At 33.9% G+C, this 72,089-nt stretch overlaps 4 protein-coding genes and 1 pseudogene across 4 annotated transcripts; 4 read left to right on the top strand and 1 right to left on the bottom strand.

Annotated features, from left to right (window-relative positions):
- Positions 1 to 24,247: 24,247 nt before the first annotated feature.
- Positions 24,248 to 25,894, top strand: LOC120202017 (syntaxin-121-like). The gene is made up of 2 exons (XM_039202503.1): positions 24,248 to 24,838; positions 25,186 to 25,894. Exons 1-2 carry the CDS (start codon positions 24,280 to 24,282, stop codon positions 25,593 to 25,595), a joined length of 969 nt encoding a protein of 322 aa, XP_039058434.1. The 5' UTR covers positions 24,248 to 24,279; the 3' UTR covers positions 25,596 to 25,894.
- A 1,695-nt stretch (positions 25,895 to 27,589) lies between these two features.
- Positions 27,590 to 28,295, top strand: LOC120202012 (RING-H2 finger protein ATL70-like). Its single transcript, XM_039202500.1, has one exon. It carries the CDS (start codon positions 27,727 to 27,729, stop codon positions 28,213 to 28,215), a length of 489 nt encoding a protein of 162 aa, XP_039058431.1. The 5' UTR covers positions 27,590 to 27,726; the 3' UTR covers positions 28,216 to 28,295.
- A 597-nt stretch (positions 28,296 to 28,892) lies between these two features.
- On the top strand, positions 28,893 to 32,671 carry LOC120201990 (uncharacterized protein At5g39865-like). Its single transcript, XM_039202489.1, has 5 exons — positions 28,893 to 28,898; positions 30,931 to 30,998; positions 31,048 to 31,072; positions 31,333 to 31,412; positions 32,016 to 32,671. The coding sequence occupies exons 1-5, from the start codon at positions 28,893 to 28,895 to the stop codon at positions 32,632 to 32,634; spliced, it is 798 nt and encodes a 265-aa protein (XP_039058420.1). The 3' UTR covers positions 32,635 to 32,671.
- An 847-nt stretch (positions 32,672 to 33,518) lies between these two features.
- On the top strand, positions 33,519 to 35,458 carry LOC120202011 (annotated as a pseudogene).
- A 28,884-nt stretch (positions 35,459 to 64,342) lies between these two features.
- LOC120202018 (fasciclin-like arabinogalactan protein 15) lies at positions 64,343 to 67,148 on the bottom strand. Its single transcript, XM_039202504.1, has 2 exons — positions 65,655 to 67,148; positions 64,343 to 64,650 (listed from the first exon to the last, which is right to left on the bottom strand). Exons 1-2 carry the CDS (start codon positions 66,967 to 66,969, stop codon positions 64,589 to 64,591), a joined length of 1,377 nt encoding a protein of 458 aa, XP_039058435.1. The 5' UTR covers positions 66,970 to 67,148; the 3' UTR covers positions 64,343 to 64,588.
- Positions 67,149 to 72,089: the final 4,941 nt, after the last annotated feature.

The following is a 72,089-nucleotide window of genomic DNA, read 5'->3' on the forward strand; positions in this document are numbered from 1 at the left end:
TTTTATCGTTTGCTCGTCTCATACGCTTCTGGTACATCTAACCATGACAAATAGCTTTCAATATCTTTTCTTCAATCAAATTCAATTGGTCATATCTTCTTGTGCCCATTATGTTTCCTCTAGCTTTACCTCTGACAAAACACGAAGTAAGGGAATTTCCACCTCAATAGGAAGGGCATTTTCCATCCTATAGACTAAAAAAACTGAGTTACCCTAGTTGATGTCTGCACTGAAGTTCGATAAGAAAACAGAGAAAATGGAAATATCTCATGCCAATCCTTATAAGTCTCGCTTGTATTTTCTATAAGCCTCTTAATGTTCTTATTAGCAGCCTCTACTACCCCATTCATCTTCAAGCGATAAGTGGTGGAATTATGATGTTTTATTTTGAATTGCTCACAGACCGAGTCCATCATTTTATTGTTTAAATTTAATGCATTGTCAGAGATAATTCTCCTCGGTAAGCCATATCTACAAATGATTTCTTTTTTTTTAAGAATTTACATATTGTTAACTGAGTGACGTTTACATATGAAGTTGTTTCTTCCATTATGGTAAAGTAATCTATTATTACCAGAATGAAGAGATAGCGATTTAAAGCCTTCAGCGAAATTTATCCAATAACATCCATGCCCCACACAGAGAATGGCCACGGAGCTGTCATCACGTGCAACAAATGGGAAGGGGTATATATCCTATATCTATAAATCTGTCACTTGTGACATTTTCGGGCATAATTGATGCAGTCAGTTTCCATAGTTGATCAATAATACCCAAATCGTATAATTTGTCTAGCCAATACATGCCCATTGGCATGGGTACCACATACTCCTTCATGCACTTCTTCAATAATTATTTTGGCTTCTTTGGTGTCCACACACCTTAATAGGACCTTATCCAGGCTTTTCTTGTATAGGGTCTCACCATCGAGCACATACCCTGATGACATTCTTTTAATAGTTCTCTTATCATTCTCAGCCTCCTTCTTGGGATAACTCTGATATCTTATATATTGCAAGATATCATAATACTTGGGGTTTTCATCATCTTCTTCTTCAATGTTAAAGCAATGAGCTAGATACTCATAAGCATGCATTTCGATGGACATCATATTTGAGTGCTTGTTTACCTTTAATGTTGCTGCTAGAGTGGCCAAGACATCTGCCATTTGATTCTCTTCTTTGGGGAGGTAATTAAAAGTTATTTCTTCAAATTCTTTTATAAGTTTTATAACCAATTTACGGTATTCTACAAGATTGGGATCTTTTGTCTCTCATTCTCTCCTGAGTTGGTAAATTACCAGAGATAAATCCCCATATACCTTCAGTACTTTTACCTTACGTTCGATAACAGCTCTAAGACCTAGAACGCAAGCCTCATACTCAGCCATATTGTTTTTACAATTAAAGTTGAGCCGACTAGTGAAAGGATAATGCTCTCCACTTGGTGAGGCCAAAATTGCCCCAATCCCATGCCACAAGGCATTTGAAGCACCATTAAAGTTCAGCTTCCAATATTTACTGGTGGATATAACTGCTTCTTTCACTGAAATAGCCATTAAATCTTCATCTAGGAAATCAAAGTTCAACGACTCATATTCTTCAAAAAGCCCTACTTGTAATAAATTCCGCTATGGCACTCCCTTTAACCGCTTTCTGGCTTACATATTCGATATCAAAATCTGACAACATGATTTGCCAACAAACTAATCTTCCAGATAATGCAGATATACCCATTAGATACTTCAAAGGATCAAGCTTGAATATAAGCCAAGTGGTGTGATATAACATATATTGCCTAAGCCTTCTGATAGCTCATACTAAAGCACAACACAAATTTTCAATTGGTGAGTATCTGGTTTCACATTCAGTGAACTTTTTAATAATATAATAGATAGCCCCCCTCTCCTTCTTCTCAGTTTAGTCGTGTTGTCCTAATACACACCCCATTAAATTTTCACAAACTGGCAAATAAATAATTAAGGGTTTGTATGAGATAAGTGGCTAAGATTGGGGTATTTGAAAAATATCGTTTAACTTCTTTGAATGCTTCTTGGCAATCATCACCCTATTCCCCTGAATTATTCTTACGAATGAGGCAAAGTATGGGATCACATTTTTCAGTCAAGTATGAAATAAATCGAAATATATAATTCTTGTGTTCGTGGGGGTGGAAAATATTGAATGACTTTTACTTTATCTGGATCTATTTCAATTCCTTTTTGGCTTAATACAAATCCCAATAGCTTCCCAGATGTCACCCTAAAAGTACACTTATTTGGGTTAAGTTTCAACTGGCATTTTCTTAGCCTTTGTAAGAGCTTAATTAAATTCTCAATGTGTTCTTTCTCTGTCTTGGCTTTGAAAATCATATAATCGGCGTAAACTTCTATTTCTTTATGCATCATGTCATGAAATAATGTTACCATGTCCCTTTGATATGTTGCCCCTACGTTTTTCAATCCAAATGGCATTACTTTATAGCAAAATGTTCCTCACATAGTGATAAACGTCATTTTTTCCATATCTTCAGGGTGCATTTTGATTTGATTGTAGCCAGAGAAACCATCTATAAATGAGAACAAAAAATTTCCAGGAGTGTTATCCATTAAAGTATTTATGTGTAGCAAAGGAAAATTATCCTTTGGACTGGCTCTATTGAGATCTCTGTAGTCAACACACATATGAACTTTCCCATCCTTCTTTGGTACTGGGACGATATTTTCCACCCACTCATGATATTTGGCCACTTTAAGAAACCCAACATCGAATTGTTTCTTCACTTTTTTAGCAGCATCTCGGGTCTCATTCTTCTCAGCTTTTGTTGCACAGACTTATATTCAGGATTTATCGGTAATCTGTGTACAATCAATTATGTATCTAAACCTTACATGTCTTCGTATGACCAACGAAATACATCATTGTATTCTTGAAGCAATTCTATCAAATTATGTCGTCCTTCAGCAGATAGAACGGTACCAATCTTTACTTGATCCTCATATAACCCCAAATTTAAAATCTCAATAAGCTCTTTATGAGGCAAAATCTGTTTATCCTCCTTTTCCACCATTTTTAGTAGCTTAGAAGGTAGATCACATCCCTCATCATCATCACAATCCTCAATTTCCCCTTGACATATAGGCAGCTCGAAATCAATTTCTAGGTCAGTGTCATCAACATTCATATTATTGATATATGAGTTCCTGAAAGAATAACGAAAAAAAAGGATATATATACTTATAGACATATGGAGAATCTTGTCCCATATCAAAATAAATAGAAAGAAATAATAAATACATATAACGAAGAATGAAAAAATGCATGGGAGAATGTTTGCCATTTTAAATTAATAGGAATGCATCTTTCATTGAAAGTAAGAAAAAACTGATAGCTTAACCCTTTACATAAAATCACCTATTCTCCCAAGGTATAAACAATAGGAAAAGTTATAGTGTATTACTATGTAAAACACTTGTAAACTACAGGTAGTTCCTCCGCAGTCCAATTGTTCAACACAAAGCCTGGTGATGCAGTGTAAATGCCCATAAATTTCATTTCTATAGATTCATCATCCATTATAACATTAATTCCTAGCTCCCCCAAGGCATTCTCAATAATCATCTCCTTGTTTTGCTGACTCCCTTGGAACATATGTCCTCCAGACACAAAAGTGCTACACAACAGCGGGAAGGTCATGTCTTCCCAGCTAAGGTCTTCACTAGGTAACATGTTTTCCTCATTTCCTAACTCTTTCTGATGTCTCTCTGCTTCTCCCTTAAAGTTAGTTGATATCCCAAATCGAAACGATCTCTTTTAGAAATGGGGAAAACTTGATTAACCAATCCTTGTAAACGAATTCCTAACCCTTTTCAAACCTTTGCTCCTCTTCCGATGGTCAACTTGAGTTCCATTTTAGTGCAATTTGATAATCTGGGCTTAGGTATCTTTTTGTCTTTGGCCACGAATGTGGCATTAACAAATTCTAATGATCTGAAAGAGCATTACATAGATTGCTCATCCACTTCAATATACGGAGCAGTGGTAGAGATAGAAGCGATGATGTCTTCTTTAACGTTTATAAATATTAGTCTTCCCTCGATTATAAATTTTAGTTATTGGTGCAGTGTGGAGGGATCTGCCCCTTCCTGGTGAATCCAAGGCCTCCCCAACAAATAATTATAAGGGGGCATAATATCCATCACAAATAACTCCACCTTGAACGTAGCTGGACCAATAGTTAAATGAATATAGATTTTTCCTAACACCTCACTTTTAGTTCCATCAAAACCTCAGACAACGCTCTGACAGTTTCTCATGAGGGCACTATCAACTGGAAGCTTCCTCAAAGTCACCAATGGCATTACGTTTACAGCAAAGCCATTATCAACTAACACTCTAGACAGAACATGCCCTTTGCACCTAACTGTGATGTGTAGGGCCTTATGACTATCGATCATCCCAGAGGGGATCTCATCCTCAGAGAAAGAAAGAAAGTTGTTAGCTTGTATATTTACGATGAACCTATTGATTTTTTTCTATGGGCAACTCCTTCTGTAGAAAAGTCTAGTTCAAAATTTTTAGCACAGTATTTTGATGTGTCTCGGAACTCAAAAGAAGTGAAAAGATCGAGATACGAGCGAGTAGCTTGTGTAGTTGCTCAACAATTCTGCATTCACTGTGTTTCAGAAATTTTAGGAATTCTACTGCTTCATTCTCAGTTACTGGCTCGTTAATGACAGGTTCATATTCTTTTAATTGTAAATCCACCTTCTTTTCTTTTGTCGACAATAACCTTCATTAAAGACTCTTTAGGTTGGTTAAGAGAGTAATATCTTCCACTTCAAGTAAAATGTCCAACATTATCTACTTATTCATTTTCTTTTATTATCTCTTCCATCTTACAGTCATACATTCATGGTACCTGCTTGTTATCTTTGTATGGGAACGGGGATGGAGGTGTGATGACCATTTTCGAAGCTACTTTCTCTGATACATGAGTCATTGGAGTAATGATTAGGGGATAATTAGTTTTGTAAACCCCTTTAGACGATCCCTCAGAGGCACAAATTTCCACTTCCTATTCTTCTGCAACTTCTTTGAAAGCTACATCTCTTTATCATCCATCACATTTTGTACCAGAGCTCAGAAATTATAACATTGTTGTATAATGTGTCCTTCGTAGTTATGGTAATGACATATATCTTCACTGTTAAGTTGTTCAGCTAAGAGACTAGGCATTAATAGACAGACCTTAATCATTTGACACCACACCCAATACATAGGTGATTTCAGCTCGCTAACCTTCATTATAATTTTTCCCTTCTCTTCAGTAACTGCATTAATCCCTGCTCCTACGTGATTTGGCAGTAGATTCTAGACCACATATGGCTTCTCCCTATCATCAAATTGATGACATTCTTTGTTCTCAAGCTTTGGGCAACTTTCTTGAATGTAGTACAATTCTCAATAGAATGTATGGGGACTCCTGCATGGTACTCACATTGAGCATTAGCATCGTACCACTTAGGATAGGAAGGTTGCAGAGGTGACACATGATAAGGTGAAACTACATTTCGGTTATACAATATCTAGAATAGCTCCTTATAAGTCATAGGGATTGGATCGGATCGAATTGAGGCCTCTCTCTCTTTCCTCTAATCCCTTGCACATGCCTATTGGTAATTTATGTTGATGACCCTGTTCATTGAGGTCGGGACACATTGATGTTATTAAAGTCATATTTCCTCACATTATTGACATCATTTTCTTTTTTCTTTATTTGTGGTCTCTTGTTAGACTCACCTCCATTGAGACTTCCACTTTTGATTGTCATTTCAATTATTTCTCCAGCCATAACCAAATCAACAAAACTTTTAGAAGAATTTCCTATGAGGTATGTGATAAAAGGATCCTTCAAAGTGTTGATGAAAAATATGTTTGTCTATTCTTCTTCTAGCAGTGGGTGAACTTATACGGCCACGTCCCTCAATCTTTGAGCATATTGTCTAAAGCTTTCGTTAGATTTCTTTTCCATGCTCTGTAACATAATTTTGTTGGGCCTTACATCCTTCACATGTTTATACTGATCAAGAAATGATCTATCTAGATCCTTCCACGACTTGATATTAGTCCTACTCAATTGATTATACCATCAGATTGTTGAAACTGTCAAACTTTCCCGGAAGAAGTGTATCAATAACTGGTCATCCCCTATGTATCCAGTCATCTTCCTACAAAACATGTAATATGAGCAGAGGGATACCTGGTACCATCAAGCTTCTCAAAGTCAGGAATTTTGAATTTCAGGGGATACACCAAGTCAGGAACTAAACTCAATTCGTTGGCATCAAGTCCATACACACTGATATCTTCTTTCATAGCTCTGATTTCCCCTTCTAGCTATTTCCATTTTTCTTTCATTTGTTTGTTTTGCTCCAACTCAGCTTCTTCATCAAGATCTAGAATCTAGTGATTTTGATGTTCTTCATGATGCGAACTAGATCCGGGATATAAGTTCATAGAGGCACCGACTGGATTGATGTGTACTTTCCCAGTATGAATAGGCATTTCTTGAACAGTCTGGAATTGAGCCGGGGTGAACCCAGGTGGGTAAAGTGATCATTCAGTTACAGTTTCTCAGGATTCCTTTATTCAAGAAGACTAGCAAACTTCGCAAACATCTCATTCTGAGCATTCAACATATCTTCTTGCATCTTTCTCATATTCTCTTGTATCTCTAGTTGATTTCTCTCAATTTGGGCGAATTTGTCATCCATGGCTTTCTTCTTGGTATTATATGGATGCTTGACAGTTTCCAGTATTCTGTCATACAGTCTTTTTGTTAATGTTGATATTTTATTAATGAATATGAAATATATAACTATGAATGAATAACAAGGTGGTGTATAAATTAAAATGCATTGCAAAAAGTAAAAATGTGTATGCAAAATGCAGGGTGTTGATCCTGGGACGACTCCTTAGAACAACTTTTTATCTTAGAAACGAAGTTCAATTAAAAGGTTTGGACATATTACAGATAGATCTTCACTACTTTTCATAATTTTTGCATATGTGCGAGCAGTTCCATGATCCTCTTGGCTTCTTTAGTTTCGGTCACTTACAACAGCATCTTCATGAGACATGTTGACCAAATATTGAGTTATTCCTTGAGCATGCTCTAGGTAACTAGAGCTGAGATCATCTTTTTTCTTAAATCTCAACTGAGCATGCTCCCAACGATGACGCCAATGTATAACCCCCTCGTAAAGAACTATCGGAAGCTCATTTGTCCGCCTCTAAATTTTTTAAACCATAGCCTCAAGCTCATTCACTAGTGTTGGGATTTTTGGAAGCTCAAATGGATAACCGGAACGGTTTGCAAAGAGGGGTCGGAAAGGTTTTGTGTTTAGGGAGTAAGGAGATTGAAAGATAGAGAATAGCACAACGATTTATAGTGGTTCGACTTTCTCAACCAAAGTCTACATCCACTACCTTAGCTCTTCACCAAGGATTTTCCAACAAATTCACTAATTTGTTCTTCTTTTGAGGACAAAGAGATAACATTACAACTCCCTAGTTTTTCCGGGCTAAACTAGAACCTTTCCCTAGCTTTTACATGGGATAAGCTAGAACTTTTCCCCTTTACAAAAGGATAAAAGATGTAAACAAGAAAATCTCTCTAAGGTAGGTGTTTACAAGATTAAGCTCATAAGAACAAAATATTTACAAGAGAAAGATGAAATAAGAATGAAAAACTCTTCTCTTGTGTTTGATTGCTTGGATAGTTGTTCTCTCTCTTCTTCAAGTGTCTTTAGCTTGTATTTATAGCTTGGAATGTGTTTGATTTGTATATAGCCGTTGGGGATTTTTTTAGAATCGTTTGGGGATGATTTTTCTACTCAAAAAGGATGCCCATAACATGGTGCATCGGTTCACTATCATGGTGCATCGATACCCCTTCATTAAATTCAAATAAACTAGCCGTTGCAGCCTTCGTGCATGGATGCACAACAGGATGCATCGATGCACAACCTTGATGCATCGATGCATAGAAGGATGCATCGATGCACTAATTACATTCGGTGTTTGAGTGCATAGATGCACTGCATGGTGCATTGCAGTGCATCGATGCACTAGTGCAGGTGCATGGCTCCACTACAGGGATGCATGGATGCACTGCAGGTGTGCATGGATGCACTTTGACACCCTTTAGCATTTTGGCTCAAATCCGAATTTAATGGACTTTGAATTATTTTTGAAACCTTTTAAAACTTTGAATAAATTCAATTAAGTCCAAAAACATTTTGTAAATTTAATTCAAGTCCAAAAACCATTTTGCCTTAAATTGTTATATCAAAACATAGTTCAACAATCTCCCCCTTTTTGATATTACAAAACATTTGAAAAAAAAAATTTGGCAAAACTCTCCCTTAATAAATTGTTTAATGAAAAAGATATCAATTGTTAACAATTGTTGCAAAATATATGAAAATGTTAAGATCCCCCTTTTTCATTTAGAAATTGAATTTTTCAAACCAAACTTCTCCCCATTTTTGTTATATCAAAAATAATTCGATCTTTGAAGTTCAAAATAACTTTGGAGAATAAATGGTAAATTTGACATTTAAAAATCATTTGAAAAATCAAAGCTCCCCCTCAATAAATGCATTTCAATCAAAATTTAGCTTTAAGAACTTGACACTTAAAAAGAAATTGAATTTCTACAAAAAATAACAAATGTGTTAGTATCACATGAAATTCAATATATCCAAGACTAAAATACTTTATGCAATACCAATTGTTGAAATTTGATATCAATACCATTTGTTAAAATTAAGTGATATGCATAAAGTTTTCCAAAAATGTTATGCATTTTGAAATTTTTGATATCAATTGTTAGAGAGATATCATTTTCATTTAACCACATGCATAAACATTCAAATTTAGGTCAAAAATTTAAAATTTGTAAAATCAAAGTATTTGAAAATTTGATATCAATTGTTAGAGAGATATCATTTGCATTAAAACCAATTTTGACCAAAATTTTATTATGATGAACTAAGAATTATGTAAAATCATTAAATCATTAAAATGTTCATCATACCAATTGTTTTTAACATACATGAGATTAAAACAAAACATAATCATTTAAATCCAAAACTCATGCATGCTTAAAAATAAATGAGCAACCAAATAACCAAAATTAAAAGCATTAAGCTTAGAGGTTACCCATTCCTTTTTCATGTGTGGCTAGAGCATCTTGAATATCATCACTTTCATCATCATTGCTCCCACACACCTACAAGAGACATTTAAGTAGCTTTTGGTATCCAAATTGCTTTGGATCCTTGAACATTAGTTTCAATGCCCCTTGTTCCCTTAGGAACCCATACTTGTCTAATTTTAAAATGTTTTCCTTTCTTTAAAGGACAAGTATGTTCCAAATTACCATATAAATGACAATGTGAGAATTTTTCCATTTTAAAACATAATAGGTTATTTTTAGAAATTAATTCTTTTTCTTTTGTTAAGCCTTCAAGCTTAACTCCTAACTAAAAATTTTCTTTTTCTAAATCATTTATTTTGATTTTTGAAAGCTCTAAATTATTTTTCAAAATTTCATTTTGATTTTCAAAATCAACTTTTTCTTTCAAAATCAAATTATCTTTAATTTTGAGTTTTGAAATTAATTTCATATATTTGGAATTCATGGACTCAAATCCCAAATACAACCTATTATAAGCATCTTGTAAATCATCAAAAATAAATGAATTAAATTCATTTGAGTTAGAAGATACCTCGAATTCTTCTTGAGTGGTCATGAGGCATAGGTTGACTACTTCATCTTCATCATTGGAATCATCTTCATCACTCCAAGATGCAACAAATACCTTCTTCCCCTTTTTCTTTAGAAGAGGACATTCATACTTGACATGCCCCTTTCTTTGACAATTGAAACATATCGGGGACTCTTCTTCTTGGTTGATTCATGTTTCACTTCCTTGGAAATCATGAATCTCTTGAGTTCCTTCAAGAGCTTGACCATCTCTTATTCTTGTTCATCATCGTCTTCATCCACCTCATCACTTGAATCTTGATAGCTTTCATTGGTGGATTTGAAGGTAATGCCTACCTCCTTCTTCTTCTTGTTTTTCTTCTCTTTCTTTTATTCATCTTCCTTCACCATCATCTCATGAGTGAGAAGGGAACCAACTAGCTCATCGAGAGTGAGAGACTTTAAGTTTCTTGCTTCGATAATGGTCGTCTTCTTCGATTGCCACTCTTTTGGAAGAGAGTATATCATCTTCCTCACAAGCTTCTCATTAGAGATTACTTCTCCATATCCCTTGAGACCGGTCACAATCACAGAAAATATATCCGTCATATCTTTGATGTCTTCATCGGGTTTCATCTTGAAGTTCTCGTAGCTATGGTTGAGAAGACTTTTCTTTGATTCCCTCACTTCGTCGGTTCCTTCATGAGTGACTTAGAGCTTATCCCAAATCTCTTTGGCATTGAAACAAGATGAGATTCTTCCATATTCATTTGGGCCTAAAGCACATAATAGAATATGTATAGCCTTAGAGTTAAGCTGGAAATTTTTTTGCTCTTCTCTACTCCAATCGTTGTACTTGCCTGGTGGAGAGGAGTAACCGTCCATGATTGAGTTCCAAGCTCCTAGATTGTAGGATTGAATAAAGTACATCATCTTATTCTTCCAATGTGCATAATTTTCTCCATTGAAGAAGGGTGGCTTATTAACCGGTTGTGAATCCATAATAGGATATTCTTCAAGATAATAAGCATTGGAGGAAAAAGTCATTTCTATGTCGGTTGCGTAAGAAATTGGTAGAGCTTCTTCGAGGACCATCTCAAGGTGGTTAAACCTTCTTAACGAGTTAGGCTCTAATGCCAATTGATGGGATTTTTGGAAGGTCGAATGGACAACCAGAACGGTTTGTAAAGAGGGGTCGAAACAGTTTTGTGTTTAGGGAGTAAGGAGATTGAAAGATAGAGAATAGCACAGTGATTTATAGTGGTTCGACTTTCTCAACCAAAGTCTACATCCACTATCTTAGCTCCTCACCAAGGATTTTGTAATAAATTCACTAATTTGTTCTTTCTTTTGAGGACAAAGAGATAACCTTACAACTCCCTAGTTTTTCCAGGCTAAACTAGAACCTTTCCCTAGCTTTTATACGGGATAAGCTAGAACCTTTCCCCTTTACAAAAGGATAAAAGATGTAAACAAGAAAACCTCTCTAAGGTAGGTGTTTACAAGATTACGCTCACAAGAACAAAATATTTACAAGAGAAAGATGAAATAAGAATGAAAAACTCTTCTCTTGTGTTTGATTGCTTGGATAGTTGTTCTCTCTCTTCTTCAAGTGTCCTTAGCTTGTATTTATATCTTGGAATGTGTTTGATGTTGTATATAGCCGTTGGGGATTTTTTTAGAACTGTTTGGGGATGATTTTTCTACTCAAAAAGGATGCTCATAACATGGTGCATCGGTGCACTATCATGGTGCATCGATACCCCTTCATTAAATTCAAATAAACTAGTCGTTGTAGCCTTCGTGCATCGTGCATGGATGCACAGCAGGATGCATCGATGCACTAATTGCATTCGATGTTTGAGTGCATGGATGCATTGCATGGTGCATCAATTCACTAGTGCAGGTGCATGGATGCACTGCAGGGATGCATAGATGCACTGCAGGGATGCATGGATGCACTGCAGGGGTGCATGGATGCACTTTGACACCCTTTAGCATTTTGGCTTAAATCCGAATTTAATAGACTTTGAATTATTTTTGAAACCTTTTAAAACTTTGAATAAATTCAATTAAGTCCAAAAACATTTTGTAAATTCAATTCAAGTCCAAAAACCATTTTGCCTTAAATTGTTATATCAAAACATAGTTCAACAACTAGCTTCTTCAGACTTTCAACCTCTCCACGACTCGAGCTACCCTCTCGGCTTCGGTATCGTCGTAATGTAGCCTCTAAACTCGAGATCTTCCCTTTCATCTTCTCATTTTGGGCTTGATTCTCTTGTAATCATTGCTCTAAAAAACTCTTTTATTTCGATAGAACCTTAACTTGGTGCCTACTTTGCTTGAGCTCTTCTTTACTTTCTCCAGATTCTCTTTTAGGCCTGGCACTTCTTGTCTCCATTCAACAGGTGATTTACTTGAGCTAGAATCCATCTTAGCTTTCACCATTCACTGGTAGTATAGTTGAAGATCATTAAAGTCCAGTCGAAGTTGCTTTTCAACTTTTTCAATTTGATCAACTTGACCCTTTTGAATGTCAATCTCCAGCTCTTTTTGATATACTTCATCCTCTAACATTTGTAGGGTCTCTCTTCATTTCTTTCTTTCCACCTCGAAGTCACATTTATCTAGCTCTAGCAGAGATGAAACAATTCTCAGATGTTCTTTCATAGGTTGAACATTCTCGGGATTAACCATCAGGATGTTACCATTTACTTGATTACTTCTCCATTGTTTGTATTCCTGAGATAACTTCATATGAAAGGCGAAGAGATTCACACGACGAGTCTCTTTCCATTTATCAATAACCCCTTTGACTTTACTCTTTTATTATTCTCCCTTGAAGGAAAACTCTAACCCAAATAAATTCTACGTCGTAGGGATGAATTGCCTTGACCCATACTGCATAGAAACTAGCAGAGGTGCATACCCTACAAAACCCAAGATACCTGGAAAAGGAACCCAGTCTCACTCTCCACACCTTTATAGCATATCTGAAGAGACATTCCATGAAGCTCACCACAATATGTCACCATCCTTGATATCCTTAAAGATAACCATCCATTTCTCTTCAGTGAAACCCCCAGGCCATTCTTTGGAAAGGAAATCTTTCAAAGGTGAAAAACCATCTAGAAACAATCGTACAAATACTCTTTCAACATGCTTGAAGTGACTAAGGATCTATACTAGTAGTAGGGGCGCAGATCCTATAAAGCGTCATTCTCCTTCTCGTCTGTAAGAATTCAAAGAATGAAATGTCTCGGCTAGAATGGATGGAACAGAATCTACGTGCTTGTCTAAACTCTCAAACAAGTCAACAACTGATACATCTACATACCCCAACACCTTCGAAAAAATGAAAAGCCGATAAATCCCTAAAGCAAACAAGTCTAACTTCTTCCTCTTATCAGGATGACGATCAATTACTTATTTCAGAGCAGTCCAAGTGATACACTCATTGTCCCCTTTCTTCTTATTTTTTTAGCGACTCATTCCAGTCATCAAAAGTAATTTCTTCTTGAAAGAATGAGTATTTGGAGGTTTGGTGTATATTATGTCCATTTGGGACCTCGGACAACGGATCAAAGCTCGATACTCATCTACGGTAGGTGTCAAATCCACTCTTCCAAATGTAAAGTAGCTATAAGCAATATTCCAGAATTACACAAGGGCTCTAAACAGGTTTTGGTTAATCGAAACATCCAATAGATAAGAAATATCAGCACATAACTGATAAAACAATTGCTTATCAACTGTTTCCCATCTTCCTTAAATTTCTTTTAGCTCGCTCATAACGTTCTGACGTACATTGATATGGGTGTAACTAACCAAATCTGACACGTATCCTGGCATCAAACTATCTCCATTGGTCAGTTGGGACTATTCAGACCATCTCAGACCATCTGTATTTTCTTCAACCTCTTTTTGAACCTTTCGTTCCATATTACTAGCCTTCTATATGGACATCGATCACGAATCAACACCATGGAATGGATAGTGCAATGCAAAAATGAAATAAAGAAAAGACAAAAGAAAATCAGTTAGTAAACGTAAAGAAATTAATCAGGGATAATAATTTGTTAATGAATCCTACCCTCACATGTTGGCTACCCAATTATGCTTTTCCTTGTCTACTCTCCTGAAGGGATTTTTAAGGTTTGGGTTAGGCTCTAACTAGGCTCGGATTTCTAGTTTCACTATATGTTGGGTTTGGCTCTAGAGTAATATGTTCTTGAATTATCCTTGTCGGTGCCCCCTTAGCTATCAGACCATCAATCTTGGCTCATCATAGTCTTTTTGGATTGAGTTCAATTCGAGGGAACACACCCCCTTATGTTCGTGCAGAGGTGAATACCATCACGAGGACCATAAGGCGTGAGCTCTAGGAGCGATTCACTATCCCATGCGGAGATGAAAACCACACGAGGGAGTAGTTTCTCACTCTTACTTAAATTGGACAGAGCGAGGTTTTAGCTTATGTTATGATAATGCAACAGTAGAGTGTGCAAGGAAAGCGAAAAACACACAATCACACAAATTTTAAATCTCAAATTCCTTTAAAACATACAATTAATCTGAAAACATTAACAAACAAGTCAGTACAATTATTTAGTGGTAAATCAAATTTCAAATCCAAATGTAAACAAAAATTTATTTAAAACAAAACAAGGGATCAAAAACCAAATTAGAATGAACTTGTAATTTTCATTTGCAAGGACAATTAATTAATTGACTATTGGCCAGACTCTTTAAAAAAAATCCCCAGTGTAGTCGCCAAGCTGTCGAAACGATTTTTTTCCTTTTTTTTTAATATTTTAAAAACACCGCATTTTTTAATTCTCTCTTTATGGTATTTTTCTAATTAAAAGTGATGTGATTTTAAAAAATTTATTTCTCTTTGAAAAGTTTGGGAATCCATTTAAAATAGAAAAAGCGTATAGTTCGAGGAGTCACCACCAATCTTTGATTAGAGTGTGATTGGGTACCCAAAAACGTATTTTATCATTTTAATAAAAATATTAATTTTAATTAAAACAACAAATTTGACGTATGCGTTACCAAAATTCGAGTTCGGGAGTCGGTTACGTGTGGGGAAGGATTAACTCCCCCACAACGCCCTAAATCGGTACCTAATCGGTTAATTAATTGTCTTTGCAATGAAATTTACAAATTTGAATTTAATTTAGCTTATGATCCCATAAAACAACAATTTATTAATTTTAAAATGAAATCTAATAATATTTAATTATTTCCTATCGAGAAGAAAACAACTCCTCATACCTTTAGGCAATCAATTCTTACTCCAATCGAAATAAAGAAATATTACAATTCCATCATAATATTCAAATCTACCAAAACAAATTAAATTAAAAATTATCGATACTTTTTTTTTGAAAAAGAATAAGAATATTCAATTATTTAAAGGCGTCAAGATCAGACCTTAGATAAGTTCTAACGATCTTTTCACGAAAAATTTAAATTGGTGAACATTTCTTATTCTCTCATTCCCAATTTTTAGGTGTAGTAAAATTTTAGAGTTTCACTTAACGGGATACATTTTCATTTTAAAATAATCGAAAAAGACTTTCTTATAAGTTAAAGACAATCGTTTCACGACAATACTAAAATAAAATAGTAAAACCCTTAGTCCAATTATTTGAGTTGGGTTGAGTGATGCTCATGAAGATAACATACATGAATTAATTAAAAAGTATTATGTGATCATCTAAATATTAAAGAATATATGAAAAACTATCATGTGAAGTGACATTTTCGTGCAAAAATTATATACATATATTTTTGTACTGCAATATATAAAATAAACACGTACTAACATATAATGCATAAACATGACTCAAATACAAAAAATAGAAACATAGCACCTCAAAATGCAAATTTCAGAAACAAAGCATACTTATTAAAATAAAGAATAAATAACAGTGAACAGAAACTTTACCATCTTAACAACAAACACGATAATAATTGGGGTGGTAATAAAAATATTATACCATACTAGACATTGAGACAAATAAAATCGTCATTATCACAAAGAAATGGAATCAGAATAAACCCCAAACACATGCAGGATTAAAATAAAACATGTAAAAACTTAGAGGTCAAAAGTCTAAAACAACATAAATTAAAGAAAGTAATACTTGGGACTGAAACTAAATGCGAGTACACTATGGAGACAAAATTAGAAACATGAAAACCTCGATTTTAGGACTAAAATGGAAAAATGGAAAACTCGAGTAGCTCATACAATGAATAGCCCATGCGCAAAACGGATGACCTAGACCTTCTAAACGACATAATTCCAGTGATCATATATATATAAGAGAAAATATCTTCAGTGGCCGAAAATGCCTTATAATATACTATTTTAATCAATTTTTTTTGGATTTGCAAAAATAACCAACAAATTCGCAACGCGAACTCCAATTTCGCAACACATGTTCCAAAATCGCAACGCGGTTTTCAAATTCGCAACGCTAATTACCGACATAGGTAAACACTACTATCGCAACGCGATTTTCAAATTCGTAACGTTATTTTCACAAATTGAATTCGCCAATTTCGCAACTCAATTACCGATATAGGTAAAACAGTAGAAAAAATCCTGTAAAAAAATCTGAATTCGACAATTTGAAAACTGAGTTGCGAATTTGGTAAATGAATTGAACAAACACGAACGAGGGTATGTTCATGTTCGTTCGTTTGTTTGTTCGTTCGTTTAACTTTAACCAAACAAACAAACTGTAGAAATGTTTTTTTCTTTAAGAGGCGAGATTTTACATTTCGCAACACGAATTTATCAAATTCGCAACTCAGTTTTCAAATTGGTGAATTCGGATTTTTGTCCGGATTTTTTCTACTGTATTTACCTATGTCGGTAATTAAGTTGCGAAATTGGCGAATTCGATTGCGAAATTCGCGTTGCGATAGTTGTGTTTACCTATATCGGTAATTAGCGTTGCGAATTTGAAAATCGCGTTGCGATAGTACTGTTTACCTATATCGGTAATTAGCGTTGCGGATTTGAAAAATATATATTTATGAACACATAAAAAAATATGGATCGATGGTTTTGTTAGAAGGGCTTTGTGTTTTATCTTTGTGTTATTTGGCAGAAGTGATTAACAATAGTTTTAGGATGTATTTGATGGTTTTTCATTTATCATTAATAAGGACAGACTTTATCATTGTTCTACGCTGAACTTCCAAGAAGACACCCCCTCGTTGCTGCATTGTTTTCAACTCTTCATCTACCATAGTAAACGATGGCGACCTGTTTGTTGGCTCTTTCCATTTCAATACTATCAACAAAAAGGCAAAAAAAAATTTTGCATTACTATATTTATATCTGAACAAGTCCGGAACAGTTAGTCGAACCAAACCATGTCTACAATCCCGTGTTATCGTCTTCACCATCTCAATTCCCAATGTTGTTTCATCATCATCAAACTTTTTCTTCCATTTGCGCATCCACTGTCTTTTAACATGACTAGTTTCGTTGCTTCAGCGAATAGCATAGTTTACGAAGGAGACGCCTATCTTTCACATAGAAATATGGAACTCAACACCGTAGATTGTTTATGCCGTGTTGGTCAGGCGGTGTACTCGGAGCCTATTCACATATGGGATTCATACACCGGAGCACTTGCAGACTTCACCACCCAATTCTCCTTCACCCTCAACGCCAGAAATGCCACTATTTACGGTAATAGATTTGCATTTTTCCTTGCTACTGTGGGCTACCAGATGTTAGATATCAAACTCAATTATGATAGAATAATGTAGAAACAAAGCAATGTGGCAGTGCATTATACCACTAGTATATGTCGGCAAAACATAAAGTTTGGAAGCACTTGAAACATGCCATGTTTTGTTAGCAAATAAAACAATAAAAAAATTATGGAAGGCAACTTGGCATGAAAAAAAAAACGAGAGAAAAAAATAGAGAGAATTGAGAGAGCTTAGCAAAGCTTAAAATAGTGAGGTTGAGTTTGTAAACTAGCCGCAGCTAGTATTACAGTATTGTAATATTGAGGTAGTGTCATTGTAACGTATTTTGTTTCGTATAAAAAAAAAAGTTTGAGTTATAAATTACCGAGAGCCCATCTACGCTTCCAACAAGTGGCCTCAGAGCTTGGTTCGAAATCAACGTGATGTAGAAGATGGCCAACATGATTCAACCTCAAATTCTGAGATTGACAAAGATGAATTATGGCAATTGGAGCATTCAAATGAAGGCGTTACTAGGCTCCCAAGATTGTTGGGATATCATCGAGGATGGTTACACCGAACCTGAAAATGCAGCAGCAAAAGCAGCCCTGGCAAATGAAGAAAAGAAGGTTTTAAAGGAATCCCGGAAAAAAGATAAAAGAGCATTGTTCTTTATTTTTCAAGGAGTAGACGAATCTACCTTTGAAAAAATTTCTGATGCGAAGATCGCAAAACAAGCGTGGGAGATTTTGCAAAAATCTCTACAAGGTGCCGAAAAAGCAAAGAAGGTACGCTTACAAACTCTCAGAGCTGAGTTTGAGATGTTAAAAATGAAAAATACAGAAAACATCGATGATTATATTAGCCGTGTGAAAGCAGTCGTAAATGAAATGAAAAGAAATGGCGAATCACTCGACGATGTTAGAGTGATGGAAAAAATTTTGCGGTCATTGACAAGAAAATTTGATTATGTGGTGGTGGCAATCGAAGAATCAAAAGATTTATCTCTAATATCGATCGATGAGCTTGTGGGTTCACTTCAAGCCCATGAGCAGAAAATAAAACAAAATGAAGATTCAGAAAATTTGGAGCAAGCACTACAAAGCAAGATGAATGTCAACGAAGGAGAAGCTAGTAGCAGCTACACATGAGGTCGAGGAAATCGTGGTGGTTATCGTGGAAGATACAGAGGAGGACGAGGAACTCGTGGACGTGGTGGCCGATCATATAGCACCGTTCAAATAAGTGAAAGCAATCCAACATCAGGCCGTGGACGAGGATTCAGAGGCTGAGATAGGGGCAGATATCAACAAGGAAGTAAATTCCATGTACAATGTTATAATTGCAATAAGTATGGTCATTATAGTTATGAGTGTAGATCTGCTCCTAAACAAGAAGAAAGAAATAACGTAGTAGCAGCTCAAGAAGAAAAAATTGAAAAATCTCATGTATTCCTCACTTATAAAGGAAATGAGGAATTCAAGAAAAATATTTGGTATCTTGATAATTGTGCCAGCAACCATATGTGTGGTCAAAGGGAACTGTTTGTGAAATTAGATGAAACAGTTCATGGGCGAGTAACGTTCGGAGATGACTCGCACACAGAAATAAAAGGAAAAGGCAAAGTCATGATTACTCAGAGAAATGGAGAAAAGAAATACATTTCAGATGTTTATTATGTACCTGCTTTGAAAAGCAATATCATCAGTCTTGGTCAACTCCTGGAAAAAGGATATGAAGAGAAGATGAAAAATCGCTCGCTTGCCATCAAAAATAAAGAAGGAGAATTGATAGCCCAAGATGATATGACTCGAAATCGTCTCTTTTCAATTGATATCGAGTCGGGAGAAGTCAAGTGCATGAAGACCGCAATCAAAGATGATTCATGGCGGTGGCATCTAAGATATGAACATCTTGGATTTTTTGGTTTGAAGCTGTTATAAAAAACGAGCATGGTGAAAGGACTACCAGAGATCAACCCTCCAAATCAATTATGTGAGGCTTGCATCAAAGGAAAGCAACATAAACAAAGCTTTGAAGTTGGTAGATCCTGGCGTGCCCGAAGACCGCTGGAGATAGTACACACAGATATAGCCGGTCCTTTTGACATACCATCGCTTGGAGGTAACAGGTACTACCTAACTTTTATTGATGCTTTTAGTAGGAAATGTTGGATTTACATCTTGAAAGAAAAGTCATAAGCACTGGAAAAATTGAAAGAATTCAAAGCAATGGCGAAAAAACAAAGCGGTCAATATTTGAAGATACTCAGATCAGATAGAGGAGGCGAATATACATCAAAGTTATTTGAAGAATTCTACAAAGAGCATGGCATCATCCATCAGCTGACAGCCAGATACACGCCATAACAAAATGGAGTTGTAGAAAGAAAGAACCGCACAATCATGGACATGGCAAGAAGCATGATAAAAGGCAAGCAACTACCGAGAAATATCTGGGCTGAAGTAGTTCGATGTGGAGTTTACCTATTGAACAAATGTCCAACAAAAAGCGTGAAGTATATGACGCCAAACGAAGCATGGAATAGACAGAAACCAAGAGTTGGACACCTCAAGATTTTTGGATGCATTGCATATGCCCACGTTCCTGAACAGACCAGAAAGAAGCTTGATGACAGAGGAGAAAAATGTATTTTCATTGGCTATGATGAAAGGAGCAAAGCTTACAGATTATATAATCCTCTTACAAAGAAGATAATAATTTCAAGAGATGTCGAGTTTGATGAAGCAGACTATTGGAGATGGAGCAAAGAGGAAAAGAAAGTTGAAGGATTGTTTTTTAAAGATGATGATCTTATCAATCAAGATGAACAAGCTGGTGATCAAGGTCCTCAACAAAATGTACCATCGTCGTCAAACAGCAGCAGCGATGCTAGCAACATAATAGAAGATCCTGAAGTACCTCCCACAGAAGTTCAAAGATCCATAAGAGAGAGAAGAATGCCAGAAAGGTACAACGATTATGAACTAAATAATGTTTCACTTTTCTGCTTACTTGTGAACAGTGATCCAATAACATACGAAGAAGCAGTTGAAGATGACAAATGGAGGAATGCAATGGATGAAGAAATTGCATCATATAAAGAAATGATACATGGGAGCTAACAAGACAACCAGAAGGCCATAACCCAATTGGAGTAAAATAGGTTTACAAGACAAAGACCAATAAAGAAGGAAAGGTCGAGAAGTACAAAGCGAGGCTAGTTGTCAAAGGCTATATAAGCAAAGACAAGGAATAGACTATGATGAAGTATTTGCTCCAGTAGCAAGGATCGAGACCATCAGACTTCTCACAGCAGTTTCAGCACAAAAGGGATGGAAAATTTACCAGATGGATGTGAAGTCAGCATTTCTAAATGGTTACCTAGAAGAAGAAGTTTATATTGAGAAACCACCTAGATACATTAAAAAGGGACATGAAGACAAAGTTTACATATTGAAGAAAACTCTATATGGTCTGAAGCAAGCCCAGAGAGCATGGAACACGAGAAATGATGAATATTTCCAGAGAAATGGGTTCATGAAGAGTCCATATGAGCATGCTTTATACACAAAGAAAAATGAAGATGGTGATATCATGATCGTGTGCTTATATGTGGACGACATGATTTTCACAGGAAATAATCCAGGTATGTTCAATGATTTTAAGAAAGCTATGACTAAAGATTTTGAAATGACAGATATTGGAGAAATGTCATACTTTCTTGGAGTTGAAGTGAAGCAAATGCAAGAAGGAATATTTATATCACAAAAGAAGTATGCAGAAGAAATTTTAAGAAAATTCAGAATGGAAGATTGCAAGCCTGTAGCCACTCCAGCAGAACCATGAGTCAAATTAAGTGTGAATTCAACAAGAGAGCAAGTGAATCCGACGTTGTTTAAAAGCATCGTTGGAAGTCTAAGGTATCTGACTATCACACGACCAGACATAACATACACTGTGGGATTGGTAAGCAGATTCATGGAGAATCCGAAACAAGATCATTGGATTGCAGCAAAAAGAATCCTCAGATATGTCAAAGGTACAACAGATCATGGTTTATTCTACACGCGATCAGAAAATTCGAAGCTGGTTGGTTATTCTGATAGTGATTATGGGGGAGACTTAGACGATTGGAAAAGTACAACCGGATATCTTTTTCATATCCGTTCTGCAGTATTTTCATGGTCATCAAAGAAGCAACAAACGGTAGCTCTTTCAACATGTGAAGCAGAATACATAGCCGTAACAGCGTGCACTTGTCAAGCAATGTGGTTAAAGAATATTTTGCATGAGCTAAATTTGGTACAAGAAGAACCAATTACAATCTATGTCGACAACAAGTCTACAATTTCTCTTGCCAAAAATCCAGTCTCCCATAGTCGAAGCAAGCATATTGATACAAAGTATCACTTTATACGAGAGCAGGTGAAGAAAAAAAATGTGGAGCTAATTTACTGCAGAACTGAAGATCAAATAGCAGACATTTTCACAAAACCATTGAGAGCAGATATATTCAACCGACTCAAAGAAAAGCTCGGAATGGAAAATCGAGTTTGAGGGGGAGTGCTGGATATCAAACTCAATTATGATAGAATAATGTAGAAACAAAGCAATGTGGCAGTGCATTATACCACTAGTATATGTCGGCAAAACATAAAGTTTGGAAGCACTTGAAACATGCCATGTTTTGTTTGCAAATAAAACAATAAAAAAATTATGGAAGGCAACTTGGCATGGAAATATCTAGCAATTTAAGTCGGTTTATTACATGTATATATATGTGAGCAAAGCAAGCTTTTAGATAAGTGAAGAAAAAAATTAGAGTGAGTTAAAGAAATATAAGTGAGGGAAAGTGTGAGTAGAGAGAAAAAGAAAAACATACGAGAGAAAAAAATAGAGATTGATTGAGGTAGTGTCATTGTAACGTATTTTGTTTCGTATAAATAAAAAGTTCGAGTTATAAATTACCGAGAGCCCATCTACGCTTCCAACACCAAATACCACCCAATTTGGCTGGAGGCAATCTTGGGCTATTGAATAGCAGCACCACGGATGCCTCGTCCCAAACTCAGGTCAGGTAGTCTCAGTTGAGTTTGACAGCTACGTTAATGGAGATTGGGATCCACCAACACAACATGTTGGGATCAATAACAGCTCAATGAAATCAGTTGTTTCTGCCCCATGGGATGCCGCTTCAAACTGTGGCTAACGTTTGGATTACTTACAATGCCACTACACAAAACCTGAGTGTGTTTTGGACATATGATGAACACCCTGTTTTTATGGGAAACTCCTCTTTCTTGTGTGATTGATCTAAAGAAAACTCTCCCACAGTGGGTTCAAATTGGATTTTCAGCAAGTACAGGCCAGTACACAGAATATACAACACCATTAAGTCATGGAATTTCACTTCAAATCTCGAAACCAAGCCTAGTAACAGAACAACATAAGAACATATGTTATTGCTCTTGTTCCTGTTTGTTCGATCCTGTTGTTTCGTGGACTATGTACTGGTTGGTTCTTCCTCCGGTGGAACAGGATGCGAGGTAGCAATCAAGCTGTAGACGAGAATGGATACTTAGCACCGGAATACTTGCGAGAAGGAAAAGCTCGCAAAGAGACAGACATGTATAGCTTTGGGATTGTGGTGTTGGAAATTTGTTGTGGAAGAAAACCTAATCGAAAGGGCACACTGGTTAGGTTGGTGTGGCAGTTATACCTTGCTGGCTTTGTGGTTGACCAGCGGATGCAAGGTTAGAAAATTTCGACCAAAATGAAATGAGATGCTTGATGACAGTGGGATTATGGTGTTCTAATCTTAATGAAGGCAAAGGCCTAGTGCAGGTGATTTTGTCAAAGTTGTTCGGAAGGAATCTCCATAGCCGGAACTTCCACAAGATATGTTTCCACCTCCTTTACCAACACTGCAAATCAGTACCTTAGGCTCAGAGGTGATTGAGGGATCAACATGAAGTGTTGATTCAAGAATCAACCAATTTTCAGGAGGATTGCCTCCCATGTCCTTTTCAGTCCATGCGACCATAAACGTGATTTAAGAGCGAAATGGGAGAGCAAGAAGCCAACAATGCGAGTGCAAGAGCGTACCGAGTAGGGTGGCGGATCAAATCAAAATGGAAATGTTGGTTGGTTCCAACATTTTCATTGGCTCCTTTGTGATGGATTCAAATTAAAATGAAAAGTAAATAAATCATAATTTACATATTTTAAAATTGATACGTATGATATAGCTAAAATCTGTAACCTAACTTAGCTTGAATGGTGTTATTATGGAAAGTCCTCTGCTTGGATGTATCCAATTCAAAACAAGGGGCCATTCACATTCAATTCTTGTATTGGTGGTTTGACGAAAGTTGAGCGTTTCAATAATGGATCCAATTTCAGGAAGCCTACCCCAAAACAAGATCAGATAACTAGGGAATTAAATCAATCAAATTTACTCGGTTTACATTCTGACCGTCTTTGACCTTTCTTTGCTTGCTTCCACCCTCCAAGATGCTTCCTTCTCTTCTTTTCAAAGAGTAGAACTAGGAAAGGACAACATGAAATTTGATTTCTAGTTCATGATTTCATTTGTCCAATCCCGTTTTGTCTCAAATTTCCCACCTTCCTCAAGTTCTCTTGGACAAAATGGAGTCTATTCTATGGCTTGATTACATGCACCAATCACCTCCCCCCCCCATATTAAAATCATTCCTTGGGATCCAACCAACACTTTTAAAGCCTTGAAGACATTTGTAATAAAGGAAACCAACCATGAACAATCTATTCTCATCTTCTTTCTCTCGCTTCCGAAGCGAAGAATCTTCCCCCGATCACCACCACGCAGTCCAGATGTCGGAATCGGCTTCCACCCCGCGCGGCGTTAACCTCGACAAGTTCTTCGACGATGTCGAGTCCGTCAAAGACGAGCTGAAGGAGCTCGAGAGGCTCAACGAAGACCTCTCCTCGTCTCACGAGCAGAGCAAGACGATGCACAGCGCGAAAGCCGTGAGGGATTTGAGAGCCAAGATGGATGGTGACGTATCCATGGCGTTGAAAAAGGCCAAGCTCATTAAGGTTCGCCTGGAAGCTCTTGACCGGTCCAACGCCGCTAACAGGAGCTTGCCTGGGTGTGGACCGGGATCCTCCTCCGACCGGACGAGGACTTCGGTTGTGAACGGGTTGAGAAAAAAGTTGAAGGATTCCATGGAGAGTTTCAATGAATTGAGGGAGAGGATCTCGTCTGAGTACAAAGATACTGTTCAGAGAAGATATTTTACGGTTACCGGAGAAAACCCAGATGAAAAGACCCTTGATCTTTTGATTTCAACAGGTCTGTTCACCCTTTTTGATACATATGAAGCCATGCTATTCAATCTGAGCTTTATTAAAGGGAAATTTATTTTCCATTCCATCAAGTTCATATTCTTTACAAGATTCTGACAAAATTTTCAAATCCTTTTCGTTTGGTTAATTGATATGTTTGATTTGGGGATGATTACACGCTAAGCTAAGTGATTACTAGTGAAATATTTGTATGGAAAATCTGGCTGCAATCTTGAAATTCTGCAAACATATATGTAGATTGAATTTCTTTTATATGTTTAATTAACAATTGAAACTTGCAAATCGTAATTATGAAGAAAATTTGGGAACTTGTTTTGTGTTAACATATTGCAGGGGAGAGTGAGACATTCTTGCAAAAAGCTATTCAAGAACAAGGAAGAGGAAGAGTTTTGGACACGATCAATGAGATTCAAGAAAGACACGATGCTGTGAAGGATTTGGAGAGGCATCTCAAGGAGTTGCACCAAGTTTTCATGGACATGGCTGTGCTGGTTCAGGCTCAAGGTGAGCAATTGGATGACATTGAGAGCCAAGTGAACCGAGCTAATTCATTTGTGAGAGGTGGAACTGAGCGGCTGCAAACAGGTAGGAATTACCAGAAAAATACCCGGAAATGGACTTGTTATGCTATCATAATTTTGCTGCTCATCATCTTGTTTGTCGTGTTATTCACCGTGAGACCATGGGAAAACAACGGTGGCGGCGGCAAGGGTAACAACATTCCTACTCCACCTCCACCTTGAAAAGTTGCTTTGATCAGCCATCAATCAGAGTGTTACCTATGCAGTATTGTTATTTGAGAGACTATAGTTTTTTCATTTTCCTTTCTATTTTTTGGATTAATTTTAATGAATCTATCTGAGAGTTGAATTGAATTGGTTTGAGCTCCCCAGTCTGCATTACATAACATTTGGGGACACACAGGGCTGCAGATTGGAGTTGGGAAAGGGATGCCATCATTTCTTGTTCTTGGAGTCGGATACACCATTTTGATTGTTGATTCTTTCTTGTAACTAGCAATAGTTTTGGTTTAGTTTTTTCATGTTTTCTTGGTTTTGCTACTATGTTGTTTACATGTTCTTAAAGGTATATGGATATAGGTATTGACAGATGCCATGTTATTATTTCTATGCTTGTTTATAAATAAATTTTAGTTTTTTTTATGAATTTTAATATCTTTTCGTCAATCCAAAAGGCAACTTTGTTTATTTTTTCATGACAAAAATATTATCCTCTCTTGCTTTTTTGCCCTTTTATTTTGTAATCTCGAGGCTTCTCTTTCTTTATGGGTCTTGTTTCTATTTTGTAATATGAAATAGATATTGTTAAGCATGCCCGTCTAAACGTGTGTTGTTAATGTTTAAAAAAAATTAAATATATATTATTTTATAATTATTTTAAATTAGTAAAGAAAATTAATGCGTCATTGTATGATTTGTTTAAAAGAACGAAAGTGGGAACTACTAGACTAAATTCTGTATCATACAATTAGGGCTGCTTATAAGTTCAACAACTCGGGAGCAATTTGAATTCGGTTCGGTTAAAGTTTAGTAAAAACTCGATTTGGGTTGACTTGAATTCGAGCTTGACTCGAGATCATAATAAGTTGAATCGAGTAAAGTTTAACTCGACTCGATAAGTTTGCGAGTAACTCATTAATATTTTTATATAATTTTTTAATAGTTATCTTAAAAAATTTATTTCATTCAAAAAACTTACTAATTTAATGGTAATAGATAATAAAAAATGATAAATTAATAATCTATCAATTTTTTAATAAACAACAAAAAATACTAAATTATTAATTAATATTTTACTTTACCCAAAAATCAAATTCTATTTATTATTTTTAATGTATTTTTTAATTGTTGCTTTGATGTTTAGAATTTGAAATTGCTTCAAACACTCAACCAATCCATTCATATCTACCTATGTTCTTTACACCGTTTATAAACTATACATAAAAATTAAAACTCTGTTTATTTTCATTTTTTACACAAGTTTGATACGATGAACTCTAAATCTGAATTAAGGGTTTCTTTTTGTAGTTTAAAGTATTTCCAATTCCCATAATATTTTATTTGTAACAAACACCACCGCCATGCAATTGGTTGAAACCTCTAATTCTTCTGAATTGTCTGGTGACGAAGACTTGTTAGAATAAATGGTTCAGACATGACTGGATCTGGAAAGATCCTTACTTGTGATGAGAATATTGGGTTAAAGTATCATTAAATGCAAGTAGAGAAAGATGAAGATCAACCCATCCACACAACATTAACATAGCTTCTTTATTCTCATGCAAATGCAGGGAATGTGAAGAGACGAAGACGTTAACTCAAATCTGACCACACATTATACCTTACCATTACATCAGAACCGTTGACTTCTAAAAACTATCTCACAAACCAATAATTCCTCGTAATCCTAATTAGAGGTTTAAATTACGATCACAATCACACTTTCGGTTGCGTTACATTTATTGCGATTGTATATAAACAAATATTATTATGGTGATTACAGATATTACGATTATACAATAACAATTTCGGATTATAACGGGCACTATTACATTAACCGTCCGTTATTTAAATCACTAATCATAAAATATAACAAATTCACATGTATGACTATGCATATCCCTTTACTTAAATAGCAAGTGCATCTACCCTTAATTAAAACTCCACCAGTTGTCGTCTCTCTCTCTCTCTCTCTCACGGTTACCGTTGACTTTTGAAAATCCACATAAACTAAACAATTTCTTTAGCCACTTCCATGGCAGACCAACCCCAATTCTTTCATCTCTAAAATCCCTTGTTTGTCTTCTCCTCTCATTCTTCCATTATCGGATCATGAACACCACATCGGCTTCGTATGAAGACGGACCTAGGATCCAAAAGCATCGGTAGCTTCGGGTATGTCATAGGAGTGTCAGTTGGAATCCTCCTCCTCGTCACCACCATCACTTTGGCATCCTATTTCTGCACCAGGACTCAACCGTCGCAGGAGGCGCGGCCGAGAAGGACTAGACAAGAGCCTAATATCGATCCTGATAGCTTCGTCGTCCACGTAGGCCTCGACGAGGATACTATAAAGAGCTACCCGAAGCTGCTTTACTCGGAGGCCAAGCTCCAAAAGAATGATTCTACAGCCTCATGTTGTTCCATATGCTTGGCGGATTACAAAAGCAGTGACATGCTGAGGTTGTTGCCTGACTGCAACCATCTATTCCATGTCAAGTGTGTTGACCCTTGGCTGCGGTTGAACCCGACATGCCCGGTTTGCCGGACATCTCCAATCCCAACACCCTTGTCCACGCCACTTGCGGAGGTGGTTCCGTTGTCGAGCAGACAAGGCGGTTGATGTCAATAGGAGTGTTAGTTCTGCATTTCCTCAATTCCTCATCGTTATTCACTCAAACGTAAAATTGTTACAAGGCAAGAGATCTTTCCATAGTTAAAAAAGAAATCTTTTTTTTTTCTGGATTTTGGATTGTAATTCAGACAATTTTCTTATTGATACAAATGCAATATAGTTGTAGGAATCATATCAATCTTATTACTCTAGAGGAAGAACAAAGTGATACATAAATGATATTAAATTAAAAACACAGATGAATTATTAAGTTGGATAGAATGGAATATTCCTCATTGAACTTTACTCTTTCATTTAATTCACTCACTATAATTTTAATTTTTTTAATATTCATTGAACTTTTAAATTGTTCATGTTTTGATCACTCTGAGTTATATTATTATTATTTTTGTATGATGTGTATTTTTTATTAAAAATTAAAAATATTTAAAACAAATAATAAAAGATTTAAATAATCACCACCCACCGTCAACCACCGATCGACCTTCATTATCGACAATCATTCGGTCCCAAATTTCATGAGTCACTTTGCCCCAACTCCTAGTCCAAATCCGATTGTTGTTTCATTGGAAAATATCTCAAAACCCATGAATCTCGACGGAAACATTTCGGTTTATTCACTTTCGATCTACAATTCATGGACTTCGAAGCATATTCTGACAAAAATGGAGGTTAGATTCGGACTTAGAAGGTCGAGACAAAGTGACCCACGAAATTTGGGATCGAACGGCCACCATCTATGGCTGTTGACGATAGCGTCCAACGCCGACGATTAGTGGACATCCACCTTCTATTTTTATTTTGTATTTTAAATAATAAAAAAGTATCACATCATATTAAAATGATAATAAAATATTTTAGAGTGATCAAAACATGAGCAGTTCAAAAGTTCAGTGAGCAAATCGGAGGAACTGAAAGTAAAATGAGTGAAATAGGAGAAAGAATAAAGTTTAGCGAGGAATGGTGTAATTTATCTTATTAAGTTTGATGTTAAAAAAAATTAAGGTAAACTACCATTTAATATCTAAACTATCATTTTTGGTTCGTTTTAGTACCTAAATTTTTAATTTTTTTAAAATCATACGTAACGTTTAGTTTATGTTTCATTTTGGTACCCACTGTTAAAAACTTCACATGTTTAGTGCCTAAACTATTAGTTTTTGTTCGTTTTAGTTCCTAAACTTTCAATTTTTTCAAAACATAAAGTTAAATTTTGAACGGTGGTACTAAAATGAAACAAAAATTAAACTTTAAGTATGATTTTAAAATTTTGAAATTTTAGATACTAAACGGGCTAAAACTAATAGTTGAAGTATTAAACGCATGGTTTACCCAAAATTTTACAATCAGTATCTATCACGAATCAAACTGGCAAAAGACAATCAATTTAGTCTCCAACCAAAACAGAAAATGAAAATCAAAGTGCCCTAATAATGAAAAGTCCACCTGACGTTGCAAGTGAGTATTCTGACTCAAATGGATATGAATTTAGAATATATATATTCAAAGTACTTAATTTAAAGTTGTTTTATTGAAAAAAATCCTGTCATGTTTAATATCATAAAACATGAGATTAAAGATCGATGACAACACTGCATCTTAAATTTTAAAAATAAGAAAAAAGGAAAAACCCACCAAATCAGGCCTTATTATGGAAGAAACGCAAGAATTGCCCCAAAGTCAATTATGACGGTAAAATGCTAAAGCCAGAAAGAATTTAAAATTAAAAGGATGCTGAAGATGGTCCCTTTAACCATTAGTTTTTATTTTACATGTCATACTTAAAACTGCACCCCATCTTCTCTTTTCTAATAATTTCTACTCAAAGGATAAAAATAGAAATTTTACTCCTAATTAATATTGAATTAACAATTAAATGGAGATAGATTTAGGTGTTCATTTTTTCATATAATATTATTATAAGTAGGGATGATCATTTCATTTGTATTCAATGAGTTTCGACTTGACACAATTTGGATGAGTTAATTTTTTTTTTTTAATTTTGAATTTGGTGCGAGTTGGGCCATGTTTTTTAAAGGATGAGGTCGGGGGTTGAATTCGAATTTATGGTGAAAAAAATCTCACTTGATATAATATTATAATTATATCTTATATATCTAGCGATAATTATAATAATATCTTTTTATATTATTATTTTTAATTTGGTTATTATTTTATCTTATAAAAATGAATTATATATAATAATACCCTCTTTCGATATGATTTTTGAGACAAATCTTGACTGATTCTCTCCTTCATGAGATTTTCCACATTCATCGTTTCAATTGTTCATGAAAATGTATTGGTCTCGTTAGTCGTTAACAGTTCATCCTTTTGATTTGAGCAAAGAGTCACGACTAATGAGAGAACGGCTGTTGGTCGATGTTTCTTCGTGAAAGAGAGAGAGCTGGACATGAGGACCATGATGAAGATGAAAAATAAGAGTGTCTTTTAAGTTGTGGAAGGATAAGCTCTCTTATAAATTTGTTTTGGCTGAGGATATTTATAGTGGTCCTAATTGGTGGAGCTAGGTACAAGGTAATTATAACTATTTATATACTAATGAGTTAAACAGATCTAATAGTCCGATCTTAGATTCATTTTGATTGGTCATGTGAATGTCTTTCTATACATTGTCAGAAGAGTTTATCTGAAAGTCTATCTGGATAGATAGTTCTGTTTTTTTCTTCGAGTGTATAATAGATTTCAGCCTATCCAATCTCTAGAGGGAGCCCTGCGACCTTCGGTATATCTGCAGTCTGCAACAACAGGTAAACTAATCAATATCTTCCAGTGAATCTATTCGTTACTTGATGTTAGGTTTTATGATTTGATGCTGGGGACTGTATGTGTTCGTGTAGGCAACATTGGTTTGCAGGGTGTCTTGTAGTCCGGATGCCATTTATTGTTGGCTAGTTATATGATGGCTTTGTGTCTCGTCCGATGATGGATGATGGTATTTGTAGTTATGCAACCAAAATCAATGTGTTTTTAGCTTTTGGTTGAACATGGCTTGTATCTTTCTTTAATGATAAAAGGAAATGCCACCTTCATTTTGTTGTACCCTTATGAACAATACCTCTGAAAATCTTTAACCTTGTGCAGGTTTCATACTCTCTGAAGATGAAGATGTTCACTGCAAACAAGCATGAGTTGACTTGCATTGAATTTGATTTTAGCGTCTGGTAGGCATCATCTGTGGCTGATAGTTGAATATTACAATGCATTTGTATCTAACATATATGTTGTATGTTGCTACCATCTTTATTCATGATATGCATGTATAACTTGGATTATCCCAGTGAATTATTTGCAGGTAGGGTAGGGGCCTGGTTTTATGATGCATGCTCTTCCCCTTATGCCATGAAGAGGCAACCAAAAATGATGGTTATGTGGTCAGGTTGAGTGGAAGGGTACCCCACTACTTCAGTGATCATTGAAAGCTTTTAAAAGCAACCAACAAAAAGCTTTTTCAGTTTACAGTTCCCACTTTCCCTGTCATAAGAGAATCTTCATCATCCAATTTTCCTCACCACCATCTACTCTCTGTCATTTTCATTCAAAACTCCATTCTCTTCCATGCTCTCCCTTCTCAATTTCTTCAAGTGGTTCCAATGCATTTATAGGGGTTTCTTGTATCTCATCATTTCCATAGGAGATGAAAGGCCTGAAGGCAAGATTTCTAAAGAAACCCAAACTCATACTTTCACCACTTCGGAACAGGGTTCAGTCCTTCAGCTTAAGCTATCAGTTCACAAAGAGCAAGACTGAAAAAGCAACAAAATCAGTATTAAAGATCAACAGGATGAAGAAACAGAGTTGGAATTCAGTGTTGGCGGTCAAGGCTTACTTCCAATCTCTTCAAATACCATTATCAGTGATGAGCATACCACGCAAGAAGTGAAAGAGGACAATGAAGAACATCCAGTGTTATCAGATTTTGAAGAGAAATGTCCACCGGGAGGAGAAGATTCAGTGGTTTTCTACACAACAAGTCTGAGGGGAATCAGAAAAACATTCGAAGACTGCAGCAGTATAAGGTTTCTTTTAGACAGTTTCAAGATATTGGTCCAGGAGAGAGATGTTTCAATGGACATGAGGTTCAGGGAAGAACTGTGGAGGATATATGGTGGCAGAGTGGTTCCTCCAAAGCTGTTCATCAAGGGAAGAGAGATAGGAGGAGCCGACGAAGTTATTCGACTTCACGAACAAGGAAAGCTAAAGAAGCTCCTGGAAGGGATACCTTCAAACAGCATGTGTACTGATTGTGACAACATCAGGTTCCTGATCTGCTCAAACTGCAATGGAAGCCGCCAGGTTTTTACAGAAAAAGAAGGCGATGAATTGTGCATGAAATGCCCTGATTGTAATGAGAATGGATTGGTCAAATGCCCTGTGTGCTGCTGAAATGTCTACTTACTATAATTGTATCCTTTTTTTTTACCTAGATTCAAGTAGTGGTTGTTTCAAGCTTTCAAGTCCCATAAGAAGGTATGATAAATTATGTACAAATTTCCTTCAACTTGAATAATGATTATTACTTTTTACATTTGCTTTCCTGTGTTTACTTCTTTTCTTTGTTGAATGCATGTAAAGCAAAAAGGTTTCATTTTACCATAATTTTAGGGTAAAAGTTTCAACAAAGTTGGTAATGGTATCAATGAGTAGGGGACTAAAAAACCAACAATTTTTTCACTTTTCGAAAGAGAAAGAATAAAGGGCCAATTCCTTTCACTTTCTTCTAATTCCAAAAGTAAAAACAAAGTCTACCGAAGCTAAATAATTACGACAAGAAAAATAATGTTTGGTAATATCCAAAGAAGCATGCAAAAAGGATTTGTGGAATTTACGATATTATTTTACAAGTACATACCTTCTTAGACATTGATATTTTATGAAAATGAAGCATTGTGCGAGTAATAGCGGTTGCTGCTTTAGGTGAAGTTTAAGTTACAAAGAGGAATCATAAAGTGATGACAGAGAACGGTATGAGATTGTAAATAATTTTCCCTTACAGCATTTGTCATAAAAGCTCAACAAAGACAACTTGATTAATTTCTTAGTCAGCTTTAAGTAATAGTAATAATCTGTAACAATTAAGGTTTTGATTCACTGCTAAAAGTTTAAGGTCCGTTTGGTTGGAGAATGTTTTCCCCGTTTTTCTGTGTTTGGTTCCCATAAAACAAGAGGGTCAACGGGATTTATTTTACGGAAAACTCAGCGAAAAACACGGTAAAATGACTTGCCGTTTCGAAAAGGGTAAGTCATTTTCCTTCGGACGGGAGCGATCTAGTGGAGAGAAAGATTGTCGGATTATGACCCAATTCTGCCCCAGATTGGTTAAACTCAACCTCCGTCGCAGGCTCCAGCGTCGCGTTTTGATTCTCCGACGCTGCATTCGTGGCTTTTGGGACCGATTCCTCATGTGTTCCCTGCCGAAGCCTATGAAGCATCGGTATCGAGTTATAACCGTCGCCACCCCCTCCACACCTTAGATCAGTCTCCTGGGTGATGCTCAAACCGGGAAAACTAGCTTTCTGGTTAGCCCCATTAGCTTAATCAAATTAAAATCCCTTCCCTCTCTCTATTTACCCCCAATATTATATTTAAATACTATTTATCATGTTTTTTGAAGATGAAATACATTGGAGATGAAATCGAGTTCGAAAAAGGCAATCAAGAGAAACGGTTGAATTTGATGGATAAAACATTTTTTGTAAGTGGAGCAAGGATCTATTACTACATCTGGGAAGTTGATGGTAACCCCATTTTTTCTCTCCTTAATTTTCGTTTTGATTTTGCTTATATTTAACCATCAATCTGTTTATCTATTTGTTTTTCAAATCGAAAAACGCAGGTGTTGATAAATCTCGAGATCATATTCCTCTGGCTTGTAAAGACTCTGTAGCAATTCTTTTCATGTTTGATCTCACGAGCAGATGCACTTTAAACAAGTATGAAACTCTTAATTTTCCACTCCACATCTCCATTTGAATCAAAACTGAAGAACAATTGTTGCAAGTATGCCCTTGGTACATCAAAATCTGGGTTGATGTTTCTAAATCAAAAGGGGTCTGTCTTCTTTGGATGCAACATCGTAAACTGGTATCAAGAAGCGAGGAAATGGAATCAGGTATTCACTTTCTTAACTCTATGATTGAACCTTGTCGAAATGTAAATGTTTTAATAAATATTTATGTGTATGTATTGTATCGATCAGTACTGTGCCTTTTGGAAGGTTTTGTTACCCTAAGGTTGTTCTTACGGACCAATTTTCGCTAGATCTTTTGGTACCCCAGTTGCAAAAAGGACTCCTATAAGGATAGGAGATCTTGCGTTTGAATTTGGGACGACACACCTTAGAGTGACAAGATCTTAACAACGACCTGGCATACAAAGAGGACAATATCGATTTGTGCACAATGGTCATACCGACCACAACATGGAGCTTCTCATCAGCAAATGTGTATATTTGTGTGTGTGTTTAGAAAATTTCTCATTAGTATGAAAACTTTGATTGTGCATACAGCAATACCGATTTTAATAGGAACCAAATTCGATGATTTCATTGAACTTCCCCTAGATTTGCAGTGGACAATCGCCAGTCGGGTAAAGTTTACAGTTCCGGTCGAAGCTATGAATCATATCCTGCATGTCTAAGAAAGCAAAATCCGCTTGCTTTGAGAATTAAAAACACCCTTTTTGAGAATTTGCATACGATTAGCAATACCAAATCAATGTTTTAGAATTAGGAATGAAGAACAAATGGCCTATCGAGTCCTAGCTTGGTTGACATCGTTGCATATGCACGTATTATCCTTTAATTATTTTCGGAAAATGAACAAAAGTGACAAAAACACCCTTTTCATCGTACCCTGTTATCGAACATTTGGAGTATCGTACGTTATGCTATACTCGTATTTGTGTTTGTCTCTCAATTCTTGTTGTATTTGGACTCTGTTTAGTAGTACCCCGGATTGTTGTCCCTATTGCAAGGCACAACAAAATTCATTATTGTCTGTAAGAGGATCATCTCATTGCTCGTTTCAGTTGTGGTTCTAAATTATATGGCAATGGCGCGAAGGCCATAAACGCGACCCTGTTTTTTTCGAGTGCTACATACAACATCAACGTGAGCAAGATTTTCAAGTTCATCACAGCAAAACTCTTCGACCTGCCTTGGACGGTCGAACGCAACCTTAATGTCGGAGAGCCCATCATCGATTTCTAGAAAGTTTCATGTTGCCTGTAACTTTACAAATCAATTTCTTTTGTTAATTATTAATATATGATGCATTTAATTCACTCCTGTCCAATAAATTATGAAATATATTGTACTGAAATAGAAGTGATAATTGGACATTTTATTAGACATGTCTCAATTTTTTTTGATAATGGTAATTAGTGATAAACCCTTTAATTATATATTTTGACACTAATTTATTACGATGTTATGTACTATTATTGTTTTAATGTGGTGTACTATTAATTAAACCTACATAATATTTATAAACTTTTATAATAGATTTTTAATCAATTATTAATATTATATCAAATAAACCTACATAATATTAATTATACGTTGAAATTCATTTCTAAAAATATGAATGAATAAGCATAATGAATATTTTAAACCTAAAATAACGTATTTTTAACACAATCAACATAAATTATTAATATTATCTAAAAATTTAGTTTGACGTACTAATAAAAATATAGATTTTTATAAAAAAAATAAAATGAACCTTTAAAACTAAGGTAAAGAAAAAACATATCGAATATGCATGCTTCTTTATTAAAAACAGATTCTGAAAACTGTTTTCACAAAAATTAACCAAACAGTGTAAAACATTTTACAATGTACCATCCATGTAATACCCCGAATTTTGAATTAAGGACTTTATTGAAAGAATTTAAAAATTAGGAGGATTTATTCGATTAAATGATAAAGATGAGAATGATTGGGATTAATGGTTTAGACTAAATTGTGGCAATGGATTATTAAGAGGGCATTTTGGTCTTTTACATGATAATGAATTTAAAATTATTAGTTAGTAAAGTATTAAATTTAAGGGAAAAGGGGAAAGTAAACACAAAAGAGCCATTTCCTTTTCTTCTTCTTTCACGTGGGTGAAGTCTTCTCCATAGCTCCAAAGGTAAGTTTCAATTATTTGGTTTTTCCTTTTGAATGTGGGTTGTTTTTACAACCTTATGTGATATGAAAGCTTAAAGAAAGATTATTTGAGATTGAAATCATGAAATGAAGAAAATATTAGAGATTTTAGAAAATGAGTTTTGAAATGATATGTTAGTATAGCGGTGTTTATTGAGGTTTTCTAGTATATTTGACTTGCCAAAGTGGTAAATGACAGATTAGAAGTATTAGATGGGATAAAGAACATATTAGAAAAAGTGGTTTGATTCTTAGAATTGAATGTTCTTGAATGATTTTAGATGTTCTAAGAGGCTAAATGAAGGAATGTTAGTATGGATAGTTAAGGAAGAGTTTAACAGTATTGTATGGGGTAATTATAACGAGAATTGACCACATTGGGATGAAAATCGAGTTGAAAACTGGAAATTCTGTGCAAGGGTATCGGTACTGCTAAGAACAGTATCGACGCTATAGGCTAAAATTTGATAAATTAGATGAGTAGTACCGATACTGATTCAATCAATATCGATACTGATGAGGTAGTATCGATACCATGATAAGGGGTATCGATCCCAAGAAACATCGAATCTAATTTTGGTATCGATACCGGTAGAGGGTGTCGATACCCTAGTAGGATAGTATCGATACCATGGTAAGGGTATCGATACCAGGCAACATCGAACCTATTTTTGGTATCGATACCTGAAGGGGGTATCGGTACTAGGGTAGTAATATCGATACTATAGAGCCAGAAATGTTAAAATAGGCTGAGATTGGTATAGAAAGTTAATGATATGTTCTTTTGAGTATTGTTTAAGTATAATGGTTAGGAAATATTCTAACATTGGGTATGGTATATGTTTTTATGGATGCTTGAGTAGATTGGAACCAAGCTCCCGAAACAAGCAAAACTAAAAGCAAAGACAAAGTACCAGAGTAATCAGCCTTACCTTTTGGGTACATAGCAAGGATAGTCAGGTGATTGCATTTATTTCGTACAATACGTGTTATAAAGATATGTTGTTAAATATATATATTGCATCAATATATCAGTACTATGTGTACTACAGGCACTTCGTGTGCATATCCACGAAATTCATCATGAATTGATGAATCACCGTACAGGCACTTCGTGTGCATATCAACGAAATTCATCATGAGTTGATGAATCACTGTACAGGCACTTCGTGTACATATCCACGCAATTCATTATGAGTTGATGAATTACCGTATAGACACTTCGTGTGCATATCCACGGAATTCATCATGAGTTGATGAATCATCGTACAAGCACTTCATGTGTATATCCACGAAATTCATCATGAGTTGATGAATCACCGATAGGCACTTCACAGAATTCATCATGAGTTGATGAATCACCGTACAGACACTTTGTGTGCATATCCACGGAATTCATCATGAGTTAATGAATCACCGTGTAGGCACTATGGGTGCAACCCACAGAATTCATCATGAGTTGATGAATTTCCGTATAGGCACTAATTGCGTATTCTAATAAATGAACATGAATAAAGAATGGGAAAATGTAACACCTATAACCCGTATAATTATACCTATACAAATTATAAATGTCACCCGAATTTCTAAAACCATTTACAATTCAAAAGTGATTTAAAATTCATTTTCTTAAAATGGTAAATGATATTATAAAAATATCTTATCATATAAATTATGTTTCATTATAACAAATTTAAAACAAAATATTTTTTAATGAATAGTACCGTGAACAGTGAACAATGCACCGATGCACTGCTATAGTACCCGTGAACAGTGTACCGATGCACAAAAACATCAAACTTGAAATGTGTATCGATACACTGCTACAGTGTACCGATGCACTGCTACAGTAACTACTACAGTAATTTCAACAAATTATATAAAACTCATAAAAATTAACCTTTCATCACTATAAAGTTACCATTTTGTTTCCAAATTAGTTCAACAAAACAAATTGAACATTATTAATTACATGCCACTATCTAAGTCAAAATTCCATCATAGGATGTCTTACTGATATTGAAATATACTCCTCGATACTTGATGTCACTTTGAACTCTTTATACCACTACTGGCTTTTTACCTACGCGTGAAATTCATCACACGCTAAGTATATACTTAGTGAGGCAATTAAAACAATAAACAGTGCAATACCATTCATGCATGAATTTCAATGTCAAAATCAAAATGCCATAAAATCATGTTATTTGCATATCTAATATTTTACCATGATCAAAATAATATAAAATTTTGTATCAATATACTTACCATTTGTTCCATAAGCTCATAAGCTTATTTTACCAATATACTTACCATTTATTCCATAAGCTCGTAAGCTTATTTTACCAATATACTTGCCATTTATTCCATAAGCTCGTAAGCTTATTTTACCAATATACTTACCATTTATTCCATAAGCTCGTAAGCTTATTTTACCAATATACTTGCCATTTATACCTTAAGCTCGTAAACTTATTTGCCAGCTTATCATTGATTAACCAATAAACCATAACCCAAAGTATAAATGTATGAGGAACCCGGTATAGAAGTTAAATATTGCACCGAAGTGCTGAGGTCGAGCTTTGCTCACCTAATAATGCACCGTATTGCTGAGGTCGGGCTTTACCCACCTTGTACACCGTAGTGTTTTGTACCATGTCTTCACTAGACACTTTGAGGCATGCACTATGTGCCTTCTCTAGACACTCTAGTGCTACCTAATATGCATCTGCTAGACTCTATGGCATGTCATTAATACCATTAATCCTCAATAACATACTTGGGCATATAATCAATTTTATTTGATCCATCCATGGAAAAGTATATTATCATAATTTAACAATGGGACAGTTCATACCCAAAATAATATTCATGGTAAAATATCACATTATTCATGATCAATGCATTATAATTTCACACTATGTCATATCAATGTCATATCGAAGTTATAAAAATGATATAAAATCATGTTGATATAAACAAGGTCGACTTATCGCAAGTCTTCCTGATAATGTATAAAACATCCATATATAATTTCATGCATGTATTGCACTCACCTTGACATTTTATATCTTTCAAAAATATATATGCCTCACTATGTTCCATAATAAACCCTTTTTACACTTGTCTTGCTTCAATCACAAATCAATCACAATTTGTATAAATCACAAATTCATAATAATACATATGTTAGTATTTTACTAACATAAACATATCCCAAAATAATTCCATAATATATTCCTTAACTCTTGGAACCAACTTTTCCAATTTACACAAAATGGTCCTTCACCATTTTATCACTTAGATTCTTAATACCAATAATTCCATCATTGAAATTATTATCAACCAAGTACCCATACAAAGGCATAATTACAATAAACACTCCCAAACAATTCGAAATTTGCATTATAATCCCCAAACTTCCCAAAATAATCAAATTTCACATTCTAACACTCATTTTAATTTCCAAACAACAATTTCCAGCATAGTACATCAATTATATAACACTTACACCGCAACCCATCAAATTTTCCAAAATGTTTTAATTGAATTTTTCCAAATTTTTTGAATTGAATTTTTCCAAAATTTTTAAATTGATCCCTAACTTTTCAAAAATTATAAAATGGTCCCCAAATTTTCTAAGGCTTGTAAAATACTTCCTTTATCATTTCCAACCCTTATATAATTTTTCCATAATTTTTCTCATTCAAATAATCCATGGTCGAAACTTAAAGAACAAGTTTTAGAAAGATTAAACATGTTCTACTCATCATACATGCTTGAATATGAATCTACTACCTCACAAACATCAAGATCCATCATCAATTTCATGATCCCTTAAATGAAAACAACCTATAGAATTTGAAATCTTTGAACACCAACAAGATTATCATGCAATATTGGTACCAAATGATAGCGTTTTTCGCGTATAATAATATTCTATTTTACGTCATACTCGAAATCCAAATGAATTTGCTTAAAATTTGAATTGAAGCTTTCTCTCACCTTTGGAGAAACCCACGGCAGCTTGGAGAAGAAGATGAGCAAGTTGGATGAAATGTTGGGTGCATTTCATATTAGTTTACATTTAATTCCACTATAAATGAATAAAATATTCATTTAATTGAGATAAGACCAAAACACCCTTAATGAATTTTCTTATTCACCATAAAATCAAAAGACCTCTTCCTTATCATCTTTAAAAGTCAAAGATGAATTGATTTGACTTTAATTTATGAAATTTCCCATGAATTTTTCAAAACTTGCGTTTTAGTCACTAAATTCCACTATTTCGGTTAAATCTGAAAAATTGTACATTTCCAAACCAAATTTCTCTGATCTAAAATATTAAAATAATATTTCCAACTATTTTTATAATATCCTTGAAATTTTTGTAAAATTCCAATTCGATCTGAATTACTGATTCCTTATTGGCTTTAACCCTTTCAAAATTTTCTTTACTAAAATTCCAAATCCAAAAATATGATTTCTATAAAAACCCTACTCTCTAGAGTAAACTATCTATTTATGGAATAAAATTCTTTTTAGAAAATTATCACTTAATTCCCTAAATTTTTCCCAATTTTCTACCTTGACCATCAAACTTCCAAAATTTTCATTTTGGTCATTATCTAAATTTTTGGGATATTATAGAAAATGACTGTAATAGCACCAATGGTGCATAGTTATAAGGTTTACAATAAATTGTAAAGATTTTCTCGATATTAGAATTATTACCTTATATTATGTTTATAAGCTGCTTATGATTATGTATGTCTCACTAAGTAATACTTAACGTGTGTTCATTTCACGCGTAGCTTGAATACCAGCTGAGTAAGGAGATCATCGGACATCAAGTCAGAGTCGCCTAATCAGTAACAGTATGACATACCTGTCTACTTTTGATATATTTTAGTTGGCATGTAATAGGTTTAGTAAAAACGCTCTGTAAAACCTTTTGAATTGAAATATTGTAAAACGGTAAAAATGTGGAGCATCTCTTTTTATGTGTATATGTAAGTTAATGCATGTTTTAATTATAAATAAATTCTAATGATTTTATAAAATGAACAAAATTGTACGGATTTTCAAATGAGAAACTGTTTAAAAGTGATGAGAAATCTATAGCTCGTATACGTAAAGGTATACGAGAGATGGATGTTACATTTATTGGTATCAGAGCTATAGGTTTAGTCGATTCTCGACCGAATCAAGTGTAAATTTTAAGGTAAGAAGAGTTTACATGCCACTAATATGTCAAGGTTACTGATAGGGTATAGAATGAATATGATAAGATGTCTCTCCTTACTAACTTAAGTATTATTTTTATGAATGTTATGATAGATGTCAGATTCTACGAATTCGAGAAAAGTGGATGGTTGAGAGAGTAGAGACGAATCGGGTAGTGAAAGCTATGAAGAGAATAACGAACATCTAATTCCATCTGAGAATGCCAGCGCACTGACACCTCAGAGTATTCCTGTTCTGGAGTTTGAAGCTTTTATGAAAGCTCTTGACGCTATTTTGACAAGGTTTTAACCTTCTCCGCCTCCCCCTGCTCCTCCAGTACCGTGAATGCTAATTTCGAAGGAGTTGAGAAGTTTGGGAGCTCTTGAGTTCAGAGGAGAAGAATGTGAAGGTCCTATGGACGCACACTTATGGTTGAACGATGTGATGATGATATTGGAAAGCCTTCAGTGCTCCGATCATGAGAAGATGGGAGGATTTGTATCGTTATTCAGAGGATCGACTCGAGTTTGGTGGACAAACACGATAATGTATGCGTCACCCGAGCAAGTGAACTGGCAGTTCTTTCAAGAGGAATTTAAAAACAAGTATATCGGGGAGCAGTTCATGAGATCAATGATGTTGAAGTTTCTCAACCTAAAACAAGAAGACCGAGTGGTGAATGAATATGAAGCTGAATACAACAAACTTAGCCGTTACATTACTGAGGTGGTCCCTAATGACAAAACTCGATAGGATTGGTTTATTGAATGACTAAGGCCAAAGTTGAAAGAGATGATGTTGGCCTTGAGTTTGACTAGTTTACAAGAAGTTCTAAATAGAGCTAAGGCGATTGAAAGAGCTCAAGATGAGACATTGGCAACAGAGCAGAGTGTACAGTCAGGAAAAATGATTGGGATGTATTCATATACGTTTCATGCTAAGAGAGGCAAAGGCTTATGTTCCCGATATACTAATAGAGCAGCTACACCTCATTCTTCTGTTGCAAGCTCGGGTAGAGCTTTTGGAGAAAAGAGTAATCAATGTCAAATCTATGGTAGATTTCATCGGGGAACATGTAGAGTGCTTTCTGGCGGTTGTTTTGTTTGTGGTGAAGTGGGTTATTATGCTCGGAATTGTCCGCTTAAGTCCGGGGATAGATCAGTACAAACCGAAAGATCGGTAGCGACATCAAGTAGAAGCAGAGGAAGAGAAAGATCAGGGGGGTCAATATGGGTCTAGTTAGAGACAAGAGACTCGGGGAGTAGCTCGAGTTTATAATATAAAGACCAATGAAGATAGGGATGATCCAGAAATCATAACAAGTACATTTCACCTTTTTGATAAGCCTGTTTTTGTTTTAGTGGACCCTAGTTATTCACATTCATATATTAGTACCAAGCTGATTAGAAATAGATGAATTCCTTTAGAACCAACTGCTAGTGAAATGATAGTGATAAATCCTTTGGGTCAAAGTGCAAGGATGACTAGGGTGTGTAGAAAATGTCCAATTAAAATTCAAGGGGTAGTATTCTTGGCAAACTTGATGGAGTTACCCTTTGATGAGTTTGAAATCATTTTGGGCATATTTTGGTTGTCTCCACATCATGGATGGGTAGATTTTTTTCGGAAACGATTATTCCTAAAGGATACGGAAGGCTCCGAAATTGTGGTGGTAGGTAAGAAGGCAAAATCCCTGTCCAATGTGATATTAGCTTTTACCGCCAAGAGAATGATGTCAAAATGATGTGTAGCTTTTCTAGCTAATGTGATAGACACTCGAAAGGCGGAAGCGAGATTGCAGGATATCCCCACAGTTAGGGAGTTTTCAGAGGTTTTTCCTGAAGAGTTGCCGGGTTTACCTCTGGATCGTGAAGTAGAATTTAGAATTGAGGTTTACCCGGGTACCAAACATGTTTCTATGGCTCTGTATAGAATGGCACAAATGAAGTTAAGGGAACTAAAAACATAGTTGCAAGAGTTGCTTGATAAAGGATTCATCCGGCCCAGTGTTTCTCCTTGAGGAGCACCTGTGTTATTTGTGAAAAAGAAAGACGGGTCTATGCGGTTATGTATTAACTATCATCAATTAAACAAGGTAACGATAAAGAACAAGTATCTTCTTTCGAGGATTGATGACATGTTTGATCAGTTAAAAGGTGTAACAGTGTTCTCTAAGATAGATCTGAGGTCGGGGTACCATCAATTAAGGATTGAAAAGGAGTATGTTTCCAAGACAGCTTTGCAGACTCGATACAGACACTATGAATTTGTGGTAATGTCGTTTGGATTAACAAATGCTCCTGCAGCATTATGGACTTAATGAATAGAGTATTACAACCATATTTGAATCAGTTCGTGGTAGTGTTTATAGATGATAATTTGGTATATTCCAAGTCAAGGGAGGATCATGATGCTCATCTTCGGGTGGTGCTTCAGATACTTCGTGAAAAGAAGTTGTACGCGAAACTATCCAAATGCGAATTTTGGTTAGCTGAGATTGCTTTCCTTGGTCATATAGTATCTGCAGAAGGCATAAGAGTGGATCCCAAAAAGATTCAAGCTATAGTGGATTGGCAACCCCCAAATAATGTTTCTGAAGTTCGATGTTTCTTGGGGCTCGCTGGTTACTATAGGCATTTTGTGAAGAATTTTTTAATGTTAGCTCTGCCGCTAACTCAATTGTTGCAGAAAGATATGCCTTTTGTTTGGATGGAAAGATGCCAGGAAAGTTTTAAAATGCTCAAAAGAATAGTAACTGAGCTCCAGTGCTCGTGCAACCTGAGTCGGGTAAAGAATATGTTGTTTACAGTGATGCATCCCATAACGGATTGAGATGTGTACTAATGCAAGAGGGTAAAGTTGTAGCCTATGCTTCAAGACAAGTAAAAAATCATGAGAGAAATTACCCAACTCATGATTTGGAATTAGCAGTCGTAGTGTTTACTTTGAAAATCTGGCGCCATTATCTGTACGATTAGTGTTGCCATGTTTACACGGACTATAAAAGTCTAAAGTATTTGTTGACTCAGAAATAGCTGAATTTAAGACAGAGAAGATGGATAGAGCTTCTAAAAGATTGTGATTTGGTTATTGACTATCATCCGGGAAAGGCTAATGTGGTAGCAGATGCGCTCAGTCGAAAGACTTTTGCAACTTTAAGAGCTTTAGATTCATGTATATATTTAAAAGAATATGGTGTTTTGATTGCCTAATTAAATTTAAGGCATATGTTTTTGGATCGGGTTAAAAAGCTACAAGGTTGAGATAAGAAATGCTTAATAAGATTGGCGCAAGTCGAAAAAGGAGAAGTCAAAGGTTGTTGTTAAAAACATTTTGATGTTTCGATATAACAAATTAAGTATAAATGAATTTTAAGATTTTACAAATCATTTTCTAAATATATTCGATTTAATTATTCGAATATTAAAATATTACTCCAAGTCTTTCAAAGTTCAATTTAAATCCTTACTAAAGTGTAAAATTGTGTTTTAATCTTAAAATATTTTTGAAATAATTTTCACAAAGTATTTCGAACAAAAAATGAGCAAAATATTAATTTTTCAAAGTAATGTACCGATGCACTCATTGATGCATCGATGCACACCCCATTTCGAATGCATTTTATGCATCGATGCATGGCCATGCATCGATGCACTCAGGATTTTATTGAAACATCGAATGCATTTTATGCATCGATGCACAGACCATGCATCGATGCAATCTTGGCTTATTTAAAACATCGAATGTAATTAATGCATCGATGCACCCCTAGTGTACCGATGCACTAAGTCTTATAATGGTTAAAATATTTGAATTTTATACATAGTGTACCGATGCACCTTGTGTATACATCAATGCACACACGCTCCCAACTGTTTTATTAATTGATAATTACACTATAACGGATCTATTGACTTCACCAATGATCCCCAATGTTCAGAAGTGATCCAAGGTGTATTTAAACAAGCTTAGGAGTCATTGACCAATAACAAGAAACAACAATTGAGAGAGAATCAAAGAGAAAGCTTTAAAACATCAAGTTTGAGCTATTCAAGCCTATTTTTCATTCAATATTCATTTTTCTTTCAAGAAAACCATTTGTACTCAATTTTATTCATTCTTGAGTGTTCTTTCTTTGTTCTAGAATTGTGCAAACAATTTACCTTGTGAGGTTTTTTTGTAAGTTTGTGAAATTTGCATCGTTCTCTTTGGGAGAGAGTGTTCTCAAGAATTTGGGGTATAATTCTTGAGGGATTTGTAAGGTTACTCTTTGTTCTCAAAAGAAAGACAAATTAGTGAATTTGTGGAAAATCCTTAGTGTGGATAGCTAAGGTAGTGGACGTAGACTTTGGTTGAGAAAGTCGAACTACTCTAAATCGCTATGCAATTATTTTTCATTTTCTGTAAAAGTTTCCACCGAAATTTTTATTACCAATTCACCTCCTCTTGGCCGATTCGTCGATCGATTAGCTTAACAATTGGTATCAGAGCCTCACTCATTTGAAAGTTTAATCACCTCTTGAGTCAATTTGGGAAGAGTTTTATCGATAATCAAGTCATCAATGGCCTCCACTTTAAACCCTGAGTTTGGTCTTGATTCATTACCCGTCAACAAGCCTCATTTCTTCAATGGAGCTAATTATGCTTATTAGAAGAATAGAATGATGTACTTCATTCAAGAAAGTGACATGGGAGCATGGAATATCATAGAAGACGGATATATAAAACCTTTCACTCATCCAAGATTGTGGAGTGAATGAGAGACAAGAATGTTCCAGCTCAACTCCAGAGTTATCCATATTATATTTTGTGCTCTTGGACCAGATAAATACGGGATAATATCATCTTGTAAACTGCCAATGAGATATGGGATAAACTACAAGTCACTCATGAAGGCACAAACAAGGTAAAAGAATATAAAATTAGTCTTCTAACTCATAGCTATGAAAATTTCAGGATGAAACCGGATGAAGATATCAAAGCTATGACGGATAGTTTCTCCACGATTGTCAATGGTCTCAAATCATTTGGAGAGATCATTCTAAATGAGAAGCTTGTGAGAAAGTTAGTTTACTCTCTTCCAAAATCTTGGCAATCAAAGAAGACGACGATCATCAAGGCTAAGAACTTAAAATCCTTCACCCTCGATGAGTTAATTGGTTCTCTCAGCACACATGAAATGATGCTTCAAGATGAGGTAGGCCTCGAAAAGATGGATGAAATAAAGAAAGAGACGGAGAAGAAGAAGAACGTTGGAGTTACTCTCAAATCCACAATGGATGAAAGTGATTCGGATGAAGATGACGAGGAAATGACATTATTTGCCAAACGGTTCAGAAAAGCCGGGTCATGTCAAATACGATTGCCCGCAATTGAAGAAAAATGGTCAATCCAAAAAGAAGCACAAGGCTCATGTGGCTATATGGAGCGATGAAGAAGGTTCTGATGAAGAGGAATAAGAAGTAGCAAAGTTGTGCTTGATGGCATTTGGGGAGGATTCTCAGGTAACCTCTAACTTATTTGATTAAGATAATTTATCTTATGATGAGTTATTAGAGGATTATAATAGGTTGGATTCGGATTATAAGACTTTATTTTCAAAATACAAAAATGATATTTCAAAATTTAAAAATGAAAATAGTCTTATGTCCAAAATCAACAATGATCTTGAAAGTAATATCAAAGAATTGCAAATCAAATTAGATGAATTTGAAAAGAAAAACACCGATTTGCATAACTTACTTTCAAGAGTAAATGATGATCATCAAAAGAAAATTGATGATCTTAAAGCTTCTTTTAATAAAGTTGATCCAAAACGTTTTGAAAATAAAGAAAGTTCAAAAATCAACTTTGTTAGAAAAAGTTTTAAGAGCTACAATCATAGAGGTCCCCAAATAACCTCAAATGGTAAAATCATTAGAAGTATGTGGGTTCCTAAAGGACTCATTACTAATAAAGATAAGGATATTCTACACAAATGGATACCTAAGGGGACTAGGATCTTGTAAACTAATGAATATGGACCCAAAAGAATTTGGGTACTAAAAATCAAAATTTAATCTATGTTTGTAGGAAAAAGAGCATTGCTACAAGGAACGAGAAACAAATTCAAACTCATGATACCTTGATAGTGGATGCTCAAGACACATGACCGGAGACAAGAGTCGGTTCATAGAGCTTAACGCCAAATATGGAGGAGATGTGACTTTTGGTGATAATTCAAAAGATCACATTGAAGGTATAGGTACTATAGGTAATACCTCTTCCATACAAATTAAAAATGTATTATATGTGAATGGATTAAAGCATAATCTATTGAGTATTAGTCAATTATGTGATAAGGGATTCAATGTCATGTTTGAGACTAGTGGTTATAAAGTTGTTAACATTGCATCTAATCGGATTATGCTTGTTGGTCATAGAATAGGAAACATTTACATGGTGCATTTTGATTCTATAGATATGCCTAATTTATGCCTAGTTGCTAAGGATAAGCATGATAGTTGGTTATGGCATAGGAGACTAGGACATGCTAGTATGAGTGTTTTACAACGACTAATTCAAGGAGATTTAGTTCGAGGGTTGCCTAAACTAAAATTTGATAATGATAAAATATGTGATGCTTATGCTAAAGGAAAACAAAAGCGAGTTTCTTTTAAATCCATTAATGATGTATCAACTAGTAGAGTTTTATAGTTGATCCATTTAGATCTTTTTGGGCCATCTAGGACCACTAGCTTGGGTGGAAAACAATATGCATTTGTCTTGGTAGATGACTATTTTAGATATACTTGGGTTCTATTCTTAAGTACTAAAGATGAATCAATAGAAAAACTCATCACATTTTCAAAATTAATCTAAAATGAAAAAGGTTACTCCATAACTAGTGTTAGGAGTGATCATGGAACTGAATTTGAAAATCTTGGATTTACTGAGTATTGTAATTCTAATGGTATTAGCCATAATTTTTCAGCGCTTAGAACTCCTCAACAGAATGGAGTTGTTGAAAGGAAAATCGAATTTTAGAAAAAAAAAATGGCTAGAACCATGCTTTGTGAAAATAATTTGCCAAAATATTTTGGTCGAAAGCCATAAATACCGCTTGTTATATTATTAATCGAGTAATGATTAGGTATATTTTGAAGAAAAATCAATATGAACTTTTCAAAAATAAAAAGTCTAACATTAGCTATTTTCATCCTTTCAGATGTAAATGTTTTGTTTTAAACAACGATAAAGAAAATCTTGGCAAATTTGATGCTAAAAGTGATGAAGGAATTTTTTTGGGTTATTCCTTAAATTCTAAAGCTTATCGAGTATTTAATAAAAGAACTTTAGTTGTAGAAGAGTCTATACATGTTGTTTTTGATGATAATCCCCTTCCGAGGAAGGATTCTTGTGTGAATGATGATGTAGGTATTATAAACACAAAAGACATTAGACATAACGTTGTAGAAACATCATCAAAGGAAGAAACGAAAGATGAGGAAACGAAAGATCCTCTCGAGAATCCAACCCTTGAAGAAAGGGAAGTCTCTTACCCAAGGGAATATAACTATGTCAATGATGGTAAAATAATAGGTAATTCATCAAAAGGGGTAACAACTCGACCTTCTCTTAGAAATATATGTAATTATGTTGCATTTATTTCATGCATAGAGCCTAAGAATATTAAAGAATCATTAAATGATGAACATTGGGTTATGACTATGCAAGAAGAGTTAAATCAATTTGAGAGAAGTAGAGTATGAACATTAGTTTAAAGGCCTAGTAATAAATCTAATATAGGTATTAGATGGGTATTTAGGAATAAGCTTGATGAAAGTGGTAATATAGTGAGAAACAAGGTTAGACTTGTTGCTCAAGGCTATACTCAAGAAGAGGGCATAGATTTTGATGAGACATATGCTCCCGTAGCTAGGATGGAAGCAATTAGAATGTTATTAGCATTTTCATGTTTCAATGAATTTAAATTATATCAAATGGATGTTAAAAGTGCATTTTTAAATGGTTTTATAAAAGAAGAAGTGTATGTGGAACAACCTCCTGGTTTTGAAGATTTAAAATTTCCAGATCATGTTTTCAAATTGACAAAAGAACTTTATGGTTTAAAACAAGCTCCAAGAGCTTGGTATGAAAGATTGTCAAATTTTCTAATCTAAAAAAGGTTTCTCAAAAGGGAAGGTTGACACTACATTATTCTTAAAAAAAGGTAAAGATTTATTAGTAGTTCAAATTTATATTGATAATATAATATTTGGTTCTACTAATGATGTTCTTTGCCAAGAATTTTCTAAGCTAATGCAGCTAATGCAGAGTGAATTCGAAATGAGCATGATGGGGGAGCTCTCATATTTCTTGGGACTCCAAATCAAGCAAACAAAAGATGGAATCTTCATTAATCAAGCTAAGTACGTCAAGGATATGCTCAAGAAATTTGGACTGGAAAATGGGAAACCTAATGCCACTTTAATGAGTTCTTCTATAAAGCTTGACAAAGATGAAGAAGGCAAATGTGTGGATGTTAAATTGTATCGGTCAATGATTGTCTCTTTACTTTATCTAACTACAAGTAGACCAGACATTATGTTTAGTGTTTGCTTATGTGCTAGATTTCAATCATGCTCTAAGGAATCCCATTTACTAGTTGTTAAGAGAATCCTTAGATACCTTAAAGACACTCCTATTTTAGAACTTTGGTATCCTAGAGACTCTAGCTTTAGCTTGCATGCCTTCTTTGATGCTGATTATGGAGGATGAAAAATAGATAGGAAAAGCACCTCTGGTACTTGCCAATTCCTAGGAAATATTCTAATTTCATGGTTTTCAAAGAAACAAAATTGTGTTGCATTATCTACCACTAAAGCGGAATACATTTCAGCTGGTAATTGTTATGCACAAGTTTTATGTAGTTGTTATGCACAAGTTTTATGGATGAAACAATAACTTTTAGATTATGGAATTGAAGTAGGTACAATACCTATCAAGTGTGACAATACTAGTGATATTTGTCTCACTAAAAATCCCATCCAACACTCTAGAACTAAGCATATTGAAATTAGACATCATTTCATTAGAGATCATGTTGCTAAAGAAGATATAGTTCTAGAATATGTTGATACTTTGCATCAATTAGCGGATATTTTTACAAAACCTTTAGATAAAGAAAGAATTTGGACACTTAGGAGATAATTAGGTTTAACTGACATAACTTCACTTAGTGTTTAAAATAATTTTAGCACTTTTAATTAGTTAGGGGGAGTTTATTATTCTTAGAGAGAATAAATTATATGTTCAAATGAAGTTTAAGGATTTGATTTGATTAATTGAACATAGTTAATTTTCAATATATGAGTTGCCAATACCACTAGAGCTAATTAATTTAGCATTTTGAATTCTTAAAATGGATTTTTGATATTTTTGTGCTTTATGCATCGATATACTAGATAGTGCATCAATGTATCCCTTAAATGTGCATCGATACATCATAAATATGCACCAATGCATTCCTTGAATGTGCATCGATACACCCATCTGGTTTTAGGTTTAAATTTCCTGAAATTTCATATTTTGCCAAAAACCCTTAAAAACTCTCTTTGTCGCCGTTCAAGCCTCTCTCAACCCCTACTCTCTAAATCACTCATAATCAACATTTTTAAGTCAAAATTATCTTGCATTTCAACTCCAAATCCTGCTACATTCATTAAATTCGTGCAATCAACAACAATCTCACTCAAATCCGAAAATCTTCAAGGTATTTTTCTAAAACTACTATTTTATCAATTTTTGAACTTAGGACTAGTTTTGATTAGTTCTAGGATGAACATTACATCGAGCATTGATTAAATGATGATTCTAAACTAGATTCTACAATCAATTTCGTCAGAAATACACAATTTCTCAAAATTTTCTTTGAATTTCAAAATAAAAAAAAATAAAAAATTGTTATTTTGATTGAAGCTTTTGATTGTTTTACAAATTATTGTTGGAACATTGTTTTAAAAAATAATTTTTCAAACATTGTTTTCTAAATAGTTTTCAAAACTATGCCCATTAGGATTCAGTTTAGAGAACCTTGAATATTGTGGACTCTTTTGAGTTTTGGGATTGATTATATTCCATACATGTGTTCAAATTTGTAGGTTACCTATTCCGATTTCTTAAACCATGTCAAATCCTAAACGTCCTAGGTCGTCTTCGAGTCGCTCGAGTCAAAACCGACCTCTCATTATTCCTCCACCACAAAATCCAAACCCATATGAACCCGAATTCACCATTCTTAATTCTTGCTTCAACCAACCTGGTCGTCGTCGAGATGAATTATATGATAGGTTCGTTAGTTACTTCCAATCGTACAAAATCCGAGAAGAATGTATCCCTTCTATTCAAGCAATGGAGGATATTAACTTCGAATATCTTCCTATCCTTCGATCTTGGAAGTTTGATAAATTGTGCCAAATTGGACCAATTGTTTATCAACAATTAGTCCACATTTTCTACTCCAATGCGGTATGTGTCCAAAATGCCTTTCAATCCGAAACTATAGAAATTAGATCCTACCTTTTAGGTCAAACAATTTATATCGACTCGGACACAATAGCTAATGTCTTTGGTTTAGATAATGATGGGATAGATAATGAAAGAGATATTGTGGCAACTCCCTATCAATCTAAGGGTAGTGTTAGAACCTTACGAACTTACCACGAGCAATTCCTTCATTTAATGATCTCTTGGTGGTTTAGACCATCCGGAGGTAGGTACTCCTCCCTTAGGGCATAGATTTATGGCGGATACATTGTATCCAACATAATAAGAAAATTAATTTGCCACAAATTATTTTTTGTGAGCTTGTCGATACCGTAAACGTCATTCCATCTAAAAATGTTGAAACTTTAGTTTATGGTTGTCTTCTTTCTAATCTATTTATCAAACTAAGGCTTAAGGTCTCGATTGATATTCCCATCCCTCTTCAGAACCAAATAAATCTCACTTCCTTAAAGAAATTGGGATGGAAGAAGGATAAGGAAACGGGTCAATGGGTTTATCGACCTACTGATCAAACTCCGGGAGCTAGCTCTTCACGAGCTCCTCCTTCACCGGCACCGGTGCGGATAATGATCTGGAGCTTCAGCAACTAATGCAAGATATCGATTATATTGACGATGAACCACCCGAGGATGCGCCGGCACATCAAGAGGATCAAACGCCTCCATATTTTCGATCATTCTTAGAGATGTTTGATTTGAGGTTTGCATCCATAGAGTCCCATCTCACTGCTATAGAGGCTAGACAATGGGAGATGAATGATCATTTAGATTCGTTCACACTCGACATACGAGCACGATACCCTCCTCCTCTCGATCCTCCTATGGATTAGACCTTGTCTTGCTCTGCTTTAGTTTGCTTAAATTGAACTTCGGATTAATATTTTGGATTGTTAAAACTTTTGATGTTTTTGGATTGGATGTTTGAATGTTTGGATATTATGGATGTTGGATGTTTGAACTTAATATATATATTTGGTTTGTTTAAATTTTTAATCTTAATGTTTATTTCGTTTTTGCATACATATTAGTTGCAATATGACAAATTTATCATTTCACATTGTTTATGAATATTGAATTATGAAACTAATGGCTAACTTTTCTCTTGATTGTGATCTTAGCAGCTTAAACTATATTTATTTAAATTCAATTGACTAATTTATTCAAGACTTGTTTAAAACGTTTTAGAGTCTTTTTGATTTAACAAAAAGGGGGGAGAAGATGTGTGTTAGAGTAAGGGGGAGTAATTTTTTAATTTTCAATTGATTTTCAAAAATTATTTTCTTGAAAAATCTTAAAATTACTCAAATGTTTGTTATATCAAAAAAGGGGAGATTGTTGAAAACATTTTGATGTTTCGATATAACAAATTAAGTATAAATGAATTTTAAGATTTTACAAATCATTTTCTAAATATATTCGATTTAATTATTTGAATATCAAAATATTACTCCAAGTCTTTCAAAGTTCAATTTCAATCCTTACTAAAGTGTAAAATTGTGTTTTAATCTTAAAATATTTTTGAAACAATTTTCACAAAGTATTTCAAACCAAAAATGAGCCAAATATTAATTTTTCAAAGTAATGTACCGATGCACTCATTGATGCATCGATACACACCCCATTTGAAATGCATTTTATGCATCGATGCACAGCCATGCATCGATGCACTCAGGATTTTGTTGAAACATCGAATGTATTTTATGCATCGATGTACAGACCATGCATCGATGCACAGACCATGCATCGATGCACTCTTGGCTTGTTTAAAACATCGAATGTAATTAATGCATCGATGCACCCCTAGTGTACCGATGAACTAAGTCTTATAACGGTCGAAATATTTGAATTTTATACATAGTATACCGATGCACCTTGTGTATGCATCGATGCACACAAGTTCCCAATTGTTTTATTAATTGATAATTACACTATAACGGATCTATTGACTTCACCAATGATCCCCAACGTTCAGAAGTGATCCAAGGTGTATTTAAACAAGCTTAGGAGCCATTGATCAATAACAAGAAACAACAATTGAGAGAGAATCAAAGAGAAAGCTTTAAAACATCATGTTTGATCTATTCAAGCCTATTTTTCATTCAATATTCATTTTGCTTTCAAGAACACCATTTGTACTCAATTGTATTCATTCTTGAGTGTTTTTCTAGAATTGTGAAAACAATTTACCTCGTGAGGTTTTTCTGTAAGTTTGCGAAATTTGTATCGTTCTCTTTGGGATAGAGTGTTCTCAAGTATTTGGGGTATAATTCTTGAGGAATTTGTAAGGTTACTCTTTGTCCTCAAAAGAAAGGTAAATTAGTGAATTTGTGGAAAATCCTTAGTGTGGATAGCTAAGGTAGTAGACGTAGACTTTGGTTGAGAAAGTCGAACCACTCTAAATCGCTGGGCAATTATTTTTCATTTTCTGTAAAAGCTTCCACCGAAATTTTATTGCCAATTCACCCCCTCTTGGTCGATTCGTCGATCGATTAACTCAATAGTTGTGAAATTAGGGATAATGGATGTTTATACTACCGAGAAAGACTTTGCATTCATGATGATGATGAGTTGAGCAAAGATATTCTTGGTGAAGCACATTATAGCCCTTTGACGATGCACCCAGGTGGAAATAAGATGTATCAGGATTTAAAAAGTCATTATGGTGGCCTGGCATGAAAAAAGCTGTCACAGAGTTTGTTGCCAAATGTTTGACATGTCAGCAAGTGAAAGCTGAACATCAAGTGTCATTCGGGTTATTGCAACCAATATCCATTCCTGAGTGAAAATGAGAGTGAGTCACAATGGATTTTGTTTCAGGGATACCGTTGTCACCGGGTAAAAAGGACTCAATTTGGGTAATAGTAGACAGATTGGCCAAGACGACTCATTTTATTATAGATAGAGTAGACTACTCAATGGATAAGTATGCAGAGCTGTATATAAAAGAGATAGTTAGGCTGCACGGAGTACTGATATCGATAGTGTCCGATCGAGACCCAAGGTTTACTTCAAGATTTTGGAAGTCTTTGCATGAGACATTGGGTACTCGATTGAACTTTAGTATAACTTTTCATCTGCAGATAGATGGGCAGTCAGAGTGAGCTATTCAGTTACTGGAGGATATGCTTAGGGCATTGTGATTGAATTTAAGGGATCGTGGGAATGGTATTTGCCTTTAGAAGAATTTACGTATAATAATAGTTATTAATCCAGTATTAAGATGGCCTCGTATGGAGCTCTATATGGAAGAAAATGCATAACACCATTAAATTGGTTTGAATTGAAAAACCGGGAATTGATTGGTCCAGATTTGATGAAATATATGGAGGATAAAGTAAAGATTATTCAGAGCAATCTAAAGATAGCCTAAGATCGACAGAAGTCCTATGTAGATTTGAAAAGAAAATAAATAGAATATCAGGAGGGAGACAAAGTATTTTTTTGAGTATCGCCTTGGAAAAAAGTGTTACGTTTTGGGTGAAAAGGAAAGTTGAGTCTGAGGTTCATTATACCGTATGAGATATTAAAAAGGGTTGGACCCGTAACGTATCAGTTAGCTTTGCCTCTGGATATGGACAAGATCCATAACGTTTTCCATGTATCAATGCTTAGGAGGTAAATATCAGATCCCTCACATGTTATCACTCCTGAAGAAATAGAGATTCGACCAAATTTGACATATGAGGAAGAACTAGTACGGATTTTGGCTAAGGAAGTCAAGGAATTGCGTAACAAAAGGATCCCGTTGGTTAAATTACTTTGGCAGAATCATAAGGTGGAAAAGGCTACCTGGGAGAGAGAGGAGGATATGAAAAAGCAGTTTCAACATCTCTTTGATCCAGGTACTTCTTTAAATTCGAGGAAGAATTTTCTTAAGGGTGAGAATTGTAATACCCCAAAATTTGAATTAAGGACTTTATTGAAAGAATTTAAAAATTAGGAGGATTTATTCGATTAAATGATAAAGATAAGAATGATTGGGATTAATGGTTTAGACTAAATTGTGGCAATTGATTATTAAGAGGGCATTTTGGTCATTTACAAGATAATGAATTTAAAATTATTAGTTAGTAAAGTATTAAATTTAAGGGAAAAGGGGAAAGTAAACACAAAAGAGCCATTTTTGTAACACCCTTAACCTGTATATATCTCGAGATACAAGTCAAAGATGTCACATCAATTTAAATACATTTACTGAACTGAAATTTGCCTAAAAATTATTTTCATTTGAAAACACTCTTATTCTAACTTTAAAAAATATCTTTTAAAGTATATCTCAACCTTTAATTTTTTTACATGAAAATAAATTCATTTGTTAATAAGTAATTTTACTAAACCATGTCTTTTTTGTGAAATCTTTTAAAAACATAATAACATAATATATTCTTTTCATGCATAGATACTGATAAAACTAAACTAAGTAAAATAAACTAAAATAGTTCTAGTTTATGAATACAGATTATTTAAAATAAATACGATAAATAGAAACTACTGACATAATTTATATGCCACTACTAGTCAAAAGAAACTTCAATGATGTCTTACTGATACTGGTATTATAGATGATCTGCACATGATGTTTGGAAAGCTCCTCGTAAAACGTCTGTATCTAAATCAGACCCTACACATGAAAATCATCACGCGATAAGTATAACTTAGTGAGACAGTAATACTAAAGGTGAAAACAAATAAATAAAGTATCAATATATATATATATATATATATATATATATATATATATATATATATATTTAAAATAAAATAAACAAACTTTCAGAATTTCAAACCGGGTATCTCATGCTGAACTTTATCAGAAACCTGAAAAGAATCATCTGATGATTTTTCACAAAATCATAATAAATCAGATCAGACAGAATAATCAGTCCATATTCTTTTGTAATCAGACACTTTTCAAGACTTTTGTATTTCATTTTTATAGCCCAAAGTATATTTTAAGAGAATATAAGGTACGTGAGTCAGACGAGTATGCGCAATACAGATCTCAGATCATTAGAGTCGGAACAGATAAGCACACACAGTGCTATCACATCGGAAATAACAATATGCACACAAAGTGCATTCAGATCAGAATATATATAATAGTGTACACTCCGGTACACCACTGTATATCAGAATCAGAACAGATAATCACTCCACCTCATGGCATGCCAATTGTACCTTTGACTCTCCATATAACATACAATGGGCTTTCAATTCAATTCATAATCATTTGATAAAAATCATATCAGAGTCAGAAATATATTAAATTCTCATTCATAAAACATGACATGGGCAGTTCATACCCAAAATAATTCAAATAACATTTCTAAAATCATCGAGAAAATATTCCATCATTATCAATAAATATCATTATTTAAAATCATTATAAAAAGAATTCATTCGGATACATTTTTCAGAAAATATCAAATAAAAACGTATTGGGTAATTTCATACTCAAAATAATTATAAATCCTTTATATGTCATTATGGAAATATTAAATGATTTAAATAAAACCATACTTTTAAAAGATAATATGAGGTTAACTTATCGCAAGTCTTCCTCAATCAGAATAATTAAATAAATAAACTACACTCACTTTTGCCTCACTACAGAACTTTATATAATAATCCTAGTCACGAGCTTTGTCTTTTCCTTTCGAATCATTCGTAATGCTAGATTTATCGTAGTCTGACAATACCAAATTATAACACAAAAATTATTCGAACTACATATTAGTATCGTACTAATATAAACTAATTTTAATATTTGAAAATCTACAAAATAAAATCGATATCAAACTAAATCATATTTCTATTATAATTTCCAACTTTTGAAATACTCTTCCAAATCCATGGATATTTATTTTCATCTTTGCTAAATTACACAAATAAGCCATAAATTGTGAATTCTTTTTAGAATTCACCTCAACCTTTCCATTTAATTCATAATGGTCCTTCTCCATTATGATAATTGTAAATTAATTACTAAAATTCCAGCACTTGAATAAAATACCCAAATCAAATCTTCAATATTCAAAATATTATAAATTTCAACCCAAACTTTCCTAAACTTTCGATTTTCAACACTTAACTTTATAAATTTGTAATTCAACCTCAACTCAATATTTAATTCAAAATTCAGCATACTAATAAATTTTCCAACATTCAATAATTTAATCAAATACTACTTCTTCATTTAAGAACTTACAAACAAGTCCCCAAAGTTTTGGAACCTTTCGAATTCCACCATCTAACCATTAAAATGAATTCTTTTAGAATTCTTCTCAACATTTCCAATTTATTCAAAATGATATCTTTCCATTTAAATTCAATTCCAATCATCCAAAAATATACTCAAACATTTAAACATTACTCTTCAGCTTCTAATCCATTCCCACTTAAATTATAAAATTTCCATATTCAAACAACTCTCACTACCTTTAAAGAATCAATATTTTATATTGATATACACACTGGAAATTAATTCCGTTTCGTCAATTGAAAACTAGACTCGAATAAGAATCTATCCATATAAATAACTCATTCTAGTTCAATCTGTACAATTTATGGTGAATTTTCAAAGTTGACTGACAGAATCTGTTTTGTGCAGATTAATCTGCTGCCCCGTTTTTCTGACCTTTCCTCGGTTAAAAATTCATATCTTTTTGTATATACCTTAAATTGATCTCTGTTTGTTTTAAAAAAAAAACTAGATTGATGTAAGAACACAAATATATAAAAATAACATCCAAATCATTTTTATATAATTTATGGTGAATTTTCAAACTCACTGCCAGATTCAAAATCTAAATTGTTTTCATTAACTTGCATATTTAGGTTATTCATCAATTCTTACAACCAATTATTTAAAATCACTTAACTCTTTATATAAAATCTCATCACACATTTATCTTCACCATGAAATATTGGTACCAAATGATAGAAAATTTCATGTAGATTAATTCTCTATCTAATAGTTAAATCCAAAAATCAAGTATATTGCTTCAAAAATCAAGATAAAAATCCTTACCTTGGAGAAGTTGGAGTTTCTTACTTAAAGAGGTTGAATGCTGAAAATGCCTGAATTCTCGTGACTCTTCTAGTATATAATACTTAATACACTTGGCAAAAATCAATTTAATTAAATTTAATATTCATTTAATGAAATATCTCAAAAATACCCTTAATAAATATTGAAAATTACCAAATGTCATTGTATTATCTTCCAATAAAATATTTCTTGGTCAAAGATGAATCAAATTGGCTTTGACTTTCGAATTTGGCCATGCAATTTTTAAAAAATTGCATTTTAATCACTAAAATTCCACTGTTCGGTCAAATCTGAAAAATTGCACTATTCTAAGAAAATTTTCTCTGATTTGAAATATGAAAATAATATTTCAACCATTTTTTAACATCCTTCACAATTTCGTGAAATTTTGATTCGATCCGATTATTCGATTTTAATACCGAAATTTACCGCTTTATAGCTTTTAACACAAATCTCATACCAAAAATCTGATTCTCACTAAAATATCTATTTTAATCCAAACTGTTCATTTATAAGCTAAAATATATAACTTTTAAAAATTATAATTTCAGTCCCTACAAAGTTGATATTTTATCCACTAAACTTTTAAAACTTACATTTTAGTCACTGGTCAAAATTTGTGGTATTACAATTTCCTTTTCTTCTTCTTTCACGTGGTTGAAGTCTTCTCCATAGCTCCAAAGGTAAGTTTCAATTATTTGGTTTTTCCTTTTGATTGTGGGTTATTTTTACAACCTTAAGTGATATGAAAGCTTAAAGAAGGATTATTTGAGATTGAAATCATGAAATGGAGAAAATAGTAGAGATTTTAGAAAATGGGTTTTGAAATGATATGTTAGTATATTGGTGTTTATTGAGGTTTACTGGTAGATTTGACTTGCAAAAGAGGTAAATGAGAGATTAGAAGTATTAGATGGGATAAAGAACATATTAGAAAAAGTGGTTTGATTCTTAGAATTGAACGTTCTTGAATGATTTTAGATGTTCTAAGAGGCTAAATGAAGGAATGTTCGTATGGATAGTTAAGGAAGAGTTTAACAGTATTGTATGGGGTAATTATAACGATAATTAACCACATTGGGATGCAAATCGAGTTGAAAACTGGAAATTCTGGGCAAGGTATCGGTACTGCTAAGAACAGTACCGATATTATAGGCTAAAATTTGATAAATTAGATGAGTAGTACCGATACTGATTTAATTAGTAACGATACCGATAAGGTAATATTGATACCATGATAAGGGGTATCGATACTAAGAAACATCGAATCTAATTTTGATATCGATACCGGTAAGGGGTATCGATATCCTAATAGGGTAGTATCGATACCATGGTAAGGTTATCGATACTAGGAAACATCGAACCTATTTTTGGTATCGATACCCGAAGGGGGTATCAGTATCATAGTATAGAAGTATCGGTACTAGGGTAGTAGTATCGATACTATAGAGCCAGAAATGTTAAAATAAACTGAGATTGGTATAGAAAGTTAATGATATGTTCTTTTGAGTATTGTTTAAGTATAATGGTTAGGAAATATTCTAACATTGGGTAAGGTATATGATTTTATGGATGCTTGAGTAGATTGGAACCAAGCTCCCGAAACAAGCAAAACTAAGGGAAAAGGAAAAGTACCAGAGGAATCAGCCTTACCTTTTGGATACATAGCAAGGATAGCCAGGTGAGTGCATTTATTTCGTACAATACGAGTTATAAAGATATGTTGTTAAATATATATATATATATATATTGCATCAATATATCACTACTATGTGTACTACAGGCACTTCGTGTGCATATCCACGGAATTCATCATGAGTTGATGAATCACCGTACATGCACTTCGTGTGCATATCCACGGAATTCATCATGAGTTGATGAATCATCGTACATGCACTTCATGTGCATATCCACGGAATTCATCATGAGTTGATGAATCACCGTACAAACACTTCGTGTGCATATCCACAGAATTCATCATGAGTTGATGAATCACCGTACAGGCACTTCGTGTGCATATCCACAAAATTCATCATGAGTTGATGAATCACCGTACAGGCACTTTGTGTGCATATCCATAGAATTCATCATGAGTTGATGAATCACCGTACAGGCACTTTATGTGCATATCCAAGAAATTCATCACGAGTTGATGAATCATTATACATGCACTACGAGTGCAACCCACAGAATTCATCATGAGTTGATCAATTTCCGTATAGGCAGTAATTGCGTATTCTAATAAATGAACATGAATAAAGAATGGGAAAATGATTGTAATAGCACCAATGGTCCATAGTTATAAGGTTTACAATAAATTGTAAAGAGTTGCTCGATATTAGAATTGTTACCTTATACTATGTTTATAAGCTGCTTATGATTATGTATGCCTCACTAAGTAATACTTAACGTGTGTTCATTTCACGTGTAGGTTGAATACCAGCTGAGTAAGGAGATCACCAGACATCAAGTCAGAGTCGCCTAATTAGTAACAATATGACATACCTGTCTACTTTTGATATATTTTAGTTGGCATGTAATAAGTTTAGTAAAAACGCTCTGTAAAACCTTTTGAATTGAAATACTATAAAACGGTAAAAATGTGGAACATCTCTTTTTACGTGTATATGTAAGTTAATGCATGTTTTAATTATAAATAAATTCTTATGATTTTATAAAATGAACAAAATTGTACGGACTTTCAAATGAGAAATTGTTTAAAAGTGATGACATATGTAGCTCGTATACGTAAAGGTATACGGGAGATGGGTGTTATAATCCAAATACTGGAAAATGTTTTCTGGAAAATGTTTTCCAGAAATATAATTCATTTTCCATATTTCATTTTCCGAAAACTGTTTTCAGTGAAACAAACGGACCCTAAGTAGCTTTACCCTTGCTTTTATTTTCAAACTTTTTCTTAATTATTATTTATATTTTATAATCATTATGTGTCATATAATAATAATCATCCCATGTGAATTTGAGGATTTAAAGAAACAACATCAAATTGATTATTTTTCATGGTTGGAATTTAGAATCTTATGACTAAATTAGGAACTTCTAAAACCAATCAACAGTGTAAACTTAGAATACCATTTCTCTTCACATGCCAAATGACATGGAATCAGTTTGGAATTAAGAAACTATAAAAACACACACACACAAACTAAACTTTGTCTGTCATTTTGTTTTTATATATAAGAATAAAAAAATAACCAAAAAAATCCAATTCTCTTGTCAAATTAACTTGGTTATCTAAGGTTAGAGCATATTCCATTTCCATTAATTTAATTACCCTAATAAATAAAGCAAATTAAGCATGCGCCATTAATCCAATAATTAAGTGAAATATTTGTAAGTTGCAGACAATATCCTAATTTGTTGACTGTAATTTTCTTTCAATTGTGTCCCATCTTCTATCTTATTTTAGTGGATGGACTTTTATTCCTTCTTTAAATTATTAGGGTCCATATAATTAGCATGTATCACCATTTTGATTCTGCATCATTTGTTAGCAATTAAATATTGGTATTTCGCCTTTTATTTTATATTTTTAATACAAAATTTTCATTATTGATTTCTTTAATATTTTACTTTTAAATTGTAATAATATTGACACACTGTATTTTTTAAATTATAAAATTTAGGGGAAAATATTCAAACCCCTTGAATTTTGATAGAAAATCCTCTCATGAGATTTGATAAACCCAAGGTTTATTACTTTTCTGAATTTTAAAAAAAAAAGATAAATTTATTATTTATTAATTACTTATAATTATATTTATTTTTATTAATAATTTTCAATTAAAAAAAATTTAATCGTAAAATTGTTTTAATCATTATTAAACTAAACTATAATTTATATTATAGTATAATATAATATAATATAATATAAACATATCTTTTATAATATAATTAAATTTGTCTAAATAAGCTAATGAGCAACATTGTCATTTTTAGTCTTGCAACAGCAAATATTTGAGCAAGATAATGTTAAAAAATTGTAGACAGATTTGAGGTTATATATAAAATCAGATCTTCACTGCATTAATAATGGAAGAGGTTAGACTTATTGAATAAGTTGACGTTGTTATGATCCTAACTTTGTGGCCATTTATTACCCTACTATTTCTCATGATACAACTTCATTATTATAATGTATATTAACGAATTCCCCATTTCTGCAATTCCCTAAGAAGCTCAACTAAGGCTCATTTCTTTTTAACCTTCATCTATAATAAAAATTAATAATTCATCTTTTTTCCCTAGCTTTGTTTAAGGGTAAGTACCCCACTTATGATGAATTATTAGGTGCAACCCCTTTTTGCTCAAGGTACTGCCTTGAAAAGCAAATCTACAAAATGTACGAATGTGATGATTGTATAAATATGGACTGAATAAAAAGGAGTTATGACATACTTGAATACTAAGTAAACTTACTTTACTTAGTATTCAAGAAATCAAATCATTTTTTGACAAATTTGGTATTACCATATTATTGTGGTGGGTCCATCATGTGAGATTGAGATATCCTACTATGTTTTTCACATGTTTCATTTAATTAGTAGGGAAAGTCAACTCATTTTGATGTGGCAGCCAACCTGGAGGATCCAAGCTCCAGGCAGTGCCTTGATTTATACCCAAATTTTCCACATTAAATCGTCTCCACCATGCTTGGGAAAATAAGCTACAAATCTAACAACCCTATTGCACATTGCAAATTGCCAAAAAGTCTCAAAAAGTGATAAAGGTAAGAGAGATTAATACAATTTTAATGTTTTCACTATTATTAGTAACCATACAACTGATACAAGGCACAGCAAAATGATTAAAGAATGATAGATAATCAACGACCAAATGAACAAGGTGATATAAAGAGAAGAAATTCTAGATTCCCAAGAAAGGTTAGAAGTTTGAATTCTAGTGTAATTGAGAGAATCGTCTTTGGAACCTATGCGATATCCCATTCGAATTAACCAGATTAATCAATTAATAAGTTAATACTAGCAATTATAAAAAAAAATGACAAGCAGTAAATGCACAAACAGGCCAACAATGAACCAGAGAACTTTTATTACGAAAGAAAAGTGACCGTGATTCATACACAAAAACAATTAAAAAATGGTATGTAATTACAGTATTTATAACAAAATAACACCAAACTTTCTATTTTCTAGGGATTTTTTTTTTGGGTTCATCCAACAAGCATTCACCAGGCCCTTCCAAAAAACCTATCCTTACAACTGCAAATGACAACGCGTCTTTTAGCCGGAGGAAGTGTTGTTCACCTCTGTTTCGCTTGCTTTCCTTTCCTACCATCTTTTTTGTTCCAACTCAACACTACAATTTCATACATATTTATTGACACGATCGAAACCGTAGAGTGCCAAGCATCCAGCATCCGATTTCCAATAACTTCCCTGCATAATCAAATCGGAACATAAAATGTAAGTCAAACAAACAATCAAGTGTCTACATAACATGAACAATTTGTGTCTTCGTTGAATCAAACAATTAAGTGGCATAAATTAAACAATTCAGTAGTAAACTCATACCAACCACCAAACCCCCATATAAAATTAAGGTCAGCCAATAATCAAGTATAGAACAATTACACAACAAATCTTGCAAGCTAATTCGGAAAGCTTTATTTATAGAGAGAATTAATCATATGTAAAGGTTTTGTTGGGGCAGCCTTGGGTTTTTCATTACATGGTTTCGTTAAGCAATGAACGACCTACTAGTTAAACATAGTTCTTCTACAGTTCTATCTAAACACTACCATGCTTGTACCAAATGACTTGTTAACACATTTAGCCTTCCTCTCTCTCTATTGTCGGATTGAGTGCGTTTTCCAGACAAACAACGATATCGTTGTCCCATATCAACCTCGTCTCACCCTCCCCTGATTTGCACAATAATCAAATCATCTAATGATTCCTTAATATGGCAGGGTGTTATTGGTTCATTTCTGTAATGCTAAGCAAAGATAGCATAGCACAGCTTCCATCTTCCCTTTCCATACACTCACATTTGCTTAGAAGTTAAACCCCCATCACCAAATTGAAGCCACAATTTATAAACTCGAATTCCATGCTCCTATATGTCCCACCACCTAAAGCATCAACATCCAACTTCGAACTCAATAATCACTCCTCAACCTCAACCTTTAATTCTTTTTCATTCTCTTATGAACCTTATCAACTGATTCTAAGCTAAATACATAAGGGTATGCACGACGGAGCGGCTGAAGGACAGATAGGGATGCAATATTATATCTATCTAAAAACAAGCCAACTAAATTCTTAAAGTTGCATTTAGTTTATGAATTTATATTTCAACAACAATTAATTAACTGGATAACCTAACCGAATAACCAGAGAACAGTTGCAGAATTAATTAAAACAGCAAGAAAGAACAATACCTCTCCTGGGCTTGGCGGCAACCTTAACAGCTGCTGGTTTCTTAACAATTTCGGTTTCTTCTTCCGGGAACAAAACCCCATCGATCCCCTGAACCGAAATCCTCCCATCCGTATAAATATCAGGGTCGAACAAATAAGCAGATCCCTCGCCATGCCCGAATTTCACCGAACCATCAGCCTCCTGAGCCACTACCTTATGCGGCAGCCGCAGCGTGTCATATTTCACTTTCCCGAACCTCCTAACTGCATTGTACATACTCTCCTCCGTCTGATACTCGGGGATGATATGATAATATATGATTTGCTCTGGCGCCCCAGGCTCGCTTAACTGGTCCGTAGTAAGCTTTGACATGGCTTCGTCGTTGGGAGCCAATACTGTTATAACATATCCTTCTGAAACTAATCTCCCCATCTCCGTCGCTAAAGACGTCAAGTTTACTAGAATATCAGCCATTTCGTTGTACCCGCCGTAATGCAATAAAGTTTGGATGAAATCCTTGACCTGGCTCTCGCCGTCAATATGATGACGAGCTCCGCCGGGTCCAGGAGCTGGTGCCGGTGCCAGAGAAGGACCTGGAGCCATCGCGTCGTAGATTGGAAGTACTGGCGATGCTCCAACTGGCACCGGGGCTGGTTTCTTCAGCCTGTGGGTGCGAGGATCTACTTCCGGCGCACCCTCGGGTAATACAGCGGTGATTGACTGGAGATTACGTCTCTTGTTGAAATCTTCTATGACGGAACGGGGAACGAGAAGCTGGTGGATCCCGTGGATGACTCCGTCGGGTCGGATCACGTCGTCGGGTCGGATCAACTCGGCTGAGTCAACAGTTTTTCCGCCGGTGGATTTGGATGATAAGTGTACATGGTCGTTGCAAAGGGTGCTGTGTTTGACAGGTCCGGTTTTGGGATCGGGCCATTGTTGGGATCCGACCCGTTTGGGGATAATGTGAAACATGAGAAGGTTTTGCAGGGACTTGAGGTTTCCAGGTTGGAGCAAGAAGCGCTTGAACTCGGGGTCGAGTTGACGCTCCAAGGCTTCATTACGAGGAGCAAAAATGGTAATATTGTGCTTGCCAACGGCTTCTTCAAGTGTCTGGAGAAGTAAAGCTTTCTCAACGAGCTCAGCCAACTCAGTGTAATGCGAGTCGAGAAGTGCAACGAGGACTGAGTTGGAGTTAATCTGACCAGAAGCCGATAAACCAAAAGACTTCCCAGATGGGTTTTGACGCAATGCAGCTGTGGCGACTGAAACGTAGGAGAAGAGAAGGAAAAGGAAAATCTGGGAGGGAGAGACACCACAGATGGAAGAACCCATGGTGCTAAAGTAAACTCAGAAACACAAAAACCACAAGATGGGATATTTGAAGATTGTAATGGGTATTGAGATGCAAGAGGAGTTTGGTGACGGATTAATATTTTGGAGACGGATTAATATTTTGGAGACAGGCGCAGCAGAAAAGAAATGTGGAGTGTCAACGCTAACAATGGATATGAAGAAGAAGAAGACGCCAAGCCAAAGGAGAGAGCTTTTAGGTTAGTGATTGAGATTTGAGAGAGAAGGTGGAGTTAAAGAGACAGACTGGATGGGGGGGGGACCACACGGGGAAGAAGGCGACCTGTTCTGTCACTTGGTCATGACTTCGATTTGCTTGGCTCGGCTTCTTAGATCACACTTCAACACTTGACCCAACACTTAACTGTTACTTGACACTTGTTAAGACTCCACAAAGTAGCATGAGTGGGTTAGGTTCACACACAAAAATATTATTGAGGTAATTAAGAAAATATAGTTTTTTTATTATTTTTATTATTTTAAAAAAATTGAAAATATGTGCTTAGTTGTAAAACTGAAAAAATAATTTCTAAAAAAATCCAAATCATTTGCAAGTATTGGTAAATGTGGTTGAGACTCATGAATTTGAGATTGTAAGGTCAAGTTTGAATCCTATTACAATCATTCTTGATAAACAATCTATAAATTCTTATGTAAATCCCAATTGAATCTTAAGTATATTCTGACCCTAGACTAGAAAATACTCCTAACCTAAACTTTTAATAGCAAAAAAAAAATTCAAATCATTTTAACAATAACTTTTGACTTAATAATATTTGAAATCATTAAACTTTTGTAAAAAATTAATATGGTCCCTGATTTTTTTTATAATCAATGCAATCCTTAAATTATTTTATTTTAATAATTTTAAGTTTATATTTAATATATTATTTTTTAATTATTTATATTTATATTTTAATTTTAAATATTTTTTTTATTTTTTAAAAAAAAGTTAAATAAATTCTCAATTTTTATAAAAATAAATACACCATCGAATTTAGTAAAAAAATCAATTAATTTTATTTATTATATCATCATCCATCGTGTACTATCATAACAATATTATAAGGTGTCACATTAACATTATAGATTATCATGTAAGTTTGTGAACTATCATATAAACGTCGTAATAATTAACATTTGATTATGTTCTTCAAAAGATTAGGTTATTTTTTTTTCTTTGAATGTAAGGATCATATTTGGCGTGAAACAATTCACAGACTATATTAATTATTTTTCCTAGAGTTTGGGGACTCAATTATCATTAAATGTATTTTTATTTCAATGATATTTTGTGTACTCTTGCTTATAACAATATTTTTGTATATTTTTAAAATTTAATTATATGTATTAGCATTATATTTTTTATTATAAACTAAAATGGTTTTTGTATTATGTGATTTCTTATTAACTTTATTATTTTATAGTTGTATAATTCACATATTAAATTTATGTAATGAATTTTTTAATTTAATTATTTAATAATTATTGTTTATTTATATTTTAAAAAATTAAATATCAAGTATATTTTTATTATTTTATTAATTTTTTCATTTATATTAACCAAACATGTTTTCTTAAAATAAAATTGAAACAAAAAAATTTAGAACCAAACCAACCCTTACATTTTTCAGAAAAATGTTCTTGTTTGATTTGTAAGAACTTTTTGAAAAGTAATAATCATTTATTAATATTTTATTTTAAATAGTGGAAATATTGTTTTTTTATGTTGCATAGTTTTTATTTTTTAATCATATTTTCTCTATAATTAGATTTTTTGAATCTTTCGTTATAATTTTAATTGAACAATTAATTATTAAAAAAGTAAATTATTAATATTTTTATTTTATAATAATTTAATACTAATTGATGTTATGAATAATTAAATAATATTTTAATAATTAATATAGTTTTATTAATATTACATTTATGATTTTATTAAAGTTTCACCGATTAGATTTATATTTGATTTAGATGTTGATTAAGATTATTAAGACACATAATTCAAGAATATTTTTTGTTACATGAGTTTCATTTTTCGAGCAATTATCTCTATCAATAAGCATTAGAGACTGAAGTTAAAAGTTAATTTGAGCAAGTCGTTTACGTGAATAATTGAAATTATTTTATATTTTTATTTTGAATATTAATAAAACTTTATCGGTGTGTATTTTTTTATAATTTTTTACATAAAATTTTAAAACCATTGCGATTATTTTTTTGTTATCTTCGTATGATATAATGTCCTAAAGTTTTATGGTGAGGTTATGTTTGATAATAATGAGTTAGGAGTTAATGTTATTAATTTTATTTTTAATTTTATAAGATATTTCTCATCTTTAGAAAACATATGTTTTAGTAGTTTAAAAGTAATATTTATAATTTTATACTATTGTATTATTCTTAGATATTTATTATTATTATTATTATACTTTACTTGACAAACCGTTAATAAAAAAATAAAAAAGAACATATTTAACGCTTGAAAAGTCATAAAAAATATTTTAAAAACTATTAAATATATATAGATATAAAAATTATTTATATATAATTTTACAGAAGTAAATGTAAGTGCATGTGGTGGTGGGGTGGGTATTTCAGTTGGAAGCATTCGTTTATGAAAACAAATAATAGAAGGGGTGGGGAGAAAACAGGATGCATGTGAATGAGCAGGCTCCCGTCCCGACAGAAGCCGAGGTTTTGCAAAAGCTGGCTTCAACTTAAGGCTAAGCCGAAGCTGTCGGTGTCCCAAAAAATAATGCTCCCGCCTTTGTTTTAACGCTAAGCCCCTCCATGAATGATAAATGATGCTCAAGCCTTGTCCACCGTTCGATTCTTCCTACTTTCACCTTCCCCCTTTTTCACTTTCCTTTTAAACACTACAAAACATAATCATATATTTACAAATTACTCTTTCTACTTTTATTTCTGTAAACGCAGTCCACTTACTCTAAAACCTCATTTAATTGCACCTAAAAGTCCAAGTTTGAATTTTTTTACCAAATAAGTTTTAATCATCTTTTTTAAATTTGATAATTAATGTTCAAATAAACACGTTTAATTCATAGCTTTTATTTTAAAAATTATTTATTGTGATTTTTAAAATAAAGCCTTATTTTATTATTGATTTAAATTAAAAAATTTTGAATTTTAAATATAATTAGATAAATTTATTTTATATGAAAGTTAAAATTTAATTCTAATTATTAATGTAAGTACTCATTATGTCCGGTCCAACCCATTTAAACACACCAAAACTAAATTGATTAATCAGCCTATTTAATCACTCATTCTAATTATTTATATAAGTACTCATTTGTATACGAGTATGAGTATGATTTCCTCCGTTTGAGTCATGTTTAAGTATTGGTGGTGACATAAGGTCTTATAAATAGTGACATGATCCATAAATATTTTTTAAGGTGAACATATATATGTTTATAATATTTTTTTTTGAATGGGTAAGAATAAATAAAATTTTAAGATAGACAACATCAATAAAATAAGTGACTTGTTGAAGAAAATTTAGATTTTAGGGTGAACATAATAAAAATTTAGGGTTGACATCATCAATAAAATAAACGATTAATCAAAGAAAATTCGAATTTTGAAGTGGGCACCGGGCCACCCTCATCCCTCAATGGATCTCCACTGGTTACCTTTGATCGATTGAAAGTATCTCTAAAAAGTTAAAAATATTAGATAAAAAATAATAAAAATAAAAAAATGTTAAATTTTAAAAGTAATAAAATAAAACAAATAATAAAAAAATAAAATAAAACAAATAATAAAAAAACATACTAAAATTAAAAAGGAAAAAATGAATAACTAAAAATTTAAAAGATCAAATTGAAATAAATTGAAATTGATGGATTAAATTGGTACTAAAAATGAGATGCAAGAGAAAAATAAAAAGTTAGGGGACCAGTTTGCAAAATATAAGAAATGTAAACAGAGATTAAATTGAATAAATTAAAAATTCAGAGACAAAATTGAAACATATGACCAAAACGAATTACACATCAAAATGACAGGGACTGGAGAAAGAATTTAAAAATCCTCTAATTACACCATGGTCCTCGGTATATAAATACCCAAAACCCTCATTTCCATTTCATTTTACACCTTTCCCTCAAATATCTTCTCCCTCAGCCTCACCGAATTCTCTCAACTCCCCTAATAGGCCGAAATCTGGCCACCTTCCGATGACCTCCCCACCGGGCCGACCGCCGCCTCCGACGGCCGAAAAAATAAAACTCCCCCAAATATTCTCCTCAACGCCCTAAAGTTAACCCCGACCCTCGATTTCCTAACTCAAACCTCAAACGACGTATATCTAAAGAAAACCGTTCGGTTTTATTACCTTGGTTCGATAGTGACTCTTTGTTTTCCGACGAGCTTTCACGATACCAGGCCTTCGACTTCGATTTCTCGGTTTTTATTTTTATGGTTGTTGATTGGTGATGCTTTACTTCTTGTTGTGTTTTGGTTGCCTTCTTAGTACTAGTTACATGTATTTATAGTCTCTAGGATTGCTATTTTTAGTTCGATTTTTTGTCTCCTATTTGAATTAAAATACATCATTGGTGGTTTTTTGTTTTGGTTGGACTCTGTTGTGCATCGAAAAACTCAGAGATATGGCATGTAGTCGCTAAAATGAGGACTCTTTCCAAGAGTCCTCCCTCTACCCGACAGCTTGCTGAGGGAGATGCAAAGTTGATGAAACAAAGGAAAAAGTTAGGGTTTGAAAACCCTAACTACTTTGGGTTACATCTTGGGTCGGTTCGGGTTGCTCCAAGATCCGGGTCTACAAGGGTTCTGGGTTGCTGGGTCTGTTGGTATTGGATCACCATTTCTAATGGCTTTGGCTTTAGGCCTAACATTACTTGTAATATTGGACCTGATATAAAAAACATATAATAAATATAAATATATGCTCCATAATATATAATAGAAACATAAATATAATATATATAACTATACAATGTAGATATATATCATAAATATGTAACATATAATGTGTATATACAATATGATATAAATCACATATTATGCAATATAAATATGTTATGAACATAATAATATCACATAAAGTGGGACGA

This window comes from Hibiscus syriacus, unplaced genomic scaffold (assembly GCF_006381635.1).
Source record: "Hibiscus syriacus cultivar Baekdansim isolate YM2019G1 unplaced genomic scaffold, ASM638163v2 tig00008145_pilon, whole genome shotgun sequence".
Taxonomy (NCBI): domain Eukaryota; kingdom Viridiplantae; phylum Streptophyta; class Magnoliopsida; order Malvales; family Malvaceae; genus Hibiscus; species Hibiscus syriacus.

What these genes read in the sequence shown, in the direction of transcription:
- LOC120202017 (XM_039202503.1), top strand. Translation starts at nt 24,280, where the DNA reads ATGAACAATCTATTCTCATCTTCTTTCTCTCGCTTCCGAAGCGAAGAA. An exon ending in TGATCTTTTGATTTCAACAG is followed by an intron (nt 24,839 to 25,185) that starts GTCTGTTCACCC and finishes AACATATTGCAG; the next exon opens with GGGAGAGTGAGACATTCTTG.
- LOC120202012 (XM_039202500.1), top strand. Translation starts at nt 27,727, where the DNA reads ATGAAGACGGACCTAGGATCCAAAAGCATCGGTAGCTTCGGGTATGTC.
- LOC120201990 (XM_039202489.1), top strand. An exon ending in TCTGCAGTCTGCAACAACAG is followed by an intron (nt 30,999 to 31,047) that starts GTAAACTAATCA and finishes ACTTGATGTTAG; the next exon opens with GTTTTATGATTTGATGCTGG. An exon ending in GAATTTGATTTTAGCGTCTG is followed by an intron (nt 31,413 to 32,015) that starts GTAGGCATCATC and finishes CAACAAAATCAG; the next exon opens with TATTAAAGATCAACAGGATG.
- LOC120202018 (XM_039202504.1), bottom strand. Translation starts at nt 66,969, where the DNA reads ATGGGTTCTTCCATCTGTGGTGTCTCTCCCTCCCAGATTTTCCTTTTC. An exon ending in TGCCGCCAAGCCCAGGAGAG is followed by an intron (nt 64,651 to 65,654) that starts GTATTGTTCTTT and finishes TTGATTATGCAG; the next exon opens with GGAAGTTATTGGAAATCGGA.